At 39.4% G+C, this 56,080-nt stretch overlaps 2 protein-coding genes across 3 annotated transcripts; both read right to left on the bottom strand.

The window, feature by feature from the left end:
• Window positions 1-6,984: 6,984 nt before the first annotated feature.
• On the bottom strand, window positions 6,985-9,731 carry LOC148353321 (general transcription factor II-I repeat domain-containing protein 2A-like). 2 transcript variants are annotated; one of them, XM_088353378.1, is made up of 2 exons: window positions 8,238-9,731; window positions 6,985-8,168 (listed from the first exon to the last, which is right to left on the bottom strand). In XM_088353378.1, exons 1-2 carry the CDS (start codon window positions 9,439-9,441, stop codon window positions 7,594-7,596), a joined length of 1,779 nt encoding a protein of 592 aa, XP_088209504.1. In that variant the 5' UTR covers window positions 9,442-9,731; the 3' UTR covers window positions 6,985-7,593. The 2 variants fall into 2 exon arrangements, with proteins under 2 accessions (XP_088209504.1, XP_088209506.1); XM_088353380.1 differs by having other exon boundaries at window positions 6,985-9,044; window positions 9,207-9,731.
• A 1,926-nt stretch (window positions 9,732-11,657) lies between these two features.
• On the bottom strand, window positions 11,658-52,911 carry rif1 (replication timing regulatory factor 1). Its single transcript, XM_088352291.1, has 36 exons — window positions 52,748-52,911; window positions 52,348-52,386; window positions 50,063-50,190; window positions 48,044-48,122; window positions 47,863-47,959; window positions 47,668-47,798; window positions 47,501-47,595; window positions 45,766-45,955; window positions 45,598-45,690; window positions 44,451-44,589; window positions 44,200-44,351; window positions 44,029-44,122; window positions 41,848-42,006; window positions 41,570-41,680; window positions 41,171-41,233; window positions 38,701-38,801; window positions 37,446-37,532; window positions 37,301-37,374; window positions 34,482-34,662; window positions 30,294-30,401; window positions 30,071-30,220; window positions 28,601-28,700; window positions 27,355-27,644; window positions 26,011-26,213; window positions 25,794-25,887; window positions 25,596-25,727; window positions 25,374-25,516; window positions 25,208-25,297; window positions 23,928-23,997; window positions 19,394-22,813; window positions 19,202-19,330; window positions 19,042-19,128; window positions 18,841-18,956; window positions 14,860-15,010; window positions 14,668-14,776; window positions 11,658-12,222 (listed from the first exon to the last, which is right to left on the bottom strand). Exons 3-36 carry the CDS (start codon window positions 50,176-50,178, stop codon window positions 11,969-11,971), a joined length of 7,608 nt encoding a protein of 2,535 aa, XP_088208417.1. The 5' UTR covers window positions 50,179-50,190; window positions 52,348-52,386; window positions 52,748-52,911; the 3' UTR covers window positions 11,658-11,968.
• Between the last annotated feature and the right edge of the window lie 3,169 nt (window positions 52,912-56,080).

The raw sequence follows: 56,080 nt of genomic DNA, 5'->3' as shown, positions 1-56,080 counted from the left end.
AGCTCGGTAGCCTAGATGGTAGGGCGCCTGCTCCAGGACTGGGAGGTCGCTGGTTCAAGCCTCGGCCGAGTCATACCTAAGACTTACAACATTGGTAACATTGGCTCCCTGCTTGGCGCTCGGCATTAAGGGTTGGAATTGGGGGGGTTTGGTCACCTAATGACTCCCAACACAACACAGTTGGGTCTAAAATGGCGGCGCCCAGTTTGACTACGGCAGCATTGGCTCGCTACAGTTTAACTGTACGCGTCAGGTGTATCGACATTTCGTTCTGTGTGCATGGTTACAGAGAATGACAAAGAAAATTCTATTCTGTTTAAACTTAGAACCTTTTTTATATTAGAATAGAATAGAATAGAATAGAATAGAATAGAATATGCCTTTATTGTCATTGTTACAACATGGGATATATTGTGACAACGAAATTGGATGACTCCAGTTCCACATTTTACAGTGAGAATAAGGAAACAAAGAGATAAAGGAACAAAGAAGATGTTTTAACTGTCTTTGTTGTAAAATAGGCTTTGTTTCCTCTGGAGGGGAGAGTGTATGAGGGGGGTGAGGGACAAACAGAGATGGGGGATCCAACTGGATGTTTGATCTTACTGTATACACGGTCCAGTGTTTTATTCCCTAATTGCTCAGTCCACGTATTGAATGCATTTGGGAATTACAGTCCATAAACATGCCCGATTAAAGTCGCCGGCGATGATAAAAGCTCCGTTGGGGTGTGCAAGCTGCTGTTTATTGATAGCAGCGGGCAGGAGATTTAGCGCTATGCTAACGTTAGCATCCGGTGAAACGTTACCATCTGGTGGAACATAACAGCAAGCACAATGACCACAGTTAGCTCTCTCGGTAGATAGAAGGGTCTACACGATACTGCTAGAAACTCTCTATCGAGTGAGCAGTGTGTGTCAACTTTAGAGTCAAGCAACTGGAATCCCATGTTAAGGATATGACAGAGTGTGTAGTTGCCTCATGCTTGAGAAGATAAGCAGGACATTGTGGTTCAGCCTTTAAGAATATTTATTATTAACAGCAAGTAAACAAGAACACTGCTCCTGTTGGAATTAAATATCAAATTGTACCATTTAACAAATTGTTCGAATTAGTTATCTGACTCCTTTAACCAAACACAACCTACATTCACCCAACAATTTATGCTCGCCCGTTTCTTTAGGGGAAAATGAACAGGAAAGCTGACATTTTCACACGGGGGCAGATTTAATTTCCTTAACAATTTAACTAAGTGTACTCCATCGAAATCGGCCGAATTGGTGACGTTGGAGTCTGTGTGAAGCTTTTTTCTGAAGTCTTTTAGCTTTTTTCCTATTGGTCATCTTCTCCCCGCATAATGGTGTGCTGGCTCCTCCCATGGGCGTGCCAAGGAAACCCCCTGAGCTTCACCATAGACATCGTAGAAGAGCGTCCTGATGTCTGGGGTACTCAAAACAACACCGAGCGTTATACGACATCAGGGCCTTTCTGCGTCAACAGCGTCTGGATGTGCTGATTATCTTATCAGCCGTACGTCCCATTCCCGCCGTTCCTGTAAACAACATTTTCCTCCAGGGTGCCCTGACCTCGCCCAGTCTGTGAATATCTTTTGCATTAAATGTAATTTGTATTCAATCGTATAAAATCCTTTTTAGTCAAATGTGCCAAGGAAGCCCCGTGGGCTTCACCATCTCGTAGAAGAGCGTCCCGATGTCTGGGGTACTCAAAACAACACCGAGCGTTTCTACGTCATCAGGGCCTTTGTGCGTCAACAGCGTCTGGATGTGCTGATTATCTTATCAGCCGTACGTCCCGTTCCCGCCGTTCCTGTACACAACATTTTTCACCAGGGTGCCCTGACCTCGCCCAGTCTGTGAATATATTTTGCATTAAATGTTATTTGTATTCAATCGTATAAAATCCTTTTTAGTAAAATGCATATAATCCTTCACTCCATCCAATCCAACATGGCAATCAACAATCAGCAAAAACTAAATATGGTGCGTGCGTAATGACGTCACTCAATGGAAAACGTCTTACCGCAATATCACGAGTAAGAGCGCCATGAAATTGACAAATCTTAACACCCCCACTCGCTCTTAGCTCTGGATTACTTTTATGTGCAAAACAAACCCTGAGCAAACGTTTTTAATTTTAACTTTGCTCAGTAGGACAATATTGCAAAGTTATTTTCCCATTGTTTACACTTTCTCTTATGAAGTGGTATTTAATGTCAATGTGCTTGCACCTTTGCCTGTTGACTGGGTTTCTGGCTAGTGCAATAGTTCCCTGATTGTCTTCGTATACTTTAGTCTGTGCGTATTGATAACTGTCCATTCCTTTGAGTAGTTGTTCTAGGTACATACTTTCCTGTATAGCTGATGCTAAAGAAATGAATTCTGCCTCACGTGTAGTACAACTGTTGCTTGTTGTCTTGTCTTCCATGAGATTAGAGAACTTTCCTCACTTAGACTAGCTCAATATCCTGATGTGCTCCGTCTATCTGTTACATCAGATGCCCAATCAGCATCACTGTACATTTTTGAGCCTAGTTTCTCATTGCCATTTTCTGATCTTTTCTCATAACCTTGTGGTTGCTCTATATACATTTTGCAGTCAATTGGTGCATGTAAATATGTGGTTTTCACATACATCTGGTGCAGGATTGTTTTCCTGTGCCGCCTTTTGCATTATCACTCTAACACTTGTCTTGTCATCTGTGAGTGAAAATGTTTCCTCGTAGTCATTTCCAAGTTTTTGAATGTAACCTTTAGCAACAAATCTTGCTTTATATTTCTCTGATCCATTAGTGCCACATTTTAGTGCATAAACCCATCTGCCCCCCATTGTCTGTTTGCCTGGTGGTAATTTGGTGAGGCTGAATGTATCATTTTCTTCCAAAGATTGTATCTCCTCGTCCATGGTCTTCTTCCACTGCCTTGACTTGGTAGATGATATGGTAAGAATGGGGAATGTCACATATTGCTCTATAACAAGAGTCTATACAGGTCTGTAATCTTTCCCCTGCATCCTAATTTTCAAAGTCAGTTTCAAAGTCCTGCAGATATGCTGGTTTCTTTCTGCTCCACAGTGGGTTCTTTCTTTTCACACTCACTGTGTCCACACCTGCTTGTGAACTCTCACTCTTTTCAGGTTAAAACCCTGAAGTAACACTCTGTACTTCTTGACCTAATATATTTTGCATTTTGACATCAGTATCATTTATTTTACTTTCATAAATCTCTTGTTGTATCCCTCTCTCGCCATAATCTATGCACTCTTCAGATGTCTGTGTTTCTTTTTCCTTGGCAGTTTTGGTTGTAAATTTCACTAATCTGTGTTTTTGGACTCTCGCTGTATCTGGGTAGTACATTAGATAAGCTGGGCTGTTTTTATCATAGCCCACAAAAATACCTTGATCACACCTAGAATCTGACTTCCCCTTTTCTTGCTTATAGCCCAAAAAAATGATTCGAATTTGTGAAGTTTGGATATGTTAAGCATTTTTCCTGTAAACAGGTCATATGGTGTTTTCTTTGTGAGTCTACTGTAGCACCTTCTCCTCACACAGGCTGCTGTTTGTACAGCATAGCGCCATAGCTTATTTGGTAATTTACTGTCTAACAGTAAACATCTACCCATGCTGTAGAGAGTTCGCCAACCTCTCTCCGCTGTCCCGTTTTGATGGGGTGAATAGGGTGCAGACGTCTCATGTCTTATCCTATTCTTGCTTAGTAGAGCCTGGAAATCTCTGCTTGTAAATTCAGAGCGGTTATCTGAGCGAATACACTTTACTTCTCTGCTAAGAATCTTTTTGTAGCTTGTACAACGTCACATTTTGTTTTGAGAAAATACACAAACATAGTACCCGAGTAATCGTCTGTAAAGGACTGTGCATATTTGTGACCTTCTATGCTTACAATTTTCATTGGACCAGCTAGATCAGTATGAACCAGATGTAAGGGTTTCTTAGCTTTTGTGTCTGGTTGTCTATTTGACTAAGTGAATTTTCCTTGTGTACATATTTCACAAAACTGATCTGGCTCGACTGTAAATCTTGTAATTTCCATACCTTTCACTACACCTTGTAACGTCTGCACATCTTCATAATTACAGTGAACCAATATTTCATGCCAGGTTTGAATGTATTGACATTGTTTACATTGATCAACTGCATTCAACTGAATAGTTGGCATGTAAAACAAATTTCCACTTTCAGGAATATCAAACCTACTGCCGTCTTTAGTGACCATGCAGCTGTCTCCTCGATTGAAGATGATTGTGGCTCCCCCGTTGGTTGCTCTTGCCACCGAGAAGATGTCATGAGGGTATGAAGGCATGTAGAGTGCATCACGTAAATGTGCTCTGTGTTTTCGTCCAGCGTTGTCTAGTAAATTTATCATCGCCGTCCCGGTGCACTTTGTGCCGTCAGCTAATTCAACGGAATGGGTCCCCGGCGTGAAGTTGTCATCAAACTTGACAAACTTTTCAATGTCGTTGTCGATGTGAGATGTCGCTCCTCCATCCACCATGATGCCTTTCATTTTAACTTTGTCTGTTGGTTTCTCCTTCTTTGTGTGTTTGGCCTTGAAGAATTCATCATCCATTTCCTCCAAGACCTTTTTGGCACCATCTTGTCCGTTCTTCTTTTTGCATAAGGAATTATGGTGTGTATTATTTTTACAGTAATTACACCATTACCTTCCTGTGGCATTTTCTTGCTAGGTGACCTTTTAGTCCACACTTGTAGCATTTTATCTGTTCTTCATCATTTCTGCCTTCAGCATGTGTTTTTTATGTGACCTGATGTCACATATGTTTTTGATCACATTATCTGTCAGACGTATTCATTTTCTCTGCCTCCTCAAAGACTCGCAGTCTTATTTTGAAATCTGCCAGCGTGAAATTATCTTCATTTTGTGTAACATGGACAGCTAAGGGCTTAAATGTTTCTGGAAGTTCACCTAGTATCATTGCAACAGTTAGTCCATCACTCATGACTTCTCCTGCATCTCTAAGAGTCATAATTATGTTTTCTGCTCTTATGAAATAGTCACTTTTTCTTCTTTTGTCATCTTCAGATTTGTTAGTGATGTACACAAATTTATAATTTTTGGCTTACTTTTTCCGAAATAATGTTCTTTCAAAAATATCAGGGCCTTTCTGCCATCATCAGGTGCTTCATGCCTTACGAGTGACAGGCTTTGGTCATCTATTAGTCTTATTAGCTCAGCACAGCAGTCAGCATTTTGCCTTCTTACTTCATTCTGTTCTTCTTCACTACCGCCACTTGGCTCGTTCAGGACTGTGTCTTAACTTCAGAATGTGCAAGTGACCTAGGAACCTGGTCTCCCATAGGTCAAACTTATCTTCAGTCCCGTCGAAGAAAAGTTGCCTTGTCATCGTACATGCTGCTCCGTTCGCCATTTTCCCAGTGGCGCCAAAATTTCAAAATGGCTTTTGTCTTGCCGCTTTAACTTCGTTTATTTTCGCGTAAAACTTATTCCGAGTCTTGCTGCTTTAAATTCGTTTAAATTGGCGTAATACTTCGCGTTAAATTTCTGCCAAGTTTACAATGTCCACCTAACTCCAAGCTGGTTCACTCACGTCGAAATTCCGTGTAATAATTCACGTCCACGTTGTTGTGAGTGCCATTTCGACTGCCTGGGCCCATAACCTGTTAAGGATATGACAGAGTGGGCAGTTTCCTCATGCGTAAGAAGATAAGCAGGATATTGTGGTTCAGCCTATTGGGAATTCATGTGAATTTTAAAGCACCCCACGATTATTTTGTCTGCATAGGTTTCTAGGTCAGACAACAGTTCCAAGATTTCATCTAAGAAAACCGAGTAAGGTCCTGCGGCGCGAAAGTTACTACCAGGGTTGGGTAGGGTTACTTTAACTTGATTACTTTTGGATTACTCCAATACCAAATATGTTAATAAAAGACAAAATAAACTAAATAGGAATAAAATTATGACTCACACCACGTGGTAAGCTTCTCTCCTGGCTTTGATCCCCGGCAAAACTAACATAAAATGCGACAGAAACAAAACTATAATAAATCCAAACAGCTTGCCAACATCATTTTTGCCGTTCCATGTTTTCCTTTACTCCCCAAGCCTGCACAAAATTTAGTAATTTTATTCATATTTGGGTTCTTTTGTCTTTTATTAGCATATTTGGTATTGGAGTAATCACAAAGTGATTGAAAGTAATCAAGTTAAAGCAACCCTACCCAACCCTGATACTACAAAAATCGTCAAGAAAGAGGACGGCATGACAAAAGCCTCAAACGCCTTATAATTATTAGAGGCACGGGGAGTAAATTAGAGTATATTTTCAGAAATAAGCGCAACACCGCCACCCTTCTTCATAGAGCGTGCTACATGAGAGCTCACATAATCAGGTGGGGAAGCCTCATTTAGCGGTAAAAATTCATCCGGTCTCGAACAGGTTTCACATAGGCCAATCAGGTTAAGTTTGTGATCACAAATAGGAGCAAGCATTTTAATATTTACAAAACCAAATTCCAGCTGTGCTGAATCTTTTAACTTAGCTAAAATCTTCGTAGAAATCGCCACATGTCACCGTTCGGCCATGTTGTGTCTTAGGCGTTAATTGACAGGCGAAGTCGATGAAGAAATATTTATACAGTATGTAGATTTAGCCACAATTCCATCAACATCGCGTCCTTCTCTAGTTTCCAAAATCATTTTTGCAGTCCCAACGATGTAACTCCCTTAGCCTAGTACTACAAAAATAGATCTACAATAAAACAACAGATATACTACAAAACAATGGTTATGCAGTACTGTACTATAAAATACTACAGAAATGTATGTATGGAAATACTACCAAAAAAATGCTACAGCAGAAATACTAAGCAAATTCTACAAAAATAACCTACAGTAATACTATGAGATTAAATATCAAATTAAGTTTTTCCAAAAAGACGCAATGTATTACTTTAATGCAGGGGTCACCAACCTTTTTGAAACTGAGAGCTACTTCACGGTTACTGAATCATACGAAGGGCTACCAGTTTGATACGCTCTTCTGAAATAACAAATTTGCTCAGTTTGCCTTTAGTTATACATTATTTATAATGATTAGTAATACTCACCTATGTAAAGACACTGATCATGTTAATGATTTCTAACAATGATTATCAAAAATGACAACAAGGTGGGAAACAGATATCAATATTCAACACTTTATCTCTATTAATCACAGTATTTGTTACATTTTCAGATGATCACTTACATCACTACATTTTAGCAAAAAATATCCCATTTGCACAAGCCACTGACATGCCCTGTTAACAAATCATGAACTATGTTGCAACATGTTTCAAAAAGTTAACAATTATGTAATGTTAAACAAAATCAACTTACATATTTTTAAATATGTAATACATTTTTTATTTCACATTTTGAACTAATGGCCAAGTCTGTGTTATGTTTAACAAAATTATAACTTTTAAATGTCATGAACACACTTTTAAATTGAACACAATTCTTCAATATTTTAATTCAACTTTGCCATGGCACTACCATGTTGTCACTGACTACATCTGGTATCCGTCCTTGGTTAGTGGGAAGACTGGCATTGCATGCTGTTCACCAGTGTGTTGTAATCTGGTGTGTAACTTGACACTGCAACTGTGAGTGAGTCTCTCAGATGTGCATCAGTGAGGCGTGTTCTGTGTTTGTTTTTGATGAAGTTCATGTCAGAAAATGCTGATTCACAGAGATAGGTTGAGCCAAACAGGCTGGCAACCTTCATGGCTGCTGTGCATACTCCACTGTACTTCTCTGTGTCAACAAGGCGCCAAAAGTTTGGTGCAGCCTGGTAGGCTTTGAGATGGAGATCATTTTGCAATGTTATAATTTCAATCTCCACCTGTCCAGCATCCAAGTTGAACGTTGCACTTAACTGCTCAGCAAAGCATGTTGTGTCCCCATTCATGAAAGGGTTGGAAATGAAGAACACACATGGTTCAAGCTGATGAAGGTCACAAAACCTATTCTCAAACTCTTGCCCAAGTCTGTTTATTACTTCAATGTACTTTTCTGCCACTTTTTCAAATGTCTCAGATGCAGAAGCATTGTCTTTCAGCACTGACTGCACAGAGGGAAAGTGCAGAACTTTTTTTCTCTGTAAATCTGCAGAGAATGCATTCATTTTGGCTTTAAATGCATTTAAAGCACTTATCATATCGACAACAGTCTTACCTTTGCCTTGCAGCTGGCAGTTCAGGAGGTTTAATTTCCCAGTAATGTCCACCAAAAATGCAAGGTCAAGTGTCCACTCTGTGTCCTCTAGCAGTGAGACATCTTCGCCTTTGGACTGCATGAACTCTTTGATTTCACGCAAAAGAGACAAAAAACGATGCAAAACTCGTCCTCTGCTGAGCCATCTGATTTCTGTGTGTAGCAGTAGGTCCCCATATTCTGCTGACATCTCCTCTAATAGTACCTTGAAAATCCTGTGCTGCTTTGCTTTGGAGCGGATGTTGTTTATGATTTTCACAACGGGAGTCATCACGTGCCCAAAGCCGATCACTTTCGCACACAACGCCTGCTGGTGAATGATGCAATGGTAATGCAGAAATTTGGGGAAGTCTGGGTCACGTTTACAGTGAGCGATGAAACCTGTCTGTCGGCCGACCATAGCAGGAGCCCCGTCTGTTGTCACCGCTACCAGCTTTTCCAATGGCACCTTTTTCTGCACGAAAAACTCCTTCACCGTGTTATAAATGTCAACTCCTCTCGTAGTTGTCTTTAAGGGCAGTAGTGTCAGGAGTTCTTCTTTTGTGGAGAAATCATTAAACACCATCCGGATAAAAACCAATAACTGCGCTGTACTGCTGCTGTCCACGGACTCATCGCACTGGAGGCTAAACCACTTGCACTTCGCCAGATCCTGCTCCAACTGATCGACCAAGTTACTGGACATAGCTGATACTCGTCTTGCCATCGTAGATGCCCCCAGTTGGACGTCGGAAAGAGTGGAGATTAGGTCGCTTCCATTTTTCTCGTCTTTAAATACAGTGTTAGCAATTAATAACATCGCTTCTTTGACAACTTCTCCATCTGTAAATGCCTTTTTTTTCTTGATCAGAAAATGTGTAGCTCTAAACGAGGCTTCGGTTGCTTTTTGTGAGTTTTTGGCCGGCCTCGTAAAAAAAGACTGTTGCTTACCCAGAGCGGTCTTTAGCTCACGGGCTTTTTCTGCCCGTAGGGCGCTTGCAGGTGGATATTTATCATGGTAGCTTTTGTGACACGTATTGAAATGTCTCTCCACATTGTGCCGTTTTGCTGTCGCCACGGTCGTCCCGCAAATCAGACACACGCAGGTTTCTTTTACAGTCGTAAAAAAGAACTCCTCTTCCCATTCACTGTGAAAGAGATACGTTTTCTTTCTTTTTTCTGCCATGTTTTTGGGGTACGAAAGTGCATACAGCGCCCGCTAGCTTACTCTCCACATCCCACAAGCTCTACTTTACTGCCCATAGGTAAATATTGTGCGCGTTAACCTTAAAGTATTTTTAAGATAGTATTTTTTAAATCTATATACATACAAGTGTGATTAAAAAAATAATAGCAACAGAACAAAATTAATTTTTAGACGCAGCTCTCTATGAGATGTGCTATTTTTGGAACAGGCCCGCGGGCGACTCATGTGGTCCTTGCGGGCGACCGGGTGCCCGCGGGCACCGTGTTGGTGACACCTGCTTTAATGTATATGGCTGGCAACCAGTTCAGGGTATCTCCTGCCCACTGCCTGAAAATAGCTGGGATAGGCTCCAGCACTGCCGTGATGGACGGATGTATGAATGGCTGTCCACTTTTACCATTATTCCGTAACGAAAAATATTGAATATATATCAAGTATTGGCCCTTTGACGAATTTCTTTTAAACCCACGGCCTTTGACTTCAAACAATTCCCCACCTTTGGTGTAAAGAATCAAACAACGCTTGGAATGGCCATCTCAGTCACCAAACCTGAATGTTAATGAAAATATGCAGCATGATTTAATAGTAGGCTATCCATCAGACATGGGACCAAGTCACACATGTGCAAGTCTCAAGTAAGTCTCAAGTCTTCACCTTCAAGTCCCAAGTAAGTCCCAAGTATTTTTTTCTTGGGCAAGTCAAGTCACAAGTCAAGTCCCGAGTCTTAGATTGCCAAGTCCAAGTCAAGTCACAAGTCATAAAAACAGCGACTCGAGTCGACTCGAGTCCAAGTCACTAAGTCTCAAGTCCCCATGTCTGCTATCCATCCACAGTCACCATCAAATCTGACTGAACTGGAGACCCTCATTGGAAGCTACAGCAAGCATTTAGAGCAGCGGGTACCAAACTCAAGGCGTGGGAACCAATTGCAGGGTTGATAGTTAGAGACCCCCGTCTTAATATGAAAGTTTAATGCAGGGGTGTCCAAACTTTTTAAAAGCGGGCCAGATTTGTTCAGATGAAAATGTGTGCTGGCTGACTATTAAACCTGGCATTCTTTGAACAGTCTTCAATAAATTCAGCCTCCGTAAAAGGTTTGCAGTGCTTGGCGATCAGCGTTGCGACATTGTAGCTCTTTAGATTTGAAGGATCTGGTTAAAAGAAAGCGTTGCTGTGCCGTTAAAACGTCTTGCAGTTGCTTCACCTTTTCACAGAGTTCATTTCCAGTTAGCTAGTCGCAGTCAGAATGTTTCATTTGAAAGTGCCTCTTGATATTATATTCTTTGAAAACAGCCAGTCTCTTAGCAAATTAGGCAGATGCATTGTTTGGGATTTTGTTGAGGAAAAAAATGCCAATTTTCACTTGTCCTGGAAGCAGGGGGCCCTCACAGTCAAACTTTTATTTGCAGTCGCCATGTCAGAAATGGGGTGTGCTAATATTTTCTCATACAGTAAAGGGCAAGGTGGCCTAAGGGCTACTTCCATCATCCAGGGGAATAGAGATGGCGGAGGTCACTCCCAGGCTGTGCAACTGAGCGAGTTCGGCGGACGCGGCGTCACCCTAATAAGGATGAGCGGTGCAGATAATGAGATGAGATCTTTTTTTTTTTTTTTTTTTTTTTGAGGGGGCGTCGCTACTTCGCAGATTTTCACTTTTTGCGGTTGGTTTTGTTCCCCATTAACCAGGTCTGAAAAAATTAAAAAAAAAAAAAAAAACCATAAAATTTTTTTTTTTTTTTTTTTGGAAGGGGCAACTTGGCAGATTTTCACTATTAGCGGGTGGTTTTGGCGCCATTAACCGGGTCTAAAAAAATACTAATTTTAGCACAAAAAAAAAAATTTTTTCTTTTTGAAGGGTCGTCGCTACTTCGCAGATTTTTTACTTTTTGCTGGTGGTTTTGTTCCCCATTTAAATAAATAAAAATAAAAAATAAATAAACTTTTATTTTTTTTGGAAGGTGCGCCGCTACTTCACGGATTTTCACTTATCGCGGGTGGTTTTGGTCCCCATTAACGGCGATAACCGAGGTCTTACTGTATAACTATTTATACCCCCTAAAATATGCCAACTGATAAAGCTTACTGGTTACATTTAGCTAGTTATAAATGGTTGGCTGGTTCTTACTAGAATTTTTGGGCTGCAACCCTTTTTGAGTAGGTCTCGGGTGATCTACATTCCATTGATGTGAACGGGCTACTTTTTGCAAAAATGCTTTATTGTAAGCACTTTATAGTACAAAATAAAACATACAGGCTATGCATGTGGCAAAAAAAACTAAACAGGTTTTCTACATAATGTACACATTACAAATAAAAAAATAAAAAAGTGGGAGGAATAAAATATGTACAACTCTCCCATGTTTGTTATTAGTTTGACAGTTTAACTAGGTTCAATACATTTGATGACTTGGATTATGGTTAAAATAAAAATATAAAAACATTCAGACCTTTGGGAGTATTTTACAAAAGCAAGGGGGGGTTTCATAGTTCATGGTGCCCAGGGGCGCTAGTCAGGGGTGAGGCGGCTCTGCATCTCAGAAACCACACGCCTCGTGAGAAGAGTCAGATTTTCATGGATGTCTGACAGCTGCTTAGGAGAGCACTCGCTCAAGTGGTCCGGCGACATGGCACTGTCGAGGGCATCCAGTCGAGCGAGGAGACCCTGGGGCCCTTCTGACGCATCTGCAGGTGCTCTGGGGGCCACTTCCAAATGTTCTTCCTCTACTTTAGCAGCAGCAGGCTCTTTGGTCAACTCTGTTGCTGTAGGGGGGTTGGGGCAGATCAATATACATACGATCAATTTGAGGACATGATGCTTTTCCCTTAAATCTGTGACGTTACCCCACATGAGGAAAACAATTAAACCTGTTTAAGTACTAAATCTTAGGAGTGTATTTACTTTGTTTTAATTTGAGGCAGAGCAGTCAAACATTGAAAAACAGATTGCATAAAGTTTTTAGATGACGGAAACATTTACATAGTAGCATTTAAATGGTACAGTAATGACTTGCTGTATCACGGTATAAGAACCAGATTCGTTACTTTGCAGCTTTTTATCGTATATTCTGATTGGGTAAACACAAACACATTGTACACATACGGAAGAAAGCTTGACAAACTTTAATTGAATTGCGCATATATAATGTAAGTTTCTCTAAAGGCCATCGGGTCAACAAAATGCTCACAGAAAATTGACTTCTCAACATGCTTCACTTGCACTGGAGCCACACGAAGGTCTTTGGCGCTCCCTAGTGGCTTTCTGGTGCTTTTTCGAAAACGTTTAATAATGGAAAATTACATGGATGCCTTCTTGACGTTTTCCAATATGGGTTTACTTCCTTATAAGGCCTATAAGTCATATTTCTATGACTCCAGACATTTCATTATATAAATATTTGGTCCAGTATGTTTTTTTTGGTTGCCGACCAAAAGGTAAATGCAGTTTTTCAGAATGTCCACATGATGGCGACAATGTAAATGGATCATTTATTAATACAGCTGTGCAATAAAAAGGCATTATCCTTTTTAGATTATAGTGACAGTACAGAAGTTATTTGAAAAAAGAAAACAGTGGTTTTGCCCACACTTTTCAATTTGCCAGCTCTGTTGAATTTTACATTGATTGTAGCACTTTTTGTTTGAAGTTAACTTAAGTCATGTTGGTTGTATTGAGATTAGTATTTATAAAATAACAAAATCAGGGAGCTATTTGAGTTTTTATGCTTTCTGCTAAGCCTAATTTTATTTCCTGGACTGTTAGGTTTAAGCTTAAAGTGAACGATTAGTTAGTTGTGTTGAAATTCTAATTTATTTACTGTAAAAAGTTTCAGAGCGCTATTTAAGTTTTATTTGAATCATAACATTTTTCTGTCTTTTTGCATTTTTAAAAGTTTCTTACACCAACTTTTAAGCTTTTAGCGCAAATTAATATTGGCTCTGAATATTGGTTATCAGCATCCTCTTCATACAAATAATGATATTGGCCCATCCCCAGATGAAACATACTGGAATTCATTATTATTATTATTAGAATGAAGTTAAACTTGAGGTATCCTCCAATATAGTAGTTACGTGAAGCCTCACTCTCCAAAGGATAAGCTGCAATTATTCATTTTGATAGTAGGTTAATATAGCTAATATAAAAACACACAGCACGTGTTACATTTTACAAAGCTTATATAAAATAAAGCTTGTAATTTTTTTTTCATCTACAGACCAATATTTTGGGTACAATATGGCTCTTTCAACATTTTGGGTTGCCAACCCCTGCCATAGTCATTGCTGCCTTTTGTTGTTGGTTCCCAGAAAGGCTGGCTGCTCACTGAGTGTTTTTTGGTCCGTCAGCCGGGCGTTTTTTCGCAGAGTCTACGGCCACCTTTACATGATCGGTCAGCCTTGGAAGCTCTCAGTGTTTTTCTTTGCGTGCCCTTTATTAGACCATTACTGAAGACAAATGCGACAACGCCTAGGCATTTTCTTGACTAACAAAATTTCGCTTAAATTACTCATGACCTCTAAAACTCATCATCATCATCATCTCATCAGCCGTACCGCTTATCCTCATTAGGGTCGCGGGGGGGGCTGGAGCCCATCCCAGCCATCTCCAGGCAGTGGGCAGGGGACACCCTGAACTGGTTGCCAGCCAATCGCAGGGCACACAGGGACAGACAACTCATTCGCTCATTCACACCTAGGGACAATTTGGACCGGCCAATTCACCTGAAATGCATGTTTTTTGGAATGTGGGAGGAAACCGGAGTGCCCGGAGGAAACCCACGCAAGCACGGGGAGAACATACAAACTCCGCACAGGAAGTCTGGAGCTGGATTTGAACCCACGACAGGTTCCCATGACATGAACTGTGCCGCACAAGCGCTAACCACTGCGCCGCCGTGCTGCACCACTGCGCCGCCTCTAAAACTAATTATACATAAAACAATATAACAACAAGTAAATAATATGGCAACTGGCTTGCTAGAATGCTGGTGTTCTTCCAATTACGCCACAGCTCAGGGTGACCAAGACCAGCAATGCTTTTTAAAATACATCATCTCGGAAAATAGTTGGACTATACCGATTAGAGATTTTATGCCAAAAAAAGTACTATTTCGTCACATTTTAGATATTTAGGGATTACCTTTAATGTTAAGTAAAATGCCAAACAAAAACTAAAATTTGAATTTGTTCCATGGTATGTGCACTTACCAAGTATGCTGGAGGGCTTCTTTTCATCCAGATTGGTCACCTCCGGCTCAGAAGTCATTATTTCTGTCTCCACGAAGGTCTTGAGCTCATCTCCGCCTCTGCTTTTCCGCTGTACAGAAATTAAGTCCAACATAATCTCTCTCAACCACACACCCACAACTAACTCCAGCGCGTAAAGAAGGCTACAGATACCTGCTGCTCGTAGGACTTGAGGGCTTTCTTAACATTGGAGATCTTGGGTGTGTGAATGGGTAGAGTCTTAATTTCGTTGGGGGTCAGGGCGCTGAGGTCGCCAACAGTTTTGATGTTGCGGGCACGGACAAGCTGCCCGAAACCGCGGGACCTGCAATGAAGACACCAAGGCATAACTAAAGTGTGAAAAAAACAAAATTAAACCAATGAGTGATCATTTTCCACTGTCAATAAAGTCAAAACAAACAAAGAGGAAAACTAAAGCGCAATACTCCTTCTTCCCCATCATTTTCATCCTCACTCTAGCGATTTAGTTTCCATGAGCAGACAAAGACCGTCCCATTCCTTCACAAAACTTATGGGAGGAGGAAGACTAAGGGACACAAGTTTCCTTTCAAGAAAAAAAGTCTGTGGAACCGAGGCTTCTCAGTAGTCACGCCCCCTCGGTATTAATGACCAGCAGTAAGCAACTTTGGAAGAATTCCAGCAATTACTGTAAATTCTGGACTACAGCGCTCACCTAATTAAAAGCTTCACAATTTCATCTTTGTACAGGCCGCAGGTTTAAACAGCCATAAAGATGAACTAATTCAGATCAATCTTTTCAGGGCCCAACCACAACCTGGATTTTTCCATTCAAATTAAGACTTTTTAAAATTTCAAGACCACATCCAATGAATTTTAAGATTTGATCTCACACCTGTTCTGGCATACAGATGAAGTATGTGGGCGCTTAATCATGACAGACACCGGCGCCTGACAGCAGGAATTTTAAAGCCCCGCCCAACAGGAGCAGGGAAGGAATTGTGTACCTGGCAGCTAGGGTCTGATTTGCAGGGGCTAGTTGGACCCGTCCACAACCATATCTAGACTAAGGGTGGGACTTAGGTGGCTGTGAGCAAGACAACACAGAGGTCAGGGATGGGTACAGACCGACAGAGGTGCCCAAGTCACTCACAAGCTGCCACCATCGAGAGAACGGGACAGAGTACAGTGACCCGGCCATGCTGTGACTGTGTGGTGGAACTAAAACCTGCACCGGCGACCACTCGCCCAGACCTTATAGCCCCGCACGCTCTTGGTCCTCTTCGGCTCCTAGTGCGGAGGCCAACCGTCTAGGTTAGCGGTGAAGCACGCGGTCGCGACGTCCCCTCCCACGTATTTCCTGGTACAGCCTGAACCCAGTTGGACTTTATACAGGGATCAGAATGGAGATTTTCATTTTCAGCTGAAATAGCCAGGGTCCAGGAATAAAGCAGGGCGGAGACAACCCCCCCCCCAAATTTTAGGCAATTTACTTGTCCAAAACCATGCTTATATTTATCATTTAAGTAACATTTTTAGAAGATTAAAATAATTTGCCCACATAACTGATTTTTTTGTAAATACTGCAAGATAAGTTCAAATGCAGTTCAGTCCCTGCAGCTTGAGCAACAATGCGGCCAATTTTTCTATCGGCCGCCAGGGTGCGCCAGAGCAATAAAGAAAAGAGTGAGACAGTCGGATTTTGAATTAGTTTGCTACGCAAGAGAAAAAGTGAAAAAGTCGGAATGCCTTTGGGGTTCAAAAACAGCGGAAATTCTGATACCTGTTTATATCACAACTAAAATGAGTTAGACATTTTCCCATCCCAAAGTTATTATGACAACGACAGCAGGTTAGAGACTGACTGTACATAAACCTTCAGCGTAAAGCTGCATTTTCAAAAACACAAATCTGGATTGTCTGTCCGACACATTGCATTTATCGGTCAGATATCCATAAAGACTGAGTAGATTAAAACAATTTTTACAACACAACTTTCCATACATTTGTTAGTTTACTTATTGTACAATTATTAGCTCTAGCAAGCCTTATTTCGCAGTTATCAAATTTAAGACTTTTTCAAGTTGTTAGGACCTTAGGTCATAGGTGTGAAACTCATGGCCCGCTGGCCTCACCTGGCCAGGCTCATAATCTGACCCAGCCCGTGAAATCATTTTATATACATCTTATATAATGGCCTGCCAGATAACTCAAACTACAGTTCACACAATGCAACGCTATACCTGCCTTGCCGCTGCAAGACTTCTCGAAAATGTTCCTGCATCAAATAAGTTAGCTGTAGCCTGACAAGCGTAGCCACTTTTAAAACTATGTCCTGACAAACAACACGTTGGCCCGTTGAAAAACAAGACCGGGAGGTGCATTAACAGTGAGTCTTTTTTGTCAAGAAGCGGAGATGAGCTTTTATGCATCACGGTATAATAGAAAAAAGCAGGGTGACATTTCTGTTGTTGTGGATTATGCGAACGGTAAACCCTCACAATGTTGATACTGAAAACAGCCTTTCGAAACCAATGGAAGGCTGAATATAGGTTTACTGATATTATTATTACTAATAATACTAATATTATTATTACTTTATTGCTGGTAAACCTATGCTCTAATGTGGCCGTAATTTAGGAATATAATGTAAAACGGTACTACGAGACAAAACATCAGGATAACATGAAAAACCTTAAACCAAAGCAGAAGATACACCAAATTGAAGAGTTAAACAATATGAAGATCCAGCAGATGTTTTCACCAAACAAAATACCAAAGTGAAAAGTACAAATTTGATTTTTATTTCCATTTTCTTATACATTTCTTATATATAATATTTTGAATTGGTTTAATTCTGACAGGAGACATGTTTATTGAAAGCAAAGTATTTTAAGTTATTTAATGTTTAAGTTTGCTTATTTTGGAATAATATTCCTGTCTTTTTAAAATTCTAATTTATGTTAAAAAAAACAAAACAAAACAAAGTTTTACTTCATTCAATAAATTTATATCCTGTTCGACCCGTGACTAAAGGTGTGGTTAGAGTTTTAGCCCACTGTGCAATTGAGTTCGACACCCCTGCTAAGTTGTTCATGTTTTTAAATCATGTGATTGTTCAAGATGGCGATTACAAAGGCGAGCACATATTTACTACTGCGCCAAAATAAAACACAAATGAGGGCTGCGTGGCTTAAAATGTGAGCCCTATATTTCTAGACAACAACACCAGGGAAAAGGGTGCACAGTGGCAATACAGTGTCTTTGTTTTGCTGACATTAGCGGTTGCAGCTAAATTGTGCTAGCTTGTTATCGTTACTCAAGGATTAAAGGAAACTTCAGTAACTGACACCCCAATGCTATGGAAAGAGTTGCGTTTAAGGATTACTTTTACTGCTGTCCCATTCAGATAAATTAAGGACTTTAATCGTCTGTGAAAAAGTTGACATATCTTGAATACGTGCATTTTTAATTATGTGACATAGCTCTCAGTTTGCTTTTTGTTATTACCATATGAATAATGTTGGCAAAAACATGGACTAATTTCTCTAGAAGGCTGTAAGAGATGTTTCCAGATGACACCACTGTGTTGTTTTTTTTTTTTTTAGAGCGCATGTGTTGTGGGAAAGTGGCCCGCAGTTTTTCTTGGTGCCGGCACAAAGAAAAGAATCCGCACTGTATTTAAATGCACAGTGTTTAAAATTGTAGAAAAGTAGCAGTGGCTTGTAGTCAAGAATTTACACTATTTGTGTATGTTGTATTATGTAAGTCAATACAGACAGACAAGGAAAAGCCCAACATCAGTTGCGATTTGCCCAGGGGGAAAACGAGTAACGAAAAAACAATAGTGAAGCACACTACCTGACTGTTAGCATACTTATTGGTTTGCAAGTAAAACACTAGTGTTTGTGTAGGATCCAAAGTTACCGTTTTGAGTTGAGAGAAAATAAATATTACAAGCGCCCCTCAAAGTGATAACATGGAAAGCAAAAAGTAAATTGCCAATGCCTCGAGGAAACTTTCACAATAAAAGGTACTACTAGGGAAGAAAAAAATTGTAGACAAAGTAGATAAAAGGAGAAGTCATGTTTGGAGTAAAAATGTTTTTTAACTTTGATAGGCGCCAATTTTAATTGGTTCATCAGCAAACACCATTTTGTTGTCCATAGTACTCACCAAATACTGGACGATATCTGAGGCAGCACCGCTTCGATAGGCGCAGTGCATCCTACCAGAGAAGGATAGATGGAGTTTTTGGAAACGGGACAAAGCTCTTGGTTCATCTCGGAAATCTAAAGAGTTGAGTAGCAAACATTTCATTGAGAAACTGTCAAAAACAAAGATGTTCGCAACGCGTTCATAAATTGTTTAACCTACAAGGCATTTCTTGGACCTCTTGAAGTTTGGACTGTGAAGATTCCGGGGAGTCATGGTCAGCACACCTTTAGTTGGTGTTGTGTCAAACTAAAACAGGAAATTGTAAAATTAAACCTTATAAGTAAATCTAAAAACACTTTTAGTCCCTTAACATTCATACTTTAGGCTCGGGCATCTTGCCGGCTTTGGCTCTTCTGGGGGAGCTTGTTCTGAAAGCAGGACTCCGGCGATCAATGTCATCAGCCACCTCTTGGTGTTGAATAGGGTTGGCAAAAGACACGCGTCTGGACTGCAAAGCAAGAGCCTGTTAAAGTTTTATAATAACAATACAATCAATGAAAAGTTTGCACACCTTAAGCAGAGGTGAGGGTGTTTCCTCCTCTGGATGTCTTTTCAGGCCCTTTTTGAGAATGCTGGTGGAGGGGGAGGCTAAAGGTGACCAAAGCCCTTTGGACTTGTTACTGCATGGACTCTGGACCAGGTCTGGTATCAATTCATCTTCCAGGTCCTTCAGCTTTGCTGGAGAATTCAGCGATATGGCACCTATTGCTGATCTAGAAGTAGAACCTTCTACATCGACATTTATTTTTGGTGTCTCAGTTCTCTTATCATCTAGGGGTTCCTCTAAAGGTATTTCTTCCATTTCCTCTCTCTCATCCAGAGAATTAGGTTTAGGTTTAAGAGAAGTCTCCTTGGGGGCTGAATGTTCCGTAGAACTTGACACGACGTCTACCTTCTCTGAAGACTCTCCTCGCTTTTGTCCCAAGGTGCCATCCTCATTTCGGTTCACCGAAATAACTGTGTGGTCTCCGAAACACTCCGAAGCATTCAGTATTTCTTTCACATCCTCAAGGGGAGAATGTGTTTCGGCAGCAGAAGCCTCTGAAGACAAGTCTGCCTGACTTTGCCTAGTCACAGGCTCTTTTGAAAATGACATTTCAGATATGTCTGTCTTTTGTGTTAATTCAGATTTCGCCAATGTCCCTGAGATGCGTTGTCGGCCCTTCCTTGTGTTCAGGGAAGAGCACAAAATGATATGATTTGTCCTGGTCGTAGACTCAAGGTTTCCCAATGCTTCAGGAACAGTGGCGTCCCCCTGTCTGTCTTTGCAGTATTCAGGCCCCTTCAGTTCAAAATCTGAGTCTTTGTCTTCCTGGGAATCATATTGTACTTGATTAGATTCAAGTGTTTCCTCGTTTGTGACAACCAGGTCCATTTTGACAGATTCATCGGATGGGCTATTTTGTGACATCCTATGTGATTTCAGTTTCTTTGGGGACATGGTAAAACTTTCTTTGGCTTCTGCTGCATCAAACTCAAGTGCCTCGGAAGAGCCTTGGTGTGGTTTTCCGCCTTGAGAAAACTCTGCAGCTCCTGCATCTAAAGACTGGAAGCTTTCCGGAGTGGAAGCGTGCGTGGACTTTGACTGAATTTTATGCGCCTTGCTTCTGCTTGCCTGACCTTTGACGACCTCTACTGAACTATTTTGTTGAGAATGAGATCTATGCACCATAGACAAGGCCTTTGGATCACTCTTTACATCTTTTGCCTCTGAAGCCACTTTGCTCCGTGTGCGCCGCTTTTCCAGCGGACTATCAGTGGACGTTGGCGTAATTTCTTGTGACTCTTGACTAGGTTCTGTTTGTGACTCATCTATGGACACTTCCTCGCAATCGCTGAGAATGCAGCCTAGCATGTTTTTTCCTTGGATCATGGCAGTCCCATCAGTCTCAGGTGAGACAGAGGCCATTTGAGAACCTGATTTGTTTTCATTTTGTGAGATCTGTCCATAAAGATTATGCAAAGTGTTTTGGCTAGATTCTGTAGGTTTGGGAGAAATTTTGGAATTCTTATTCATTTGCGAAACCCGTTTTCGCCGTTTCTGGCTTCCAGGGACCAATTGTGAGTCTGTTTGATCGGATAATGTCTGTGGTTTAAAACCTTCCTCAAGTTTTAACGGTGATTCGGATATACTGCTACTCGTTTGTTCATTCTGACTTTCACTATCATATTGAGTGTCTGGTTGCAAGTCAATTTGACCAGATACCTCCTCAAATACAATGTCTGGATTTCTAACATCCTCTTCCTTAGAGTCTAAAATCAACTTTGGACAAATTCTATATTGTCCCTCGGAATTCTGACTAGCCTGAGGATGAGACTCCAAGTTGCTTTGTTCAGTCTCAGACATCTTTGAATAAGTATCTTTAAATTCCAAGGGAGAACTGGAATGTCGGTCACAATTTTGCTGAGAGAGATTTTCAGATTTAGCCAGGCTATCTGACTGAACTAACCTGTTGTCAGACACAGTGTCAGGCTTAATGTTTTCATTGGAATCTTTCATCTGGTTGCCATTTTTACAATTATCCCGAGTATCTGGGAATGTGTTCTCTAGTTGAGACAATTCTTCAGATTGACCCAGATCACTTAAGAATTCTTGATTCAACTCCATTAAAGATTTGGGACTTGGATCTTGTTTTTGCCTGGACTTGCTTTCTAAATAAGAAGGAATGATAGATTGTGAAACATATTGACTGGGCTTTGTCTCAGATAAAGGTTTGAATTTTTTAATAGCATCTTCCTTGGCCTCGTGTAAGGATTTGCTCTGGCGCTTCCGATATGACCGTCTTTCACGATTGGACTGGTTGTTTGGCTTTTGGTGAATTTGACTGGGCTTTGTCTTCACATGATCTTCATTGGTCTCCGATTTTCGAGATCGACCGGACTTAGGCTGCAAATTGCCTTCAGATTCAGACTGTAGGTCTGTTTGACTCAAGTCTTGAGATCTGGGTCTTTTTTTATTTTCCCCTTCAGTGAGAAAATGTCCTGAACTGCTGTACAACTTCACCTTCCTGTGTGACCGAACTGGAGACTTACTTTGACCCGAGTTAGTGCTGCCACGCTGAGATCTCAGCTGAATTTTACTACTTTGCTCGTCACTGGCCACTTTGCTTCTTGTATTGGGTCTGTTCTGTGGTGTGCTTGCATTAATAGGACTTCCTTCAGGGAGAAAGAGCCTAGCTTGCTTACGATGTCTTCGCTCACCCGGAGAAATAGAAATATCGGATAATTGTGATTCATTCCCAGTATCTTGAGACCCAAGCTCTTGATTTGAACTCATTTTCTCTGTCTTGCAGGTCATTGTGGGATTCTCCTTACCATTTTCAGTCTGAGTGTCTGGGATGACGTCATTATCGTCAGTTTCTTTATTCTTAAGCCCATCAGTCGTCCTAACGGGATCAACGAACCCATCACTGTTTGATTTGGATATTTGTGGCATCTGTTGGTGACTTGCTGGACTGGTAAACAATGCCTGTGACACCAAGTCAGAATTTTTTGATGGCTCTTGGGAGGGAGTGTTCGAGCCTGTCGGCTTTCCTTCAACATATTTCTCCAACGTTATAAAAGATTGTCGGCGGCTGCCACCATTTGACTTCTGGGGTGTGCCCGAGACTAAATCAGAAGAGCTTGATATGCTAGGACTGATGGTAACTTCAGCTTGAGTGTCCATATCGTCTTTGTTGATGTTGCCTTTGGCCCCATCCTTTGTGGAAATGGACACTGGTATAATTTCAGACTCCCCATTTACTAATTCTTTTAAGGATTCGGCGTTTGAAAGGTCTTGAATGTCTTTTGGGTTGCCTTTGGCCTCTTCCATTGAATCTCGAATATTTTCTGACTGCTTCACAGACTCATTGCTCAAGGCTTTCGGGTTTGAAAGGTCTTGAATTTCTTTTGGATTGGTATCAGCAACTTCATCAGTCTCTTGTGGAATCTAGAAAACATTCAATTGATAAGAATGATTTAAATCTAGTATTTACCTTTTTTGAGATGAGGCCCACAGCTATAATACTGAGATTTAATTTGATTATGTAATTCAATTTTTTTAGTGCACGCTCACAAAATGTATTAACAATATTTCTAATGCTTTTATTTTTGTTAAATACATAATGGAAAACTAATCATGACATAATCGTTCTTAATGACATTCTTTTTCCTCTAGAATCAGAAAATATATCTTAATAAGTAAAACTGTCAGTGGGAAGATTGTCAGCCAACAAATGCATTTTGTTAACACCATTACCTCCTGAGCAGCTAAATTGACTCACTATGGAATCTATTATTTTACTATAATTTTATCTCGTTTCTCTGGCTAGACACTTTAAGTCCTTAGCCCCATCATTTTACAGGGTTTGTACACTTTTTTTCATGGCCAAATTCATGTATTTTGCAGAACCACAAATATATCGTCCATTTACATGTGATTTTTAATCTTGCGGGTGATCTTCAATAAATCACAAATTTAATTGTGGAACTTAACAATACATGTTTAAATATTGATAGAGAGATATTTCCTTAAATCGGTATTTGGTAAAAATATTATAGGTAGCTTGCATTTTCAGTTGCAGGAAAATCTTCCCATTACAGTTTAACACTGGGAAACACTACCTTAACTTTTTTCATGGCCCATAATATGTCGATAATTGATACATAAACTTTGCACTAATACACATTTTATAGTGCCCTGTTTAGCATGCGCTGTACTCTAGGGGCGATTACGGTTCATGGGACAATGCCGTACAAACTAATACAAGCTACCGTTAATCATAAGGGGAGAAATGCAATGGCAAAGCGAAGCCTCATAAGAGCCGTGAGATGTCAATCTTGTTGAGAAACATGGCAAAAATTTTAAGCATTTACAAGCACCTCACTTAAAATTTAGGCACTTTGCAATCCTTGAAAACACAACGTTAAAATTCAAGCATCCGTACAAACAGATTTTCCTATCCTGACATTTTTTATTTAGGGCCCTTATTTTACAAAAGAAATTGCATAAAAGAAAAATGAGCAAGAGAGTGCAAGTCATCACTGGCTGAAATTGTTTTTACCTTAGATGAAGCCTCCAATGTGGCAACTTTTTCAGCTTCTTCTGTCAGCAATTTGCTCCTATGGGCATTACTAGAGGGAAAAGCACAGCTTTTGGCAATCTTTCTGCAACGCATACACCTAATGCACAGTGCATCCGAAACGCATGTCATAAGAGCCAATGCACTAACATGACTCTAAGACTTTATTTCTGTAAACAGCAATTAAACGTATTAAAGTTTTCACAAATAAGAATCAAAGCAGAACAAGGAGTGTTGGTAAAACAAAAAAAACTAGATCGGGGGGATTTTAACAAATATGACAAATAGCTAATTATTCTATGTATAATAATTACCGTATGTCAAACGTCATTTTCAAACTGTTGTGACAGATCTGTAACAGACCAAATCCATTCCAGAAGCAGTGTGTATCTACACGCAACAAGACTTTCTATTTTGTTATAACGTCCCTCATCCGTGTCAGAAGAAACTTGCGCTAGGGCTGCACAATTTCGAGAAGAAAAAAAGCATTTATTTATAATGTTTAATGAGGATGACCTGGAATATTGCTATATTATAAAAAAAGTTATTTGTTAAGATTTTGAAGAAAAATAAATGGTCATTTTTTTTTTATCCCACTTATGAATCCTAGGATCAATACTAGTGACATCCTTAAACCGTTAAACAGGCCTTCAGCCTGTTAAGAAGCAAAAACATGTCTTTATGATGTCACCAGTCCCTTAGGAGTCTACAAATGGCCATTTTTGGAAACACTTAGACTTTTGGCGGAAAAATACTTGTGTTTAGTTATACATATTGTGATCAACTTTGACCTGGGGTCAGTTAAGGCTTCATGCTATTTTCCAGCTAAGATGCCAAAGCTACACTCATCCGCAAGCATGTGGGTGCAAAATAAATATTCAGGTGAGAATAAAACCTTCGATTTCTGTGTGTTCCAACTTGCACTACTTGGTAGCACGTGCTGTGATCATTTCTCCAATTGGTTTAACAGCAGCATTCAATTCACTTTTGGATTCTTGGATTGGGATTTTAGGTGAATTTTACTGGTTTGTTAAGGAGTTAAAAAGTAAGCAGTACACTCTTCTGGGGAGCGTCGTTAGGGTTGCGCTCTATAATCCCTTAAAGAACGCAGTGTCTTGCAATGACAAAATTGCAGTATATCACATCGCACAAAATCGCAGTATATCACATCGCACAATCGCTAAGATTTCGGTTAATCGTGCAGCCCTAATGTGTGTTAGGTGAGAGTTCGCTTCATGTTAACCATTAAATTCAGCACTTACAAAGAGTCTTCTTGACTTTGAGTGTACTGCGTGAAAACTGTTGAATCTAAAGAGGCATCCAAGTTGTTGTACATTGCAGGGATGTCAACCCTGTACAGACAAACAGTAGAATCAATGTTTAACTAATGAATGATACAATTTAATTAACGGCACAAAGAATATGTACCTTTTAGCCCTTTTAACCTCCTTCTGGTGTTCTGTCAGAACTCTCTCTTTTGTTTCAGGTGGAATGAAGACGAAGTCAACAGAGGCCTCCTCATCCAGCACTTGCCTGCGAAGAATCTTGGGAGATCCAAATTCCAGCTTGGTCTAACATAAAGGGATTTGATAATGCTCAGATAAACAGGAAAATTCTTAAAAGCCACGTACGACTTGATTAAAGACTAACAGGAACAGGTTTAGGTGGCCTTGAGGAGCCAAGGACACTCAGCTCAGTCTTTTCAACAAGCGGAGAATCCCTCATCCCACTAGAGGTGACCGGCAAACCACAGAGCTTTGTTTCTAACTGGGAATTTTCACTCTGAAGACACACAACACGAGTAATTCAGGAGGCGCAAGTAAAGGTCACAGGTTAACAAAAACTCACAGAGTAAGGTCCACTGAGCTCATCTGCAACCTTGACTACCTCAAAGCCAGGAAGAATTATTGGAGACTTTTGCTTGATTTGGCTCAGAACTGGTCTGTAAAGACCACACAAACAAACAAATATGTAAGTCGAGCCTCAGGGAAATGTAATATTGTTTACAGTAATTTATGGCCTAACAGTTATTACCGAATGATAAAAGAAGTGTGGCAGTATTCACCTGAGCTCATCCGGGTAGGTCAGACTGACTGCATTGGCGAATGTAGAATTCCAGAAGTGGATGGCAGTTGTGCGGTGTTGCTTCTTTTTGTGTAAGAATAGTACACAGAGCAATGGGGAAAGCAGAGCTAGGAGGTCATCGTCACTGGCCAACATGGAGCGGCTCTGAATGCAGACCAGGATCTCACCAAGAAGCTTCTCCATCTACAGGGGAAAACATTACCATATTTCTGGATTATAAGGTGCACCTAACTGGCCAGGGATTTGACAGTGTACCCTATATACCGCAGAATACGGTGGATACAATTGGAAACGCATGCAGTATTTGTAGGTGTGTGTTTCATACACCTTTCTCACAGCCAAATTCAGGCACTTTTTAATGGAAGTAGGGTCAATTTTTCAATTTCTCCAGTTCCAGTAAAAGAAAACATATGGCGCGAATCTATACTGTATTTTGAAGAGCCACAAATTTATCCGGATATACATATGCAATTTTTAATCTTGTGTGTGCATAGATCAAGACATTTTTTTTTAGATCTTGAGTAAATTGCGAATACATTTGTGGATCTGAACACATATGTAGCTTTTTTATACAAATCTCTTTTATATGGATGGGTAAAAAATATGTTGCTTACATTTTCAGTTGCAGGAAGTTCTTGCTATTACAATTTACCACTGGGCGACGCTACCTAATATTTTGCATGGCACCTAATAAATGCCCATCAATGATATGAAATTCTTGCACTAATACACCTTTCATCGTGCCTTGTTTATGTGTAGCATGCACCTGTCCTCTTGGGCAGAACCCATAGGGGGCAATGACGCTTTACAGGAAAATGCTATACGAACTACAGGCAAGATCTTAGACGTAAGCTCGGCCCGAAACTTGGGTCACATCAGGCCAAAACTGTCAATACGTTCAGGTTCTTTCCGAGCTTCTCGCTCTTTTATTTTTTTTAATTATCCACCTCTCATTGTCGTTTTTTCTCTGCGCAGAAGTCGCAAAATAAATTCCGCCCTCGTTTGAGCAGACCAGAACCTTAAAGCTCCTCAGTAGAGGGTGCTGTTTTCTTAAAGTTGAAGCATGTCAATATGAATAAGTACTCAAAATAAATAAATAAATAAATAAAAGCTAATAGATAAAGCACTTTTATTTTGTAATGAGCATTCGCATTGAAATTGCAATTACGTTTTCATGGGCCTTATAGCCGCAATGTCTGAAAAATATGACAAACGACTTTTTGGGGGATATGCTCTAATGCTATAATCCGGTGCGCCTTGTAGTGCACAAAGTACAATACTTTGACTTATTCCAACTTCATGGTAAGCATAAAAGCAGACCTACTTTGGAAAGAATCAATGTAGTAAATCTAGGTGGCTCGCAGGATGATTGCTTGTAGAGACCAACGAGAGACGGAATGAGTGTGGTCAGAGCCTCTTTAACTGCGTTGGCAAGCGTAAGGTTGTTGAAGAGGGTGGACAAGACTGAGAACAACGCCGTGCCGGTGGTTTCTGAAGGAACATCCTCCCCTGACGGATAAACATCCAAACACTGAACCAACAGCGATTGGAAGGCGGACAGGTTGCCAAGGACCTTGCTTCTTTTCCTAGTCCAATTAAGTGGAGTGCGAGGAGCTGCAAGAAAACTCTCGTTTTATGGAGGTGTGACAACATGTGGACATGACATTTTCATCAGTTAGACAAGTGTTTCAAATAGTGGGTCCAGACCCAAAGAGGGTCGAAGACCTGTTTTTCATGAGTCTTGGGCCTTTACAAATAAATTTGATTTGAAAATTATGCTTAGAAAAGATTAACATAACTGAGGGTCTTTTGAGCTCTTAACAGTAGATGGCAATAAGTCCCTGAAATGTTGAGTTGACACACACCATTTAACAGCACAGAAAAAGACCAACTAGGACAGTCTACACATGTTGGGCATGGCCCAATGCAGATACAGCGGTCAATATATGTGACATGGACTTTATTGTCTTGAAGATGAACGTTTTGGATTTCATTCAAAATGCAGCTAATTGAGCATTAAATGAAATTATAATTATAAGACTTATTACATAAGTTGTTTTGTTTGGCTCGTCTTTGTTTAATGAGAATATATACTACCATCTCTGCTGTTTTTTTAACGTCATGCTCGTTTGTGTTTATATCTTTCAGAAAGGATTTCTGATTTCTCCTCTCACATTTGTCTCTGGTACCCAAGCAAAAAGAGTGTGATGAGATATCAAATGCCTTTTCCTATGTCGTCTACATCCATAGTGGTCTAGTGATTACACAGTGGATTTAGGCCTATCATTATGAATATTATTATTACTAATGTTACTATTGCGTTGGGCAGTGACAATATTGTCGGACATCAAACCGGTCAGTGGTACAGAAAAGGTTGGGGCACAACAAATTAGAATGCATATTCTCCTCCTCCAATCCTTTATACAGGGTGACAGAAATAACTATCACTGGTACAAGATATAAGGAAATGTAAAAATATACCAAAGAAATGAAACACCACACAAGTGATTCCCAGGGCAGAAATCAAACAGGAGGTCTCTCATATCGTTTAAAAAAGTAGGCAAACTTACACTTGAGTTTTTGCTGGAATTTTGGTGTGTAGGGAGAAAAGTCCACACATTCAACCATGACTTGAAGGATACAAGCAAAGGTTGTCAATTTTGATGGAACCTGGAACAGAAAAAAAAATGATGCAAATTGATATTTTAAAATGGGATTTTAAGGTTCTGAGTCAGGCCCTACTGATGTTAAAACATCAGTGGCTAACCGACCTGACAATATTGTGATCCTCATAATATTTAAGAATCTGTTTATTAATGATAGACAAACTTCTTTTTATAATGCAACTAGGCCTGTCACGTCAATCTAAGTAAGTTAATCGATTGAAATCATGAATAAACAGAATTACCAAAGTATAAGTAGTTGTGAAAGTTTTATCGAATATAATTTGTATCACTTTGGTTAACTATTTTAAATTTAATACTTATCATTCTTAACTCTCACATATACATTTTCCAGTATTAAATTCAATTCATGAGATTTAATTTGTATCACTTTTTGATTCGTGCTTTTTTTTAAATTCAGGTCTGTTTTTCCGAGTCACCAACAACTGACCCTGATCTTATGTTGGAACTAGGTCTTAGTTGAGCGGTGGTGCAAAATCATGACTACTAAACACCTAGAGCAAAATGCTTGTGCACATCTCCCAGCTATTGTATGTTCATCGGACACTAAATAGTGCTATGATACAAAACTGAAACCGCAGGGAAAACCAAGTCATTCTAAGTCTGCTGTGTAACACTTTAGTCCTGTTCAACCACCTGCTCTGACAAAGGATATGACTTTTTTTTTTTTTTTTAAATATTTGTGGCCATCTAGTTGTGAGTTTTTCATACTGAAAAAAATCCCAGATGCTTGATACTCACTGAAGGGCTACGACAAAGCCTTTCGATTTTTTTTTTGATGCTTCAATGCTTCTGAAAACTTATTGCATTTTTGCATCCCATTCTTTTAAGAACAAAAAATCCAAGAATAGTGGGCAGCAGCCACTGCGCATGAAAAAGTATAATCGTGCACTCAATGGTAGCTTTGACACCTGGATATTTTTGGTAAAAGTTATCATACCATCTCAGAATCTCTTACCAGTGTGATAAGGGTATTCTGTTTTTAATATGGGACATCTCAAAGGTGATGTCAAAGGATGCCAGTTTCTTATGTTTGACTATTATTGCGCAATGTTTGTTGTTTTGACTTTTGTGCCATTGTCGGTATTGGCCAATCATGTTGCTGTTCTTTGATTTCACACCCCTTGGGGCTTATCTGTTTTTTGTAACTTTGAAGATTTAATGAAAGTAGCTTAGGGGAGGGCTGGAGAAGGGGGAAGCAAATTCCTTATCTGAAGACGTCTCTCCCTGTGCTCTTTGCAAGTTCAAAAAATGTCTTTTACCAATTTGAGTGTCAACTAAAATTTAAACTTATCACAGCCCATTCCTAATACATAAACATGAGTTTGAGTTAAAAAAAGACAGAAATGTTCTTACTGCTAGGGCATTATTATCCAGTGTGGCGGCCATCTTGACACAAAACTCCTCACAGCAGATATTCTCCTCAGCAGTAACCACTAACGCCGAACAGCGGGCAAAAACTTTGTAAAGTTTGGACCAAGTGGATAGTAAGGACTTCTGAGCTGCCTGCAAAGAAGAGTGTAATTATGTGACAATTGACAAAAAAAAAATTGATGGGTAAGTGTTTGTATATGCAAACCTGCTGCAAAGGCGGGTCACTCAGCAGATGAGTTATGGGGAAGATCAAGGCTGAATGCATCGCGCTGAAATTGTGCTCCAAGGCATCCCCTTGGTTGACTTCGTTTGACTGCAGTAAGAATGGAAACACTTAGGATTCAAAAGACACACAATTCTCTCCCCCAAGTCAGGAAAAACCATTGTGGATTTTCATGAAAATATTACTCTAGTGAGATTTATTTTGTGATCTGATTTATAGGCATCACTGTCCACACTCCTTTAACATTGTCTTGACTTACTGCATTTACAAGCAAGGAGAAGTGTGACAGGGATCAGAATTTAGTTTACATGCCCAGTGAAAAAACCAACAGCCCAGTATACAGGGTGTTCGTGATTAATCAAATTGGCGGTGGAAAGCAGGAGCGACGTCATTATGCAAATAAATGTGGTTGCTGCATTTAACATAAGAATATTCAACTAAGTTCATTCATGTTATTTACCAAATCAAAAATGTACAGCAGAAACCCGGGATAAAGCGACCAAACCTTGCAACGTTTTCTCTTAACGGTGTGGAATAAGATGCTTTTGGCCCCTATTTGTGTCATTTGACCCAATATACGACATCAAAGACAACTTATTCCAGCTGTCCAAAAGTTTTGTGGCGATTGTGCATACAGTGGCCTGCAAACCATTTGGCCCCTTGAATTTTGTGACCTTTTTCCACATTTCAGACTTCAAACATCAAGACATAAAACTAATTTCTTGTGAAGAATCAATATTAAGTAGGACACAATCATGAAGTGGGAACACACTTTATTGGATATTTTAAACTTTTTTAACGAATAAAAAACGAAAAAGTGGGTGTGCAAAGTTATTCAGCCCCTTTACTTTAAGTGCAGCAAACTGTTCAGAAGTTCAGTGAGGATCTATGAATGATTCAATGTTGATCTAAATGTCTAACAATGATAAATTAAATCCACCTGTGTGTAATGAAGTCTGTGTATAAATGCATCTGCATGAAGTACAAGGAACACACCAGAAAGGTCCGAGATACTGTTGTGGAGAAGTTTAATGCTGGATTTGGATACAAAAAAAATTCCCAAGCTTTAAACATCCCAAGGAGCACAGTGCAAGTAATAATTTCGAAATGGAAGGACCACTGCAAATCTACCAAGATCAGACCGTCCCCTAAACTTTCACCTCATACAAGGAAAAACTGATCAGAAATGCAGCCATGGGGCCCATAATCACTCTGGATGAACTGCAGAGGTCTACAGCTTAGGTGAGAGAATCTTTCCATAAGACAACAATCAGTCGTATACTGCACAAATCTGGCCTTTATGGAAGAGTGGCAAGTGGGAAGCCATTTCTTAAAGATATCCATAAAAAGTGTCGTTTACAGTTTGCCACAAGCCTCCTGGGAGACAAACCAGACATGTGTAAGAAGGTGCTCTGGAGAGAGGAGACCAAAATCGAACTTTTTGGCAACAATGCAAGACGTTATGTTTGGCGTAAAAGCAGCACAGCTCATCACCCTCAACACACCATCCCCACAGTCAAACATGGTGGTGGCAGCATCATGGTTTGGGCCTACTTCAGCAGGGACAGGGAAGATGGTTAAAATTGATGGGAAGATGGATGAAGCCAAATACAGGACCATTCTGGAAGAAATCCTGATGGAGTTCGCAAAAGACCTGAGACTGGGACGGAGATTTGTCTTCCAACAAGACAATGATCCATAACATAAAGCAAAAGCTACAATGGAATGGTTCACCAAAAAAACATATCAAGGTGTTAGAATGGCCAAGTCAAAGTCCAGACCTCAATCCAATTGAGAATCTGTGGAAAGAACTGAAAACTGCTGTTCACAAACGCTTTCCATCCAACCAAACTGAGCTCGAGCTGTTTGGCAAGGAGGAATGGGCAAAAATCAGTTTCTCGATGTGCAAAACTGATAGAGACATACCCCAAGCGACTTGCATCTGTAATCACAGCAAAAGGTGGCGCTAGAAAGTATTAGCTCAATGGGGCTGAATCATTTTGCACACCCACTTTTTGTTTAATTTTTTTTTAAATATTCAATAAAGTGTGTTCCACCTCATGATTGTGTCCCACTTGTTGATTTTTCACAATAAATTACACTTTTTATATCTTGATGTTTGAAGTCTGAAATGTGGTAAAAGGTCAAAGTTCAAGAGGGCCAAATAGTTTCGCAAACCACTGTTTGTAGTGATGTGTCAAAGATGTTTACTATACACAATTTCATTTGTTTGTAAACTTTGTGACATATTTGATGGGCGGGGTTTAACCTGGAGGCAAAAGAATGTCCACGCTGGTCAAAACCTGGAAGAAACCCAGCTTTTGTTTCTGCTAGTTAGGTGTTAAAATGTGGTGTTGTGCATTTGTGTGCCAGATTCTGAGAAAAACGTTAGTGATCGAAAATTAAGTTTTACAGGGTCCCGGCGGACACTCCCGATCAAAGAAAAAGATACTTATGGATGCATTGAAGCTAAAAAAATGGACTGAGACACTAATCAAATACCCTAGTTTGCAGCACACTTCATTTAAGGTAAGATAAATTAAATTTTAGTAATTGTTGCCATGAACCCCCATATTACCGTATTTTCCGCACTATAAGGTGCACCCCGAAAAAATAGTTTTTGGTCCTATTTTTGACATACATAAGACGCACCGGATTATAAGGCGCTACAATGGGAATGTCGACAAAACAGTCAGATAGTTCAGTCAAATTTATTACCCCCTTAACATTCCCAAAGCTTGCAAAGACGCAAATACGTGTCGAGAACACGTGCGGATGCGGTGTCCGTACGATGTCACTCAAATGCATCGTTCCATCATTCAGAAGGTTAAAGTCTTGGGATTCAAGAAATGCCAACCATTCCTTAGTATTTATTTTCTTTTTCGCTCGCAACTTTACTGTGCATATGACAATAAACACTTGGAATTGAGTTTAATTTAAAAATAGACAATCCATTCCATCCATTATCTGCCCCGCCTATCACAGAAACATCAAGTTCAGTCTGAAACAAGATACAGGTACAATATAAAACCCGGAGTAGCTCACCGAAGTCGTTGTGTTCATAATAATGTGCAGCCAATGTCCTCTTATATCCATGAGGGTAGTAAATCCAAGAGAATAAAATATTTACAAATACAGAATAGAAAAAAATGCTTTCTCTATGCCGTCAGCCACGTGCTATAAACATTCATCTTTTTTGGCCAATTGCATGCTTTGTTTCGCCGTTTAAGCCAATGCCAGCCTGTAAATAATAAAAAGGATCCGCCCCTTGACCTCTGAATAACTTTAGCCAATAGTGATCGATTCAACTGATGATTGACATATTTTTCGGCTAATTGCAGGCTTTGTTTTGCCGTTTAAGCCAATGCCAGCCTGTAAATGATAAAAAGGATCCGCCCCTTGACCTCCGAATAACTTTAGCCAATAGTGATCAATTCAAATGATGATTGACACATTGGTTAGCCAATGAAACGCCAGTAAATAAATCCCAGCATACACAGCGTACTACTTGGCGTTCGGGGGAAAATCTAGTCGGCGGCTGCAAGTTAGTTGGAAAACTTTGCAATTTTAAAATTGATCCATAAATAAGGCGCATGGTCAGCTTTTGAAAAAAATAAAGGCTTTTAGGTGCGCCTTATAGTGCGGAAAATACGTTACTTATTTTTTTGTAGATCTCCGGATATGTATATTTCATGTGTTTTTCAGGGATCCCATGAAAAACATGTTACTAATTACTAAATAATTTGGTGCATTATGTTTTTTTTTCTATCATTGATAACTTCTCATTAAAAAAATTTGAGGGACTTCTCAGTGAGGCAATGCAAAAAAAGCCACTATTGTAAACAGAGCTGCCCTCTTGGGTGCGACCAGTAGGGGGCAGTGACGCTTCATCTGACACCACCATAGTGACAAATAGAGGTAAGAACGAGCCTAAAAAAATCTAACCCACGAGTATAAAGGACCAAACCAGCCCAGAGCCTGGCCAATTAATTTGATGTGGGGGACTGAGTAAAGTCAAAGCTGAACGCGACAGCACCGTAGTGCACGCTTTGGCGCCGGAGCGTGCGACACCTAAGTGCACACTTGTCGAGCGAGAAACCCAGCATCAATCTTGTGCTGGGTACGCAACAGTTACACAAAGCTTTATGACATGTTTATTTCCTTCTATACCTGATTAATTGAGTCCGTGAGAGGTGTAACCACGACACTCCATATCCTTAGCAGGTGTTCTTTGCTCTGCATGGTGGCGACATTGCGGCCAATAGCACCAAGCACAGCCTCAGTGAACGCTAGCGGGGAGGTGGGCCCTGAGAGGCTACAGCCTACCAGTGTCTGGAAGCACTTATAAAACCTGCACATATAAATAACAAAAACAAATTTGAGTGAAAAAACAAATGCAATTACCGTCTTTTCCGCATTGAAATAGGAATATATGGCGCAACACCTAAAGATAGTATTGTATTTTTTTCACACATGGGCCACAGTGAACAATAACGCGCATGAAATCGAGACTACAGTAAAGTTAAGTTTGTACAGTGTATATTGATGCAATGCAATAATATGCGAGCTGACCAAATTCACAAAACACTATGCAATGGCACGCTAAACTAAATATAGTGGTGGCGATGAGAGCAACAAAATATTACCACTAGACCACCAGTGGTACTGATGACATAACATTTCATTAGAACTTTTCCCTTTATGACACCAATTTGCATTCCGATAAAGAGCAGGTTAAAAAGTCTCTTCACCTTTTCACCTGTCTGAATAAGCTGTTTAATATGTATGCGTACATATGGCTAGTATAGCATTTTGCTGAAATACTCGTTTTCTCCATTCTCTAATATTTATTGGTAAAGAAGTGCAGAGACTGTATAATCAGAGTTTGCTATGCAAATCAGTTTTCCTGGCAACATGAGTAAAAATAATGTGATGAAATCAGCTGACAAGGTTCCTACAGCTTAAGGAAATTTAGATTTAAGAATTTTTATTCCTTTCGATTTCAAATTTAAGAGCAAGACGACAAAAAAAAAATAATTGGAGAAAAACACATTCAAGGCAATTTTAAACAAATGTTTACTTTATCTTTTTTAAACGACATGTTGGTTCAGTTGAAAACTTGCTCTCTGAAAAACATAAAACTCATAAGTTTTTAACATGGAAAACAAATGAAAAAAATACGTTTACAGTACATCAGGGTTTCTCAGTCAAAATGTGTAGGTAAACTAACACTTCTGCTATATGCATGAGGCATTTTTTCATGATGCATGAAAAACGACTTTTTGGTGCATTCTAAAATGTTAACATAAAACATACCACTGCTATATTTGTGACCAAACCATCATTAAAACACATGCTATGACAAAGAAAATTTGTATAGCCATGTGCTGGCGTTGACTATAGCTTTTGTGTGCAAATTTTCAAAAAGTCTTCCTCCACTTGTGGCAATTTCTTGCACTTTGTCTTTGTATCGCTTCCTTTGCGTGATTGATTTAGTGATCAGCTGTGCCATCAGAGTGCCAGCCTTTCCGTCAGCGTGTCCAAACTTGCTAACGTAGGCAGTTTAGTCAGAACCGCATGCAAATGAGTGGGGAATTTCAGATTCGGGGAACATTGATAGGAATAAGTCTCCAACTTGCACATTTGACTTAAATGGTATGTTTCATCACGGTGTTCAAAGACTACAGAACCTCCGCTCTTGCCGTAGCCTTACTGCCAAACATCCGAACATGTGATGCTGCTGCTGCCCCGGTTGTTATCAGGCGTCCGAGTGGGTGCATGGTGTAAGAGACGAACAGATCTGGGAAATATCTGGTGTCTGTTGGCAACTCGATTCTGAAATTACGCGTTTTGCGCTTCGCATATGCAACTCCAATGCCTTGACTCTCATTGTCCAGAGTTTACAATATTTGTAGCACAAAAAAGATCAAGCCTCATAATGACTACCAGGCACAGCTTTTAGCCATGGGGAAAGACTTATCAGACAGCCAATTTTCTGCTTTGAAAGGCTTAACTGACAACACGTCACCATTTCCATAGTTCTTTTATTGTGGTCATGCGATGTTGCCGCAAAAAATTATAAAAAGGACAATCGATAAATGTTTCTAAAACTTTAGTTCAAACAAATATACATTTGTTTTACATTTTCACATAAGACTTTCAAAAATTGGATTAAAGACATTTAATGCCTTAAATTGGGAAAAATATACCCAATGGATTTTAAGACTTTAAAGGATCCGCAGGAGCCCTGCCTGATTCCTAGTCATATGTCATTTATACCGCTGGTGGTTTAGTGGTAAAATGTCAGCACTCTCAAGGCTAGTACTCTGGTTCAATTCCCAGTTGTATGCAATGTTCTGCAATTTAGTTTAGCGGTATTTATAAATTTGAAAAATCATTGCACAATAATGTTTCCAACACGGTATAAAACCTTGCACGGTAATGGATAACTAATTATTGCATGCATTTCCAATCTTATCCACCGTATTCTTCGGTATATACCGGGCTCTAAGGCGCAGTTCAAGTTTCTGGTCAAATTGGGGGTTTAAGGTGTGCGTTATAGCCCAGAAAATATGATACCCATTTCCTTGTTTATCACAAGTTGGATCCCTCCCAAAAACGCCAAAATCTCTAAAGCGGTTGATTTATAGGGGAAGCCATTACGGACACTTTGAAAAGGTCAGACCTTAAAAACTTTCTATTTAAAATCAGCTTTTAAATATTAATTACCAAGTTGATAACCATACAGTCCACATTAATTGTTGATACATGTAGCTTACACACAAAAGCGTTGCAGAAAGTTAACATCTGACAAAATTATTGATACATGTTTGACAACACTTCCGTTAAACCAGCGTTTTCCAGTCAAGTTTCAGTATAAAAAACAAGATAAGCATGATTTTCTCGTGGATTCAAACAAGGTGTAAACCTCGCTTTTCTTGTTCCAGTTGGGGAAACATAAAAATTGTGGTAATCAAAAAATAACTCACCTGATGTCTTCTATGTAGGCTGCCAGCATGTTACTCTCAAAAAGGAGCTGAATCAGGAAGAGTCCTGGAGTTCCCTGCGATTAAACGGACAGTTGTCTCAAAGATGGCAATATTTGTATATTAAAAAAAAGGACTTTGTGCTCACATTTAACACGTCCATCTTGCCCACTTGGTATGAGGCAGAGCCAAGGACGCGTGGTGAGAGGCCCTTCAAAGTGCTCTCAAAAAGAACCTGTAAAAATGACAATATACAGTGAGAAGCTCGTCGTTTACAATTACAAATTGACTTTGCCAAGGCACAGCATTTTTATTTGATGCTTTGTAGGTAGGCCACCAAAGAATGCACCAAAGAGCAACATCCTTACTAAAAGCCGCCTATTTTCTAGGTTTTAATCACATCAACGTAACATTTTAAAGACTGATTTCCAATTAATAATAACACTTTAAACGAGGGAATTCCATGTTTAATATCTCGTGCGTACATTCAATATGGTTGGTGTAAAGTGTAAAGAAGAGGCGAGACGTTTCTTTTGAAATGGAATAAGATTGATGTGGTTGAGAAAATGGTTGCATTGCTTTTTTTCGCCTGCTTTCTACCACTCTTGAAGGCCATCTTTCAAGTTAGACTTCACTTTATCTCTACAGAGCATATTATTTTATTAAATGTTTTTAATATAAAACAATACAGGTTAATTATACAAGCCTTAAACAAAATATAGCACTGAAGCAACTTACGAACAAATTCAACTTACGATCGTCTGGAACCTCGTTTGTAAGTAGGGCAGCGTCTGTATGGTGAAATGACATCTGAGCCCTTTAGTGTTACCTGTGGTGTTCTGCAGGGTTCAAAACTTGTCCCTCTCCCCCTTCAGCATTACATGCTTCAATTAGGTATTATTTGCCCTGCATGGACTTGCTCCCTCATATCTTTCAGATTTAATTCCCTCCTATGTTCAGGTCCGGAGCCTTCGCTCTGAAAATGCTCATGTACGAGTGATCCCAGGAGCAAAGAGGAGAACCGCAGTTTTGAGAATGTTCTCCATTCGGGCAACCTCAGTGGAACCGTTTAAATCTAGACCTGAAAAACGATTCTATAGCTTATGAATGACCTACATGTCATGTTGACAATATCTGTATTATTTGTTATTGCAACATCCATTGCAACCTGGCCATCCTAGAAGGGAGATTACCTTATGTGCGGTCCCTTCTCAAGGTTTCTTCATTTTCCTCATGTTGAGGTTTTTGATTTTTTTCTTGCCCTCATGTAGGTTTTACATCAGGAGATGGTGTAATAATAGTCTGTGGTTTGCAATAATATGTGGTCTGTGCAGCCCTTTGAGACTCCTTGTGATTGAGGGCTATACAAATAAACATGACATTAGTTATGAAGGCAAACACACCAGCACTTTGTTTGCAGGAAGGGCCTCCGACAGGACAATCGTCTGCAGGGCTTGAAGCGTGATGGTCAGAACATCACAGCCGTTCCGATCCTTTTTACTTCCTGCACAAACAGTTTATTATCAAACACAAAAAAAGTTTTTACTACAGTCACATGACAGATGAAGATCATCATCGGGTAAGAACCCTCAGTGGTCGTTTCTCATCAAAGCAGCAATCTACTGAACGCTCAGACTTAAACTGATGAATCTGGTGTCAGTGAGCCGGGCAGGCGGAAAGGATGTGGTCTCTCCATCCAACTCCGTGACGACTAAAAACCCGGACCCAATCAGGAGTGCTCTATGTGGCGTCACGTGGGAGGGAACTACTAATTGAAGAACCCTCCTCTTTGTGTGGGGGGCCACAAAAACATTGACACAGAAAAATAAGGTATAAACCAACTTTCCCTACAAAGAGGCGCATGTAGGTTAAGTCATTAGCAAAACGAAGACAAGTATACATAAGTATAAGTATGTTTTAATTTGGGAATTTTCCTTTAAGTACAACAGGACAACTGAAAAAACAAATGTTTAAAAATGAAAGCTAGACAAAAAAAAAGTATCAAATTTTCAGTACTATCAAGGTGCACCCCTAAACCCCCAGGCTCAAAATTGATTGTGCACCTTATATAAAGTCAAAATTGGAAACTGATTGTAGTATCTTGTTATCTATTAATGCAATAATTGATTTTTATCGCTAACCACTACAGTAATCCCTCGGTTATCGCGGTTAATGGGGACCAAAACCACCCGCGAAAAGTGAAAATCCACTAAGTAGCGACGCCCCTTCAAAAATGCTTAAAAAATTAAATAGATAAAATATATATAATTTTATTATTATTTTTTTGGGACCTGCGAAGCTCTGAACCCACGAACGTTGAACCAGGAAATAGCGACGCAAATGCCTGAAAAATAAATATATTTTTTATTATTTTATTTTATTATTATTTTTTAGACCCGCGAAGCTCTGAACCCGCGAACGTGGAACGGCGAAGTAGCGAGGTCCCACTGTATTACAATACAACAGCGGCAATGGGGATCAAATCCAGATGGCAGCGGTAATAGCGCCGAATCCCAACCACCAAGCCTCACGGGACATGGCTTTCATAGGAAAAGGGAATACGTCTTGTCTCTATATTACACTATTTTTAGCCACGGTACTAGATACAAATGTTAGAGAAATGAGAAAACAAAGTGATTAAAAATTGGTATAAAATTTTGTTTCACATATTCTCAGCTAAATTCATTTATTTTAGGTGACAAAAGTTGTTGAATAAGTGAGACAGTGAGTTTATTTATACCTTTCAGAAAGGCCAAATTACTTCCAACAGTGACTCTCCATTCAGTTCAGAATTGCGTGCATTTCGTAAAGACATTGCAGGTCGACGCAAAAAAAAAAAAAATTAAAAAAAAACTATTTCATTGGCCCGCAACCTTTTCTGTACCTCGGACCGGTTGAATGCCTGACAATATTCTTATCACCTGGCCCCCCCCAAAAAACCCCGTCGTCAACAACATAGTACCGTGACTAAAGATAGTGTGATGATGACAAAAACCCTAATGCCATTTCATGTGTTGTCTGTGTCCCTCATAGTCTAGTGTATAGGGTCGCTCTCCCTGTCAAAAACCGAGTCGGATTCCAGTTGCATCTAATTTTTGCAATTGTGATCAGCGATGTATTTCGACTGATCAATCAATGCACAAATATACTTATTCAAATGTAGTGCAATTTGTATCCTTACTGTAGTTTTAATTCTATGTGCCTTGTACTGCAGTGCGCCTTGTTTATGGAATCACAAAATACACATTTTTAGGAGTATTTTAGTGCAGAAAATACAGTGGATACAAGAAAATTTTACCTGTTCACGTTCAAGATAATAAAAAACTCGCAAAATAAAAAAAGTTTGCATTGTTGTAAGGGACTATCAACCGCAAGTAGAATAGTCTGGTCTATTATTGAGCCCAAGAGCCAAGAAGAGAGCCGCAGGTTCGAGAGCGTTCTCCATTTGGGCCCCGGTGTTGTGGAATGCTCTTACCCCTGAGATTCGATCTGCAACCTCAGTGGAAATGTTTAGATCTAAGCTTAAAACACACTTCTATTCTATAGCATATGGGTAACCTATATTTATGTTGATAATATGTGTATCATTTGCCCTCATGTAGGTTTTAGATGAGGGGCTGGTGTCATAGTGTCAATAGTCTGTGGTTTGCAATAATCTGTGGTCTGTGCAGCCCTTTGAGACTGATTAAGGGCCATACAAATAAACTAGACTTGACTCATCTGTTTTTCTTTTTGATTCCAACATTTTAGGGAACTCAGCTTAGATTGACAATTTTCTCCTGTTAAATAATGAAATTTGTGAATGGTCCCGCCCTGAAGACACATTTGCAATTTTGTTGTACAGTTATTATCAATAAAACGCAATGTACTTACCGGACTCGATGGTCACCATGACATAATGCACAAGATGATCCCATAAAAGTGCCAAAATGGCATCTGAAAATAAATATTTAAAGACAGATGCCCAATGGTTAAAAAATGTCAATGAAAAATTGAATAGCAATTCCAATTACTAAACAAGTTAAATCAAGCGTTCAAGAAGGAATTCATTTGTTTTGATTCCATACATTTTTTAATAAATCTTGATTTTTACAACCATGGAAGACATTACACGTTTGTAGTTTGATGAAGGTTTAGTCATAATTAAAAGTAATATTTCCCTACTATGTTTAAGTATCATTTTTTTTTACTGTGAGGTGTTTTTATAACATTTAGTTTAGTTTTAAATTGGCTTTTGAATATGTTAAAATGAGTCCTAAAACATACACATACCTGAGGCATCCTTTCCAACATAGCAGAAGGCATCTCTGATGTTGGAGATAAGCACAGCAGCGTGTTTGCTAAAGGAGGAAGCTCCGGTCAAGAGAGGGTGCCTCAAAGGCTCTAGAACCAAGGAATTAAAAGATGTAGTTGAAGAAAAATTAAATATGCTGTAGTAGTATTACTGCAGTTTTTTTCTTCTTTCATGGACACTTGAATTTCGTAGTTAAGTATAAGACTCCTCAGACATTTATTATTCGAAGTAATTAAAGTAAAGCGCAGTCCCCCACCAAGAGCCAAGACTATCTTGCGCTCTGTCGTCACGGAAACCACTTCAGATCCAAGGAAGTAGTGGAGAAGCATTTCCAGGCCCAGCAATTTAATGGAAAGGAAAGAGGAGAGCTGTGCACTGGAGTTCAGGCTCAGTCGTGATGTATTGGGTGAAAATCCTGGTGTAAAAAAAAGAAAAAGAATTATTCAAAACCATGACATAAATAAATAAAAGGATAATTTGGCATTTAAATAAAATATTTATATTTGATAGGAAAAATATTGTAGTTATAAATTAATCATATAACTTAATTAAAAAATTAAATACATTATTTTACCAGACAACAATTATTTGTTATTTCCTGTTTCAACAAAGTTTTGTAAGACAGAGACATCAGAGAATGCTGATAGTCTTTCATCATTGCTTGCTGTGGGCAAAACATGCACGTAAGTGTAGAAAGAAAGGCAGAACCTGCCATTATCATGGCAACCGTTAGCAAGATACTTTACGTTTGAAATTGAAAAACACAATCTCCACCTTTTGACTCCAATAGGTGACGTGTGATTAAATCAGATTTGGTGAGATTGTGGATTAAGAAAACATTGGTCGTGATAATGGATTATAACAAATACAATTTTAGATCACCTTTAAATATTGAACATATCTGTTGATTTTCATATTGTTAACTTTCCAATTTCTGTGTAGATTTACAAGTTATTATAACTAGCTCTGGCTACATGTAGTTACCCCTTTATGTTGCCGCAGGCTGCTCGCCGTTGTCAAAGTTTATTCTTTTAAAATATATTCATTTTGTTGGCTTTTGAAAGGATTTTTTTCCCCTTCTGGGAAAATTCCTTATTCCCGAGACAGTTGGAAATCTCTGATCCGAGTGGAGAGCTTGTCCAGGAATCAAACAAGATTCTAATTTATCATAGAACTTTGCATCAATGACGTGGTATGAATTAATTTATGGCTAAGCCCCACCTTCAAACGCAATTAGCCAATCACACTGTGCGTAGCATACCCAATACGCTCACGCTTTAAGAGTTCTTTCATTCGTAGGAATCCATTGATGTTCGTCAGTTTTTGTTGGCTTGTGTTTTTTCTTCCATTTTAAACTTTAAAATGTACCAACTCTGTGCATGGCGTACATGCACATTTCATACGAGGTATCCTGAGAGGTTGGGCGATGGAGGGTATTTTTGTCCTTTTCCAAGCTACGTTTAGAATAGTCGACCACAGCACCAACTAAATGTGGATTAGGTTAATAAGGATGCCTACATCTGTTCTAAGGCAAGTTATCATAGTATTTGAGGCTACATATTGTCACTTTGCCAGAGAGAAATATAACGTTTCTATACCGTCGCATAGCCAATGTTAGGCTGACGTAAGCTTTTGCCTAGGTTGTAGACCACTAAACTAGTTGAAGGTAAACAATGCTGATCCTCAATTTTCTTTAAAATGGTGATGACAAAAAGAAACTGTTTATTGCGTGTTCATGTGACCTGAACATTTAAGACTGAAGCTTAAGCTTTTCATTGACCTTCTCAACAACTAAAGTATTACTATCACCGTCCAATGAATAGTTCAGGCCCTTTTGGCGACTTTGAAATGATGTGACCTTTCTAGGCCAAAAAAAAGCATTATCATCCTGTGAAATGTCTCCTACTGTGTCACTTGCCATAGCGCTCTTCACAGAACGTAGCCATTTTGTCCAGCGAGTAAAAATCTATGCACAAACATACATTTTTCGACTGAACGGTTTGTTACCGAAATTAGAGTGGATAACCAGTCAAGAAAAATAAAACAGGATTACTAAAGAATAACTCAATTTGGAATAACTAATTTAACACCTTAAACCAAATAGGAGTGTTATTTCGCTGCAATTAATTTTTAAATGTTTTCCATTGTCTTGTACATTTAATCAAAATACCAATCTCTGGTGTTTCTTACCAGTTATCAAACCTAGAACTAGTTCCATAGTTTTGATTCCCTCTGCCTAACAGCATAGGTCTACACAACCATATCAAATTAAACCAGCACCTTTTATAAATGAAAATCATCTTGTTAAAAAAAAAAAAAAAAAAAAAAAAGACAGATTTTTTTTTAAAGAGTACATATGTTAACCTAACAATATTCTACTGGATGTGTTTTTCTGTGGAGGAAAAAATATATCAACTAAATGTTATTTAGACCATACCAGATTTTGGTGTGCTGGGTGTCGCAATGCCATTATGACCTCGGGCTGAGTTGGCGTCCGATCCAATTGTAAATTGTAACAGCGGGAGTGACACCTGAACATGCCAAAACCAGTCCTTACTATAGAGTATAAATCAGAAACTTTGAGGGGGAAAATAATTTTTTTTTTTACCATATCGAACTGGGGCGATAAATTTGGTCCAAGTTGGACCACTAGGTACCACCACACCTCCACCTTAGTAAGCATCAGCGCCTCTGTCCGGATACTGATTGACATGAGGGGCTGCATGAGTAGCTTCATTCGCTTCGCACTGCAAAGAACATCTTGAAAGAAAGAACACTGCAGTTAAGAGCTTTAAGGGGATTGGCAAAAATAAAAAAACAAATAAAATGACAAGTAAAAAAAAAAAAAAAAACACTGACCAGGATTAAGAGCAAAGTTATCTATCAAACTCTTCCATGCAATAAAGGCGATTTTCTTGACTGTCGGAGAGGAACTGCGAAAGCCGAGCTCCTCCAGATGTAGCAAAGAGTTAATAAACGGACCTCCTCGGTGGAGCACCTGAGGAGCAAACATCAAATTTGTGAACAACAACTTAAACCACATTATACAAATAAACATCATTTAACAAGTGATACGACTTTGATTAACACAAGCAATAACATCGGTTATTTTTTTTCCCTTTTGACACCACTGATTTTAAAATATTTAAAGGGAAAAGACAATCCAAGTTATCACCGTTTCAAATGATGTTGATGTGTCTCAGCGTAACAAAGATATTGAGCATGATTGCCATGTTTAGAGCCTCATCAGCCAACCCCACTTGATGAAACAAGACTTACTGAAACAGTGTTGGGGGGGATCCATTTGCAAAGTGGGTTCAAAAGCTGTAAGTGTTAATGGGATTAAGAGTTTTCTGTCATCAACATATCAAACATTTCTTTTCAAAAAGAGTGAAAAGACCAATCCCATTACTCAGTCTTTCACATACCCACTTCTCCCACTATTCCCTTTTCAGATTATATGGTGAAGGGAACTATTGTGTTTATTCGCGTATAATTCATTTTCTAATACATAAAATAGAACTTTAAGTGTGGGTTGCTCGTTATATAGGAGAGCAGGGGTAAAATAGTTTATAACATCAGAACTGATGACAACAAAATTCTAATATTTAACCCGCTAAGAAAATATCATGGGTACTTCCACTTTTTGATATTATTTCCACCAAACTAAAGACGACTCCTGCTTCTGGACTTTTCCTTTTCTTGCAGCCTCCTCTGTAAGAATTTAAGTTCCATAACATAACAAAGCAAATACATACAGTATGACTGGTACCATTCCCTCCCAAAATTGTTTGAAGCTAAAGCTAAGGGGTGTGTGATAAGGGCGTTTTACCAGACTTCCCAAAAGGGGAGCTTGTAAAATTTTCAGAATTTCTTAAAACTTGTAATGGTTTTGTCAATTGGTTTAAAACAATTGTATATTATACATTCTGTTTATTCCTTGTATTTTTTAAAATACATTAACAATCTTGCAAGAAAAAAAAAAAAAAAAAAATTAACACCATACCTTCCCAAGAAGCTTGACAAATAATGGCCACAGCTTGAGAACGTTTGTTTCATTTTTGGACATGAAAAGCTTCTGGAGCTCTGGAATAAGTTTCTATAAATAACAGCATAATTTTCATGTGTTGTTTAATAGTGAAGATCATTTTACATTTTGAAGGTAGTTACCCACCGTTGACATCAAAGGTTCAACGATGGCAGCTACTTCCATCTGTTTTTTCAAGAGCAAAGGCAAACCCATCTCAACTGCAGCCGCCGCCCGAAGGCGAACCTTAGAGGCCGAGTGCACCACCAGGGGGATGACGAGCTTGGCCCAGCACACAGCATACTCGCTCATCTGAGCTGGAGCCTGCTCTAGCAATCTAGAAAGGCGAGGGAAAAAATAAAATTACAGAAATAACTATGGTGAAGTTGGGTAGTTTGATTAAAATCAGATTTACTGGTTACCCATTGACTAGTACTGTCAATAGTTAAAGCTTTTACCGGTTGCTCTAAAGGTGGAAGTGAACCAAAAGAATTCCCTAACAAATTGTTCTATGGGCGCCCAGTAGTCTTTACAAAGTATTTTGGCATTGTATAAGTGTTTCAAAAGGAATAGCCACCTATCTTTATACATCTCTGATTCGGCCATTTTGAGACATGGTGTCCAAAGATAATTATATCTACATTACAACAGCAGGTTGTCCAGATGAAAACAAAAGGAATGGTCCTATCTGCCATGGCAAGACAAGTCGATCATTCCAAATCTGATATTAAGATTGTTGACTGTTTACAAAGCTAAAAACTCACTCAAGTCACTCAAGAAGGCTGGTCGTCCACGGAAGACAAAAGAAAGAGGAAAGGTCAATGCACTGGATGTCAGTGGGTAATCGTTTCACCGTGCAGCAAGAATTGCTACAGAGTTCAGTGCTTAACATGGTAAGAATCTGTCTTTCCATACAGTGTCTTGCTGTTTAACATTGAATTCATGGCATGGTCTTGCCCAGTGTCTTAAAAATCCTTGGGGACAAAGTTGGTCAAGAAAATCCACTACAATACGAAACTGTGGAGATGGCTGGAAGGAGAATAGACCAAAATCACACAGTGTGAGAGACTAGTGCTATCCCACAGTCGCAGATGTCCTGAAGTTATTCACTGCAGAGGAATGTACACTTACTAAAGATGGCTGTTGTAACCTTGAGAATTGTTTTCCATGCCTAATCATTGTTTTTCTCTCATTTTGATCAGTGTGTTCTCCAATTTTGATCAGTGAGTTTTCTGATTTTTTTTTTTGTGAAATGACTTTAGGCATTTTGTAAAAAAGTGTTGTAGCACCATGATACAAATAAAATAAAATGTAATTTAACCGTGGAACAGTTAAGATAGTATTATGCCAAAATTATTCAAGTTTGTGTAAGTTGCCATCTAGTTTTGATCTCCAGTGTATATTTAATGTGGGTGGACTGGAATGGCGCGTGTCTATGGCAACATCCAGTGGACATGTTGAAAGCTGCAGATTATTGTTTGATGAAAAGCAGCTCATTTTTTTCCTTTGCTTCTCTTAACATCGTCTCGCGGGCCGGATTAAATCCGTTGGTGGGCCTGATACAGGCTGTCGTTTGGTAATCTGTGCCCAAATTCAAATTCATCAACAACAATATTGACATAAGTGTAGTTTTTTTTTTTCCAGTAGTGTTTTTTAATCCTTTGGGTTGACTTCCTCGATAGAAGTCAGGAATTAAAGCAGCTTAAAAGAGATACTGCTTTTGTTTTGTATGCTTGCGCCCAACCTCATGGTCTGCTCCAAGCATGTGTTGAATTTTGAAAAGTACTTGTAATCAAGTGTGCTTGATATTTGCAAAATTGGAATAGATATCAGACACCTCTGACTAAGGAGTTGACCGACATATACAAGATCGCAACGTTACCTGATGACTACATTTAAAGCCTCATGTTCCATGACAACTGACTGCACCTCTCCTTTGTTCCAAACACTTTCCAGTGTGCTTAGTATGGATGGCACCTAGGCTTAGAAATGTTTATATCAGTACAGTGCCTTGCCAAAATAAAGTGTTGGTATTTGTTGCCAGCTAACCTTTGTCGCCACCATATCAGCAGGGAAATTCTGTTTAGCGATGACCCAAAGGGCTCGTGTGCAAGTGTTTTTCTCACTTGACTTGGCCACCACGGAACAAAGTGCGGACAGGATTTCTGTGGTAAAGGTTTCTGGAAAACAGGCATGCATTTTCTAGTACCTATGACTTTTTTAAAAAGAGTACACTATACATACCGGATACTCCTGAGACGACATGTGAATGGTAGACACAAAAGCCCAAAGCTTGCAGGGCGGCCTGGCTCAACTCAGCATGCGGACTAGTCACATGGCTCTGTTGACATCAGATAGGGGTGGTTAGTAAAACGTTTAGTTGTAGAAGGAATGGCGTCTGCATTTGGGGAAAAAAAAAACTCACCAAGATGTCATTACCCAAGCGGGAAAAGTGCTTTATAACTGCAGGAAGAAACTGACGGCCTTCCTCTCCACTAAGCCGACTGAAAAACATTACATAATTAATAAATGTTTTATTACTTTGATGTATACTCAGTACAATGGTTTGGGGTCACCCATAGAATGTTTTCCAGAAAAAAAAACAACAAAAAAAAAAAGAAAAAACCTCACTCTTATTTATCAAAAGAGTTGTCCAATGCCTGCGTTCTTTTTTTCCATATTCATGTCTTCCTTTTGTGGACCAGTCTCATATGGATTTTTCTTTGCCACTCTGCCTAGAAGCCAGCATCTGAGTTGCCTCTTCACTATAGATGTCTACACTGGTGTTTTGTGGGTACTATTTAACCAAGCTGGTAGTTGAGGACCAATAAGGCATCCATTTCTCAAACCAACGACTAATGTATTTGCCCTCTTGCTTGGTGTTGCCTCCCACTTTTCTATCTACTCTGGTTAGAGCATGGTTTGTGCTGTGTTCTGAAGGGAGTAGAACACACCATTGTAAGAAATCTTCCTCGCGATAATTCTAGAAGCAAAACCTGTTCATGGCAATTTCTCGCAGGGAATAGCAATCGTTTCACCTTTACAAGCAAGTTTTCTTCTGAAAGTTGAATCAAGCCTACAAATGTATTTTCCGCACTAAGGCGCACTGGGTTATAGGGCGCACACCCCAAAAATATTTTTTGGTCCTATATTTTTCATACATAAGGCGCATCGGATTATAAGGCGCTACAATGGGAACATCGAAAAAACAGTCAGATAGTTCAGTTAAACTTATTACCCCCTTAACATTCCGAAAGCTTGCAAAAAAGCAAATACGTGCGGATGCGGTGCCCGTACGATGTCACCAAACAAACATTTCTTAGTTTCCATTTAATTTTTTGCTGGCAACTGTGTAGACAGCAAAGTAAGGATTTTATTGTGCAAGTAAACAGGGTTATTTACTGTGCATATGACAATAAACACTTTGAATTAAATTTAGTTTAAAATTAGACTCATCACAGAAACATCAAGATCGTTCTAAAACAAGATACCGGGAAAATATAAATCCGCATAGCTCACCTAAGTTCTCTTGCAGCCTTCACGTAGCCATGGTCTTCTTAATACCGTGAGTGTAGTAAATCCAGGAGAGTAAAATATTTACAAATACAGAATAGTAAAACATGTTTTCTCTATGCCGTAGTGCAACCCAACTTGTGATTCACATTCATCTTTTTCGGCCAATTGCAGGCTTTGTTTCACCTCTTTAGCCTATGCGAGCCTGTACATGATAAAAAAAAATCCGCCTCCTTTACCTCCGAATAACTTTAGCCAATAGTGACTGATTCAAATGATGATTGACACATTGGTTAGGAAATGAAACGCCGGTATATAAATCCCAGCATATACCGCAGACTACTTCGCCTTCGGGGGCAAATCTAGTCGGCGGCTGCTTGCTTTAGTTGCAAGACTTTGCGACTTAATATTGGTCCATATATAAGGCGCACTGTATTATGAGGCGCATGGTCAGCTTTTGAAAAAAATAAAGGCTTTTAGGTGTGCCTTATAGTGCGGGAAATACGGTAATCCAGATACTAGCTAAAAAGAAGGTCAGTTTGATGGCTTCTCTAACCAGCAGAAATGTTTTTCAACTGCGCTAACATCACAGCAAAATGTTTTTCTAATAATAAATTAGCCTTTTATAACAATGGGCAAACACTATCTACAATTAGAACACTGGAGTGCCGGTTGCTGGAAATAAACCTCTACTGTGCACGACGTATGTAGACATTTAAAAAAAAAAAAAAAAAAAAAAAAGACATTTGCGTCATTAGACATGTCCACAGTGTATTGGGTGTATTTCTGATAGGTTTCATGTTATCTTTACCCCCCCCCCCCCCAAAAAAAAAGGACAGTGATCTCCCTTCGAAAACAATGTTCAAAACAATGACACTTCTCAGCAACCCCAAAATTTTGAACGATAGGGTACTGTACTTATAAGGATTACTTGGCAATTGTGAGGTAGGCATCGGTCTGTTCAGGGCATCCAGCGGTTGTGTCCTCCAAACATTCCAGCAAAGGCACGATGCTGAAGCTGCTTGGTGGCTCTGCCGACGCCATCATTGTTACTTGATGCTGTAAGGAAATTAAGACACGAGCATTTTTCCTTACAAAATGATGTGTTGAGGAAAGAAAATTATAAGTAAACCATGCTATTATGTTCTTATGCCTTCAAAAAAAAAAAAGAAAAAAAAAAAGACTAGCTCTAGAACGGTGCTTCCCAAATTTGAGGTTTAGTGCACCCAAAATCATGATTTACAGCAACTTGTATAGGACTTTTTAGACACCAAAATCCAACTCAAAATGTTTAAAACAACATTCAATGTACAATTTGTTTCTTTGTACATCCAAAACTCGTATTGGATGGCAGTGGTTATGTTTATGACAAGAGACTGGCCACGCATCATTAACCTGTCATTAGTTAAACAGTAATAGTTTGTACTTTGCTTTATTTAATCTTGGGTTCCTTTACATCTCCCTGTAATTATTATTATTATTATTATTATTTTAAACAAATTAAGTTAATTGCTTCCTGCAGCGATTTGAGAGTCGGCTTTGTTTTAACATATCAATATGGGGGAAGGTAGCAAATTGCAGCTAAGATGGTGGTTAAACAACTGAATTGTAGTGTACTTATAACCTATTTAGAGACAAAATACATTAAAATAGCCATTTGGGAACCCTTAGCTTTAAAAGAGTCAGCGGACAAAATACCCGCTGCGTTCATCTTCTTGCCTAATGGATTTAACTTCAAGAAGACTAGGACTCTTGCCCATGTGCGCGTTTCACCCAGACTAAAAACAAAACGTTAAGCCTATATATGGTTTGACCCTTTAACGTTCCGACAGCGGGCCATCAGACAGTTGAGAAGGTCAGACGTGTCTGTATGAGGTCACCAGTCACAGAAATATGTCATGCACCATATTAGAAAGCTTAAACTCTTGGGATTCATGGTATTATGACTATTTCAAAATGTACTAATAAACAAAATATCAATCAATCTGAAACAAGGTACCAATAAACTATCAAGCAAACTCACCAAACTCAACCAAAAAAGGCCTGATGAAACAACTCCCAACAAACCTGGTCATTACATTCACGACAGTTCAGTTATCCAACCATGTAAACTATTTACTCCAAAACACACTATAATGCTGAAAGATTTAAAAAAAAAAAAAAAAAAAACTTAAATCTGCCTAAAAGCAATTGTGCATCATTTGACTGTGTTTTAATGCATCTGTTTGGCTTCGTAATTCCATTTTACAAGTAAACAAAATTGTGACGCATTTTTTCCATATGGCCGTGGGCTGTGACCGTTCGATTGACAACACTCTCGACCATTTGCAGCTTCTTCTCAGAGTCTACAGCCTACAATAGTCAATTAACGTCTAAATTGAAACAAAGGACAGGCTTTACCATGGCTCCAAATAACTTCAACCAGTCGTAGCTGATTAAGATGATTGACAAATCGGTTAGCCAATGAAAATAATAAAGAACGTGGAAAAAGAAATCAAATATTTACAACTCTTAAAATTCAATTCACAATGTCTAAAAAAATGGGCAAAGTCAAGTACAAGGTTTTAAAGTTGTCTCCAAATAGCCACTTTTGAAAAGACATACCATTAGATTATGTGTAAATATCAAGGTTAGTTTTTCAGATAGAGATTAACTTTGACCTGGGACCAAGAAAGGCCTCATGCTATTGTCCCCAGTGGTTTTCTAGCTAAGATGCCCATGGTACACTCATCTGCAGGTATGTGATTGAAAAATTCATGTCAAGTCATTTTTATTTGTATAGCCCTTAATCACATGAAGTCCCAATAGTGCTGTACAGACTATAGAATAATTTTGAAAATACAAGAACAAAAGGGGAAAAGAGCAATGAGAAGATAAAATTATCACCTACAGAGGATAAAAATGCCCACCAACCCCCCAAATATAAGCCAAGACAAAAATACTTTGATTAACAATTGAATATTCTTCTGGAAGCAAATCTGGGAAATCAAGGAAAGAATAACAACTTACTATTTTTGTGTGTTCCAACTCAATTACTGAGTGGGATTAGCACTTGCAGACTTTATTTGGTGACAAAACTTAAGTGTGTTAGTAACCTAAGGAGACACAGTCGTCCATATTCTCCCAAAAAATGATCAACTGGATTCAATTGAATATGGGTACGACTTAAATTGTAATTTTAGGAGACATTTGCAAGATTGTTAAGGGGTTGCATACCTTCAAGTTATATGTGGAGATGCCTTCGCAATATCCACCCTGTAAAGGAACAATGTAAACGTAAGATGAACATACAAACATTTGTACATGTAAAGAAAACCACATGCATACATAACAGTTTGAAGTGTGTTAAATGAATTACAAGTTAGAAATCACCTGGCGCACTTTACAGATGCTGGCGTGTAAACTATTGCAGTTAATTAGCTCACACGAGTTAGCGAATACATCCTATCTAACACGCGATAAACACGCACCTGACGAAATTACTGCTGCAGCAGACAAGTTAAAAACATAAGTATATCTAAGGACAAAAGAAAGCCAAAATTAAAAAATAAACAAATTGAGCTGGATAACAATGGAACTGACTACGCCACAGACGCAGCATAGCAGCGCAGCTTACCTCGGCCTCCAAATGCAAAGGAATACCAGAAAGTATGAGAGCAGGAGCAGCACTACGATTGACGGGGTTCGGTGTTTAAAACAGTTAAAATGTCAACTTCTTTGGAGGACCGACACTCGGCCTTCGGCTGAGCTCGTCCTGTGGCCCCGCGAAATAGCTGGCGCCAAACTACCACAGATACGTCAAAATTACCTTTGACCCTCCGTGCATCACTTCCTGCTAGTCAGATGTAGTTCGCAAACGAAACGACTCGGAAAGCTGGCTCACCACCCATCAAAAGTCGGTTCCAAAGCCGTCGCCAAACACGAGCTTTTTCCTTTTCATGTGTGTTTCCCTTTTTTTGTTCTTCTTTTTTTTCATTTCTTCTTTTGTTTATTTTTTACTTCTTTTAATCTTGATTTTTTTTCTTTTTTCTTTTTTTTTGTCTTTTATATATTTTTTGTTAGTTATTATATTATTTTTGTTAATATTGTCTTTTCTCCTTTTATATTTTTGGGTACCAAGTAATTTCGTGCACAATGTTGTTACATAATAATTGGTGATGTATTGATGTAAGCAGGGATCTCCAACAGGGTGCCCGCAGGCACAAAGCTGCCCCCTGCTCTGAAAATAGCTTCCGAGTTCTGGGTCATTGTGATTTATAAGTTTAAGTGTTTTTTTTTGGGGGGCAGCACGGCGGCGCAGTGTTTAGCGCGTGTTCTGATGTCATGACATTGAACCTCCTGTGTGGAGTTTGCATGTTCTCCCTCCGCTTTCCTCCCACATTTCAGAAACATGCATTTCAGGTGAATTCCAAATTGTCCCTAGGTGTGAATGAGCGAGTGAGTTGTCGGCCCCTGTGTGCCCTGCGGCTGGCTGGCAACCAGTTCAGGGTGTCCCCTGCCCATTGCCCAAAGATAGCTGGGATGGGCTCCAGCACCCCCGCGACCCTACTGAGGATATGCGGTGCAGATAATGGATGGATGGATGGATTTTTTTAGTGGTTGTCTGAGTCGATTAAACCTTACCTCCAACAAATATCAATAGTGACCACATAGTAAAAACATGATACGTTGTTATTTTAGAAATGTATACAAAACTGGGTGCCTTTGAACTAATTAGTAACTAAAAGTAGCTCTCTGCTTGAAAAAAGGAGGAGACCCCTGGATTTGTATTGTGTTCAGTAGGGTAGGGCGTCGATCTGTCCGTCACCTGTACATAATCACACAGCCTTAACGGAAGAAGAAAGGAGGAGCTTGAGCGCTCTCAGTGCATACATAATATACATTACACAAAATGAGCGATTACACTTTGAACTTATTTACAAAGCCATTTAAAAATTGCTACTCACATCACCCTGTTCATTGAACAATATCAAAGATAAGATTTTTTTTAGTTTTCATAAAAATGAAACTTTCAATGACTCTTTCAAAAACAAGACGCATTGCTGTACAATGCATCGATGGCTCTAAACTAACTCAACGTGCATAGGATCAATGGGAACCGAAACAAAGTTATTTGTTCTACAATTAGTGTTTTATTACACTGCTCTGGGTCGGCTAGTTGTCTGTGAGAGAAGTTTATAAATTACTGCGGCTGCTTTACATGCACTTTCTTTGAGATGTCACTATTCCCTCGTCAGCATACCTGATTAATCTATGACAAAAACGAATTCCAATGAAGGTGGTTTTTCGTAATTAAAGTAAAACTTGTAAGTTATGGGATAGATAGGACATGCAGTTTGTGAGCTGGTGTATCAGGTATGTAAAGCCCATTATCTGGTTTCCATAAGTTCCTCCCCAGAGACTCTGAACAGGTGGAGATGGCACCACTCGCTTTATGATTTGACATGCTGGGTCACTCATTATTACATCCTCTATATACCATTACCTCTCACAAATCTGAATCAATTTCCATGTGTAGTTTGTACGGGGCTTCTGACTTTCTCATAGATCGCCAACATTTTGCATCCACCTTTAAAAGGTTATAAGCGGCTTTGGACACCTTGACGCCATGAATATAACTCTATAAATAATATTTGAGACCCTATTCTACTGTCTTTTTAGATAAGTTTGCATAATAAGATAGGAATCGTGCATCTACCATATCAGAGATAGGCTACGCTGTCAGGAACAGTGATTCAGTTTCTCACTGTTGCTTTGGTCGCTCTATTTGCTTCGCACGTGATGCATGGAAAGAGTGGTTTACTGCTTTCTGACAGGTCTATTAATCGTTAATATTGGCTGCTTGAGGGTTCAGTCCAGTATATAAAGGACAAAATTTTAACTACAGTTTACAGTCAAGGTTTCACACCAACAGACAGCTGTAAAAATAATTCATATGGAAGTTCATTAAACAATCTATGTTTATTGTTGAGACACTTATGATACTAATGATTAGGATATGACACTTATTTTCTTATTTTTTTTGTGTTCTATTTAAACTTCTTCAGTAGATGATTAGTAAAGTAAAAGTCTATGAATCCAGGGCAGCACGGCGGCGCAGTGGTTAGCGCGTTTGTGGCACAGTTCCAAGGTCTTGGGAACCTCCTGTGTGGGTTTAAATCCAGCTACCGGACTTCCTGTGCGGAGTTTGTATGTTCTTCCCGTGCTTGCGTGGGTTTCCTCCGGGCACTCTGGTTTCCTCCCACTTTCCAAAGGCATGCATTTCAGGTGGATTGGCCGGTCCAAATTGTCCCTAGGTGTGAATAAGCGAGCGAGTTGTCTGTCCCCGTGTACCCTGCGATTGGCTGGCAACCAGTTCAGGGTGTCCCCTGCCGATGATTGCTGGGATGGGCTCCAGCAGCGCCGCGACCCTACTGAGGATAAGCGGTGCAGCTAATGAGATGAGATGAGATGAGATGAGAAGTCCATGAATCCAAGAGTGTGTGTGTCTTGATAAGAGTATATTGAACTATCAAAAATGGTAAATAGAATTTACCTAAAGTGTGTGTAGCCACCCTTCTGAAAAACTGTCATGATTACTGATGCAAGGCACCTGAGCCTGCTCCTCGGACGCTGATCTTTTTAAACCCCCGTCTTCCTGTCACCCGTTGTTAGTCTGTCTGGCAAGCTTTTCGACCCTGACTCTCTTCTGTTCTGATTCCTGTTTGATTCCCGGCTCCGACCCCATTTCTAAACTTGACTACATTTTTGCTCCCCCGTCCCGTCCATCGATCTGTTTTCCCCGCTCTAGACACTGCCTTCGCTGGCCAGGGAAATACCACTTCCGCGACTGAGTAACCTGCTCCCCACGATCAACGATCAACAATCTATCTAATCGTGTATACTACCCTTTCCCTTCTTCCTAATAGAACTAAGAGAAACGCACGCAAGTGGGTCCTGACTTCGTTCT

This window comes from Urocampus carinirostris, chromosome 14 (genome assembly GCF_059441175.1).
Source record: "Urocampus carinirostris isolate Australia breed hairy pipefish chromosome 14, RoL_Ucar_1.0, whole genome shotgun sequence".
Classification (NCBI taxonomy): Eukaryota; Metazoa; Chordata; class Actinopteri; order Syngnathiformes; family Syngnathidae; genus Urocampus; species Urocampus carinirostris.
The sequence above is the reverse complement of the archived record's forward strand: the minus strand, read 5'-3'. Positions and strand labels throughout refer to the sequence as shown.

Coding starts and splice junctions, on each gene's coding strand:
- rif1 (XM_088352291.1), bottom strand. CDS start 50,178: ATGATGGCGTCGGCAGAGCCACCAAGCAGCTTCAGCATCGTGCCTTTG. Junction 44,590..45,597: donor TTGTCAAGCTTCTTGGGAAG/GTATGGTGTTAA, acceptor TTTGCTCCTCAG/GTGCTCCACCGAGGAGGTCC. Junction 34,663..37,300: donor GCCTACATAGAAGACATCAG/GTGAGTTATTTT, acceptor TTATATGTGCAG/GTTTTATAAGTGCTTCCAGA.
- LOC148353321 (XM_088353378.1), bottom strand. CDS start 9,441: ATGGCAGAAAAAAGAAAGAAAACGTATCTCTTTCACAGTGAATGGGAA. Junction 8,169..8,237: donor CTGCCAGCTGCAAGGCAAAG/GTAAGACTGTTG, acceptor CATTCTCTGCAG/ATTTACAGAGAAAAAAAGTT.